The sequence below is a fragment of the Melanostigma gelatinosum genome, assembly GCF_949748355.1.
Source record: "Melanostigma gelatinosum genome assembly, chromosome: 14".
Taxonomy (NCBI): Eukaryota; Metazoa; Chordata; class Actinopteri; order Perciformes; family Zoarcidae; genus Melanostigma; species Melanostigma gelatinosum.
Genome location: NC_136647.1, coordinates 25,257,071 through 25,329,159, shown reverse-complemented (window position 1 = coordinate 25,329,159; position 72,089 = coordinate 25,257,071). Strand labels below are relative to the sequence as shown.

The 72,089-nt window shown below is 42.7% G+C and overlaps 1 protein-coding gene across 1 annotated transcript; it reads left to right on the top strand.

Annotated features, from left to right (window-relative positions):
* The first annotated feature begins 48,377 nt into the window (after window positions 1-48,377).
* LOC306788404 (transcription elongation factor SPT4-like) lies at window positions 48,378-50,304 on the top strand. Its single transcript, XM_079283928.1, has 5 exons — window positions 48,378-49,136; window positions 49,447-49,553; window positions 49,641-49,696; window positions 49,912-49,965; window positions 50,081-50,304. Exons 1-5 carry the CDS (start codon window positions 48,999-49,001, stop codon window positions 50,146-50,148), a joined length of 423 nt encoding a protein of 140 aa, XP_079140054.1. The 5' UTR covers window positions 48,378-48,998; the 3' UTR covers window positions 50,149-50,304.
* The last annotated feature ends 21,785 nt before the right edge of the window (window positions 50,305-72,089 follow it).

Here is a 72,089-nt window from a genome sequence, read left to right as displayed (position 1 = left end):
CCCAAAGGTCAGCAGTAAATGTTAGCATACGTCTGTAGTGTAAGAGAGGTCAACGATCTCTCAAATATGTTTGCGCCGTCCGTGTCAAAATTGATTCTTAGGAACGATGTAAAATAGTAAATGTACCAAAATTAGTCAATGCTTGATATGTGAAGGAATCTCGAATCCAAAATTGAAGTTAGAATTCCTAAATCAAACTCAACATCTAAATCAGAGTCAAAATCAAGATCACAATCCAGTTCCAAATCAGAATTCGAAAGGTTTAAAATTGGAAGTAAAATGAAATTAAAAAATAATGAATAATTAATCAATTAAATATTAAATTCAACTTTAAAAAAATCAATAACTGTGTTCAAAGATATTCAATCAGAAATACCAATGCAAGTCAAACTGTTGAACTGCACTTACACTCTGGTCTGCACAATAATGAATCTCATTTACTAATGAATCACAATTAAGTTCAAGAATTGAAGAAGCACAACTGAAACCATTAATCTTTGTTATAATGTTTAATTAAAACTAAAGTCAGGATGTAAGCTTACAGGTCTTAGACAATGAAGCTCTAACAAATTCACAGATTCTAAACACTTATTACTATTATCTAGCAGTTACTCCTCCTGGCCGCTAGTTGGTTTTCTGGCGTTTTGCATTTCTTCTACTATTTTTCGCCGACAGGAAGTTATCCTGATGTTATGCTAACGGATATGCTAACGACAAAAACGGAGCTTCTAATCAAGCATACACACACACAAGTTTCACCAAAATCCCACACTTTAATTCCACTGGTACGCCCTCTGTCTCCTCTCACACTCTACTGGTTATTTTATTTTATAAGCACTTTTATTTTACATACAGAGTACCGCAAAACCGGAGCTACACGTAGCTAGCGTTAGCTCCTCACAGCGCGGCTACAGATTATGCAATGTTATTCATCATTTTAAACGTATTTCCACGCTGCTAAAACACAGACTGATCACACGTATTATTATCCATTCTTGGAGGTCACAGTTAAACTGAGACTAGGGGGACCTAGAGTGTCTAAATGATGGACTTACCTCCTCTGATGAGGGCGGGGACACCTCCTTTAGCAGACCCGCCAGGACACCTGCAAAATATGAAAAAAAATTACAAACCCCTCTTGAGAATTACAGGTATTAAGGCCTATACTTTGTGTGCCCGTGCCCTCTGACTGCCTAAAGGCAGCCAGACCCTTTTTTCCCCCTGAACCTAACCTGCCAGTGCCACAAAGTGTACCTTGACTTGTATTAGAAACTCATTGGGTGGAGATGATGGCCCTTAACTGGTGGTTTTACACCCAGCAGGCCTTTGGTGCCGATTAAGACAGGTTTCCTCCTGATTGCCAGGTGTTCAATTAGACAGCTGAGACGGCTTAGCCATCTGATTAGAGGGAGTTCCAGCCTATCAGAAGCTCCCTAGTTGCTCCGCCTAGGGAAGGTATAAATATCTCCAGTCTTGCTTTCATTTTTTATTCTCCTCTGAGGAAGGCACAACTTGCCGAAACATTAGGAGCTCCATTTTAAAACTGTATTAGTCCCACTGATTCTCTCAGACCAGAGATCAGTCTCAGTCCATTTTATTGTGTTTAGAAACACTTATTTGTTCACCCTCTCCTGAAAAATAAAAGGTTTCTTTTTTTTAAAACTGAGCTGAACTTCTCTTACTTCACATTTTAGTCTTCCCACCAGTTCTCCTACTTCCCTTACTTCACAGCTTAGTTTACTTACCAGTTCTCCTACTTCCTTCCTCTGCTTCTTTAATGTAAATTAATGCAGCCTAGGAGTATTCAAATGTGTGTATTGAATGTGCACGCTTGTCATCACATGAATCAAAGTCAACTCACCCTCTGTGCTGTATTGTGTGCGGTCGTTGACTCCAAAACTGGGATCCACTGCTTCACTTCCCAGATCTGGATCCACTCAACCACGCACCTTGACTAAAACAAACACAAAACTGCCCACAGGTCAGCAGTAAATGTTAGCATACGTCTGTAGTGTAAGAGAGGTCAATGATCTCTCAAATATGTTTGCGCCGTCCGTGTCAAAATTGATTCTTAGGAACGATGTAAAATAGTAAATGTACCAAAATTAGTCAATACTGGATATGTGAAGGAATCTCGAATCCAAAATTGAAGTTAGAATTCCTAAATCAAACAACATCTAAATCAGAGTCAAAATCAAGATCACAATCCAGTTCCAAATCAGAATTCGAAAGGTTTAAAATTGGAAGTAAAATGAAATTAAAAAATAATGAATAATTAATCAATTAAATATTAAATTCAACTTTAAAAAAATCAATAACTGTGTTCAAAGATATTCAATCAGAAATACCAATGCAAGTCAAACTGTTGAACTGCACTTACACTCTGGTCTGCACAATAATGAATCTCATTCACTAATGAATCACAATTAAGTTCAAGAATTGAAGAAGCACAACTGAAACCATTAATCTTTGTTATAATGTTTAATTAAAACTAAAGTCAGGATGTAAGCTTACAGGTCTTAGACAATGAAGCTCTAACAAATTCACAGATTCTAAACACTCATTACTCTTATCTAGCAGTTACTCCTCCTGGCCGCTAGTTGGTTTTCTGGCGTTTTGCATTTCGCCGACAGGAAGTTATCCTGATGTTATGCTAACGGATATGCTAACGACAAAAACGGAGCTTCTAATCAAGCATTTGTTGTGAAAATAAAGCTATCTTTCACACTTAGAGCAGGTTTAAGAATGAAACAGAAGCTCTCAGAGGCGTATAGTAATATCAAAGCAATAGATTTATTTATCAACAGAGTTATTCAGCCAACACAATTAAACATGCATGGGCTCTAATGATTTCCCTCTCAGAGGTCCACCATAAGACACGCTTGAACACATCAGCGTGACCCTTAATATAGGGGTCCGCCCCTTGATACACATTGGCCAAAGTCAAAGATGCAGGCGTGGCACGTTTGTACGTTATGGCGCCTGGATGGAGGCCGTGAATGTCCATTCACCTTGGCCCCTCCCAATAGGCGTTGGTTTCCATCAGTGTGAGTGAGGTGTTGCATGCGAGAGGTCCTAAGAAGGAGTGTGTGAAGAAGCCGGGCTCAGCTGGGGCGTTGGCCCTCGCTTGAATCTCACTGTCTTATCTATCTGAAAGATGGCTGCCTGTTCCTTGTGACGCAGTTAAATAAGTAACCTTTCACCTGCTTCTCTCAGGCCCTGTGTATGCTGTGAGCACTGTATAAGTGGTTAATAGAGCTGCATAAGCTAATGGTTATTAAAACTACAAATATGCTAGTGATTAATTAAACTGTATATAAGTCAATTTTATCAACAAATCCCTCTCTTGACGTCTGAAGGACGTCACTTTCTTTACCTTCCTGCCCTGTTCACACGCTGGTGTCTGCCTCTGCCTCTCCTGACCCTACCAGGCTGTTCTGCTCTTCCCCTACTGGGTAAGCTCCATAAGGAGGGGGTGGTGATGGTTCCTTGGAGAGGGCAGTGGTGATAGGACGGCCAACCAAAGAACGAATGCAGGGTATTATACAACATCCACATGAGACCAGTATTGCAATGAACACACCCACTGACACTGCTATTGACAAGATCAGGTGCTTCCATTTTCCAAACATGTTTTCCATCCAATCTCCAAATGGATTATCCACACCTGATGCTTCCTGCATTTCTTTTGACAGTGCCTTCAGACTATTCAGTGCTTTTGTGACTGAACCGTCCGGCGCAGTGTTGTTGGGGATGACAGTGCAACACAGGTCTCCAAACATTGAGCAAAAGCTCCAAAGCCATTTTGTTTTGCATAGAAATCAAAGAAGTTGGGGCCAGCTGCTCAGCCAGACCCTTTATTGCATCCCTAGTATGATTAGCCAAACGAAGAACATTGTAATGCACATAATTGATACGATCAACATTTTTATTCACAGTTATCCATGGAATAATACTCGCGATACTCTCAAAACCTGCTGCAATTTAGTCTATCAATTTGTATTCATTAGGCACTCCTCTGGGCACTCCGATTGCATCTATGTAGGTTGGACCTTTGTCCAGACTGAACTCAGCTGCAGCTGCTCTTTTAGCTAAGATATGTCTGCGTCTGCGTTGGGTCAGGTTTTGTACTTTAAATATGGATGCCAGAGTAGTGCAATTTGGTGGAGTAGCCATTTTAGTCATATTTGTCATGCATGCGTATCCTGTTGGGTCAGATTCAGGATAGAGTGGTGCTGGTTCGGTGAACCTAGCTGGTCTAGCTGCAGCACAAGCTATACAGCCACCCATTTTGTTTTTTATAGCATTATCAACTATTCAATTTAAGCAAACATTGTCGTTTCCATGTCCTGTAGCTAATTGGATCACCTGTTGGTGGTTGCTGAAAAGTCAAATTACAAATTACAAAACAAATTATGCATTTTGCGTCAGATTACCTCGGACCTCTGCTAGAGGTCTGGACGGCTCAGGTGCTGGGGCACAGTGTGACAGGTGGTGCCAAGGTGCTCCTGCTTTACCTATGACTTGGACCGAGTGTGAAGTAACCTCCTTCACTTCGTACGGCCCTGTCCACCTGGGGTCAGTCCACTTTTCTTATGAACTTTGACCCTGACCCAGTCACCCTCTCTGATGAGATTTTTTACCTTTTCCTGGTCAGCTGCACTGGTTCGCTGGACCTGTTTGGAGAGAGCCTCCGTGAGAATGATTAATGCAGTCATATATGCCTTCATTTCAACTTGCTGCACATCTAGGTATATGTACATCTATGTATCTATGTATATCTATGTATATGACTACCGTCTCTTGGAGGACCAGGCATTTGCCTCCCTGTCATTAACTCATGTGGTGAAAGATGCGTCTTATTTCCTTGTGCTCTGTTTTCAGGTCCCATGTCCGTGAAGTCTATGCTGATGTCCTGGAAGCAGGCTGATGGTACAGGATAAGAGCCCATAGGTGCTTTGTAGACCTGAGGCTGGAATATGTTGCCCCTGTATCCACCAACAATGTGTGTTCCTGTCCATTTATTGTGCAAGTGAGAGTTGGCTCACTTGCTAGTCCAAATTTCATAGTGTCGGTGCCAGGTGGTTGTGGGGTGTCCTAGTAGGGGCCCTGATTGTAATACCCCCACTGTGCTTGTGGTGCTTGGTTGACATGTTCTCCAGAGGGAGGGTCAGTTGGCGTCCATAGCCCAGTGCCTCCTAGTGGTGGCTGGTATGGCTGTCCAGCTTGATCTTGATTTCTCGGATCCTGATTGCCTCTCCCTCTCTGGTAACCTCCTCTTCTTCCTCGTGGTGGGCCACGCGAGCGACAGTCACGTGAGTAGTGACCTGGCTTTCCACAGTTGTAGCAGTAGAAAGTTCCTCCTTGGCCATCCCATTGGGCATCCCATTGGGCGCCTCCTCTTTGTTGGTTCTGCTGCCATGGTTGTTGCATCATCATCACCGGGAGCACCTGTTCTGCTTGTGCTTCCTGCTGGGTCATCTGTTTCTTTTTATCTTTAGCAATCTTTTGAGCCGCTTCAAGCTCTGCCAGCTGTCTCTTCATTAGTGCCACTTGCAGTGATTTGAGCTCCACCTCTGATCCTTCCACCGCTGCCCTGTGTTTATCATAGTGATGCAGTACATGTTCTCTCCATGCAGGTTGAGTGAAGGAGGCAATACCCACGGTGTTTCCAATCGCGTCTCTTACTTTTTCGGGCAAGCCTTTGGTCACCATGCTCCTCCAGAGTGCTAATGATGTTGGCGATGTATCTGGGGACTCTCTGAAGATTGTTCTCCACACTTGCTCCGCACGAGCTAGGAGATCGGCAGCAGCCTCCCCAGGCTTGGCCGCGAAGGTGGACATTTGGCTGTGGTCTGTTGGAGTAGGGTACTCTCTCCTTAGGGACCGATGTAGTTCCTCCCTGATACTGCCTATTGGTGTGGAGTCTGGCAGCTGCTCCGTTCCAGCTGCAATTTCAATTTTGTCCAGCGTGTGCTGGTCAGTAGCTCGGGCTAACAGGCCTCTGTAGTCACCCAGTGCTAGGCTGCGTGTTGACGTGAATGTTCCCAACTCACTGATCCATGGCTCTGCTCCTGAAGTTAGCGACGGCAGTGCGGCCAGCAGTGTCGTCATATCCATGAAGGAGAAGGGGGTGAATGCCATTCGACGAGGCGCGTCGGCTGTTGGAGCCGGCCTGAGGGGCATCATGTGGCGACTGCCGCGGAATAGTTTCCCACTTCGTGTTTGTCCCGCCTCCTCGGCCGTGCCTGTGAAGTCTCCGTTGATTTTCAGTCTCTTTATTGTCTTCACTGGTGTCCGTAGCTGGTACGCTCCTTCCTCCTCCTCTTCTTCTCTCTTATCTCTCGCTTCATCTTCACTTGGGTCGTGAAAAACCGAGTTACCTGCAGCTGGCGGAGGCGACGTTAACAGCAGCCCTCCACCCTCCCCCTCTAGGGTGAGATCTACCAACTTTGATTGTAGATCAGGGCGCAGCGCCATTCGATCGACAAAGTCACTCAACAGACGTGACTCTCTTCTTTCTTGTATTCCCTGCGTGAGCTTCATTTCATTGAGGAGGCGCTCTATCTCTGCTGATTCTGTCAATTCCTCACCAGTAGCGTCATAACATGCTCCGCTCCTTCGTCTAGGTGTGCCTGGTGTTTGAAGCTCACGGAGGCGTTCTTCCAGCACCTTCACTGTTCTTTCAACTTCCTTTGCTTTTCTTCTTCTATCCTTCTCTTGGGGGGAAGTCAGTATTTCCAGACTTCCTCCCTCCACTGTGAAGAATCCTTTCAGTTCTCCTTTTTTCACCTCCCTCTGTGGGGCCTGTATGAAGGGGTTGGAGGACACCTTCTCGGGCGGTGGAGGTGGCAGGTCAGGATACAGATTGCTTTGTTCATGCTCCTGCTTATTTTGGCTGTTAGGAGCATCGTTGTCGTGTGGGGGAGGGGCTGAGGGGTTTAAGGACGGAAATATGCCGCTGACATCTCTGGCGGCCCCTAGTGGTAAGCCTACTGCTCCAGCTGCCAGCTTCATCTCGTCCTTCTGTTCTCCCATGGGCATCGGCTTCCCGTCCATCCTCTTTGTGTCATAGTTAAAGCACCTCTTGATGTAGGGCCAAACTCCTCTCTCTTCATCTACTTGAGTCGACGCCCTCCTTTTCCCCATGTTAAAACTTTTAGGATTTCTGTTCTCCCATTCCTTCTTCTTCTCTTCGTAGTGTTTCAGTACTTCTTTGTTTATCTGTTGCAGCTCTTCTCCCGTTGGAGGACTCCCACGTTCTCCATTCCAAATGTCTTTATCTTTCCATCTCTTTATCATCCTCTTAAATGCCTCTTTCTCCACTGGCCAATGCCTCTTTCTCCCACTCATCCTGCTCTGATTCTGGACCTCATTCTCCAAACTCCACAGATAATTGCTCACTTTCCCTGCCATGTCAAACTTCTCTGCACTGTTCACTGTGCACTGTGATTTGAAATATAAAATTTTTGGAAGTAGTATTCTCAAATGTCCACCAGATGGAGCCAAGCCTCCTGTCAAAATGTTCCTGTTGCCCCTAGCAACTCTCTGTGTCCAGCTGGTTGCTTATCTCCAACTTTGAGCCTCTTGTGGCCTTGTTATGTTTTCGCTCCTAACTTTGTTTAGTCTCCCAGTAAACTAAAGTATTAACCCTCAGCTGTCCCTCACACATACCAAATTAAAACTGTCGCCTCTAAAATACGCACAAATCACGTATCGATCTATTCTAATGTTTTATGTTTGTGTTTGATAGCTTTTTGTTTGGTCTCATATGTGTTCTCTGCTGCCCAACTGGCCCTCAAACTTTGAAAGTCACACACGAACAATTGCAGCAGCTGCAGCCCTCAGCTTTTTCTCTCATATGCACGCTCCAAATAATCACACAATTAAACAAAATTGAAACCAAGCACACTGCCATCTTTGGAATGCGCACAAATCACAAATACGGTAAAGGAATATCTTTACAAATACAGTCAAACAAATAAACAAAAGTTAAAACGCAAATAGTCACACGCATTCATACCAAATAATCAAAATCACACGCTCCCGTCTCTGAACACTCGGATTAACTGAACAGTTAATCCACTTTCTCACCCTCAGCAAACAGACTGTGTATCGATGACCTCTTGATCACGATACAAATGACAAACTGCTTTTTCAGCAAACAAATACAGTCAAATCATAAAAATTCTTTCCCTAACCAACACACAAAACAAACAACGTTACTTTAATGCATCACAGCGGCCGCTGCGTATCATAAAACACATGTACAATATCTGCTTCGGCTGGGGTTCGAACACGGCCCTACCGCGCCTCACCCGGGGATTCTTTAGCTAAAACTCCCTAAACCGTTTCCCATTCATTTTCAATGGTAGTCCTAAACCAGTACGGATGTAATATATCTTTGGCCACCAGCACCAGCAGCGCTGTGGTGCCGTTTTGCGAGAGAAAGATTTTCTCCGGTGTTTGTCAGTCAGTCGGAGCCTGGAAAGAGCATCGACAGCCCGCATTTTCCGGATCTATTCGCTGGGTGGACACTACGTTGAACGGTAAGTCATTAAGATGAATAACAATGAATTAAAATGTCATGACAATTAGTCTGGGCTGTCTGACATTCACTTGAAAGCTTCAAAGATAAAGTTAGTTGTGTTTTTTTTGTGTTATTGTGTCGAAGGCGGACTTCTGTATGAGTTCGTTACCTTACAACGTAACGTAATCTGGAGCCGTTAACGGTTCATATCGGTTAATTCATGTCCGACTTTGATGCGTTTTTGTGACCAAAAGTATCACAAGTTAACACGAACGTGCATTCAAATAAAATGAGTTCGCGTTTACGACGCATGTCAGTGAACACAGAGGCTGAGCAGCGGCCGGTTAAGGTTATGGTGAACGTAAGATATACTCTGTTACTTTACGGACACGTAACAACAGAACAACAAGCTGTGACCGGACCCGGTGGTTCATGTGAATCACGTTAACGTTAAATAAACACGCACGTCTCCGTTGTATCACGTCACGTATCGTCATTAATGCATGTAGTTCATAGTTATGTACATTAACTGCTCCACGTGTGTTTGACAGCATTAGTTACTAACGTTAGTTACTTGGCAGATTCAGGATATCAGACAAAATATACTCAACTAATAAATGATGTGTTATTACAGATTAAACTACCAGCAGTATATAAAGTCATTAAAGTGATGAACACATGCTTTTTTGTACTTTTACTTAAGTCAGACTTTGAGTAAGTAAGATTTGAATGCAGGACTTTCACTTAAAGAGTATTTACACCATGTGGTGGTATTAATACATATTTTTTTACTGAAGTACAAGATGTGTAGACTTTCTCCATCACTGTTAAAATAATGTTTATGTACAAGAAGTGCAAGAAGATATTCATTTAATGACGTTCTAATTCTCGTCTGTTTGCATCTCAGTGATGGATGAAGATGAAGAGCTGGAGAGAGGGATGCTGAGTATCTCTCCTTCAAAGCCACATGTGCAGAGCTGAGAGTAAACATTTGATGTCTTTCATTTCTACCACCTGAAGATTTAAAATCAGTTACAGTTCAGCCGGTTTGCTGACCGGTTAATCGTGTGTTCTATTCAGTGTATATGATATGTTTTTTGTTTGTTTACCAGCTGTTTCTGCATCATCAAACAGCCAGATAACAACAGGCTCCGGGAACAGAAAGAGGTTTTTCACCAAAAACGTTCTGCCATCAACAGACAAGCATGGGACCATGACTTCTTATCCCACGTGAAGCATTGAACCGTTCTGTCTCATGTTTAGGTGTTCTGCTTGTTGTCCTTGTGACTATGAATTGATACCAGTCATGATGAGGGTACGTAGCACTCTTTGTTTCCTTATATGGATAAAAAGAAACAATATGTATGTCTGAAACTGCTGTGTTACTAACACCTGAATGCATGTGTTTGAAGTGTGCCATGTTGCTTCACCTGCCTAGGTTACATCACAATGACTGGCCACTGAATATTAACCCATTGAAAGACAAACACACGTGTATGAATGAAGTATATTCTTTATATATTAATGTGAGAAACAGTCTGTCATTGGATACGGCTGAGAAAGGTGAAGTAACGATACTAACAGTTGTGTTTCTTTGTCAAAATATAAATTACTGACAAGGTGTTTTCCATTGTAGAACCATCTGCTACACTGGCTGCACCAACTCATCTGAAGGGTTCACAAGTAGATGGTAAATACATCCAACATGTAAACACATCTGTCATATTCACTGTGCTCATATCTGTTATAAACCGTTGATTGTGTTTTGTGATCCTTCTCTCCTTGCAGCTGTAACTGTAAGGAGACCAGTGCCTGTTCCTCAGGAGCTCACGTGTCTGCTGCCAGAAGGAGCGGGTCGTCCAGCAACAGAGGCGACTGTCACAGTCCCTGGTGTGTGTTATTTGACCTGTATTTGCATCTTAAAAATATACTTCATGTAGTGTTCATCAAAACTGTTGTTAATTCTATACAGTTACTGCTGCACTGTATTCAGACAATAGGTAGGCAGCACTCCAGTGTCCAGCTTGCTGAGTTTCACAGACTACAGTGTAGCTGTCATGTTACATCCTTGCTTCATCTTACTGTCAATAATAATGACAACATGTTTAATATTCTCTGTAGTGTCAGAGGCACCCCTGATTTCTCCTGAGACGTCTGCAGAGCCCGCTCAACTGTCACCTGCACAGAGAGATCAAAGTTAGTGTGAGAAGGTTTTTCATGTCAAAAGATTAAATCAAGACGCACCCAAAATCGTACTAATTTGCTCCGTTTATTCTTGTCTGACTAGGTGAGCAATCACCCAGGCCGTTAGCTGTCCCCACCCGTCCTCCTCCACAGCTCCCTGGCTACGAGCATGAAGTCAGCCAGTGGACCTGTTCACAGCAGCAGAGGATCTGGATGAAGACGGAGCTGGAATCCACGGCTCTCTGGCCAGGCTGCTTTCCTGTGCGCAACCTCATGAAGATGGTGTCATTGTGACGTCTCCCTCCCCAGCCAGAATGAATCCACAGCATCTCTGATCTTCCTCCTCCAAAATTCTTTCAGCTGGAACTGGATGCTACAAGGAAAAGGGTGGAGGACAGAAGACAGCAGAAGAGGAAGAGGACTGAATCCCAGCCCACAGGTCGCAAGTGTCGATTCTGTCAGATGGATCTGAAGCAGGATCCAAACAGTCCTCACATCCACACGGGGTTCCCTGGACTAACAGGGAAGTACATTTACTGCCCTGGTAAAGTCTTTTCCTTTTACAAAGACCAGGGCATGAGAAGCAGACGACCTGCTTTTTATGAGACAGAAAAAAAGAGATGGGAGGTTGAAAAGGGAAAGTAAGAGAAAAGGGGAGTGTTTTGTCATTATTATATTTGTTTAACATATTTGTGTTGTGTATTTGTGACCTTGCATTATTGGCTCTGTGTTCAATATTCACTGTCCCTGTTGTGTTTAATAAATATATTTCATTCACTAATGTTCACATGTCTCATTAATACGTGAATCATTATAGTCAACAGTAAAAACTGCAATATAATAGGTTTATAGCCAAAAATAAGTCAAGTACTTGATAATCTATCTGCCACTACAATCTAGTGACAATCAGTAAAAGGTAAAGCTGGATAAACATTTCTTGATTTATGAATAGCTCTTTGTCATTGATGAGTGGCTTTGCCCCAGTTAGACTCGAATCTGCGTCCAGGAGCTGAAACCAGCGATATGAAATGCTGCAATTTCATTGGCTGTCAGCGTATGCCAACTATACACGGCTTGCCACCGCGTGGAAGACCGTTATATTAACCACTACACCATCAGGGCAGCACGTCAACAACACAATTTAACTGCTTTTTATCCTAGGTCATCTCTGGACCTGTACACGTTCTGGCCATTTTCATTAATCTCGTCCGTCATTAACAACACACCGATATAATCAACTTCTGTGCTCTCGTCCAGAAACTTCGTCAAGGAAACTCTAAGCAGAGTAACATTATTTTTCACTGGATCGCTACACACGAGTCAATGTCCGAAGACTCGATGCTCTTAATACGGGAATTCCGCAGTCAGTTTTCTCAATACAGTTTATCAATGACATCAATAACATATACATATATCCCCGTCATGTTATGCAATTTCTTCGTAGTCCAAGACGTCTTATAATTACGTTAAAGATTACGCTTTATTTGTGGCAGGAATTTGAGCACTTCATGCGAGGCGCGTGACAGCGACAGAAAAGGCGCGTGACACGGCTCACATTACTTCACTCTACGCTGCCACAGAAAACGTCATTTTTCGCCTTTTATCTAACGTCTTCTGCTGGACTCATTCACGCATATGTACAAAAACCCCAAATGCTGGGCTGAACAACCCTGCTGCTGTGTGACTACTCTTTACAATACTTTTATGACTACGCAATACTTACAGTTCGGACAGTCGGATTTAATTTAGTTTTATGACTATAATACAATACGCAGAATTCAGTTAAATAGGCTTCTGCTCACCTTGAGATGTGCCGGCACAATCAGACTGTCTCCCGAACTGCAAGCTCGCTCCGATGGCAATTATCGGTTCCCAGCCTCAGGGGAGAGATGCGCCGTTATCTGGAATCACAAATAGAGAGGTCTGTTAACATTCCAACCCGAAGCTCTGTATCATATAAATCACGTCGGGGTCACCACTTTGTTGTGAAAAAATGTTGTAGCTGTCTTTCACACTTAGAGCAGGTTTAAGAATGAAACAGAAGCTCTCAGAGGCGTATAGTTAAATCAAAGCAATAGATTTATTTATCAACAGAGTTACTCAGCCCAGCTATCAAAAACAAGCTTGGGTGCTAATGGATGAACTTCGCAGAGATTGACCATGAGACACGCTTCAACACATCAGCGTGAAACTTAATATAGGGGGTCCGCCCCTTGATACACATTGGCCAAAGTCAAAGATGCAGGCGTGGCACGTTTGTACGTTATGGCGCCTGGATGGAGGCCGTGAATGTCCATTCACCTTGGCCCCTCCCAATAGGCGTTGGTTTCCATCAGTGTGAGTGAGATGATGCATGCTGCAAGACCTGAGAAAGAAGTGTGGGAAGAAGCCGGGCTCAGCTAGGGCGTTGGCCCTCGCTTGAATCTCACTGTCTTATCTATCTGAAAGATGGCTGCCTGTTCCTTGTGACGCAGTTAAATAAGTAACCTTTCACCTGCTTCTCTCTGGCCTTGCTGTGTTGTGAGCACTGTATAAGTGGTTAATAGAGCTGCATAAGCTAATGGTTATTAAAACTTACAAATATGCTAGTGATTAATTAAACTGTATATAAGTCAATTGCTACTTAAAGCTGTATATAAGCTAGCTGTTAATTAAACTGTATATAAGCTAGTTGCTACTTAAAGCTGCATATAAACTAGCTGCTGATTAAGCTGTATATAAGCTAATTGCTGATTAAAGCTGTATATAAGCTAATTTTATCAACAGACTTTAACTTATCCTGGAGTATTTTTAAATGGTAGCAGTGGACTTGAATACCTCCCCCCAAAAAGACGTGTTCTAATGAACACACCTGCGTCAGACGATGCATGTCATAAACTGTCCTCTCGAGCGCTTTATTACCGAAGAACGTTACAACTCCAACAGCTTCAACGGTTCGGGAACTTTCAACGGTTGTGAGATCCGGAGTGAGTTTGCAGACCCAGGTAAAGTCACAGTTCACCTCTCATGGAGTTTTTTCTTGGTGTGTTATGACCCCCCAAAAATACAACGCTATGTCGACATAATTCTATGCGACTTTACTCAAACCTGACTGCGCAAAAGATCATTACAATTCAGAGTAGTTACCGTTAGTTGGGGAGCTAACGTTAGCTAATGCTAACTTAGCTTACCAGTAACGTTAACACTAAAAGTTAGCATTTTCAGGTCTTGTGTACAGCATTTTATGTATTTTTTTAAAGTTGACATTATTAATGACGTTAGAAGCCAAGTTATTTTAAAGTTAAGTGTGTCAGTATGGGGAGTTTGAAACATGAATGTTACGAAAGTCCAATTAAAGTTAAGTTAATTAACTTCATAAGTGTAACGTTAGCTTAACTGGTCGTACCTGGGACATATGTATCGTCAGCATTAACGAAAAGTGTCGGAACCGGGACATTCTGTTAGTTAGACCATAAGCTCCTTTTAATGCTACTTTACTAACGTTATCAGTTAATTATATTGTCATGAAGCAACTTAGCTTTCTAACTAAGATTGACCTCAACCTATTTAACGTAAACTGATGACGCTTGGCCTGTTATTCAGACGAGGCTTCACTAACTTTACCTCTTTTTATCCAATTCTACAGGCACAAGCATGGATGTGGTGGAAGATTGCGTCACCGAGAGCATCAACACTAACAACTTTCCTGCCAAGCTATGGCGTCTGGTGAACAACCCGTTAAATGAAGCCATCTGCTGGGACAAAGATGGACTGGTAGTCGTCATTGATCAGACCCTCGTCGAGCAACAGGTCCTGTCTCCCAGAAACAGCAGCAGCGCCTCGAACAACACCGCCACCTTCAAAACGGCCAACTTTTCGAGCTTTCTCCGTAATCTCAATTTGTACGGTTTCAAGGTGTCCAATACATACAACGACGTGCAGTATCGCTATTACTACCACCCGAACTTCAAGCGGGACCACCCCGAACTTGTGGCGAGTCTGAGGAGACTGACCGTCGACAACAAGGCCAAGCTAAAAGCTGGTCTTGAGGTGAAGCCTCGGCCCCCGAGCCGATACAGTAAATATGGTCAAATAGGCAAGTGTCACCGCATGACTGTCAGTGGGGAAGTAGCTTTAGATAGTGAAAACACAATGTAATGGTCACACATTTCCCTGTAGTGTTACAGTGAACAGTACTGCAAAAATCTAATTGGAAAGGGTCCATAAACCCCAACATTGAAAATCACTATGAATAACTATGATACGAACATCTAAATTGCCATTTTAACTCCACAATCCAGTGTTTTTCACGTTTCATCGTGTGGCCGTCTAACAGGTTGTTGTCATGCTTTGCTTCTTCCTGTTGCTTGCAGGCAATCATTCACTGCCGAGCACCCCTCATCGGAAGTCGGCTGATCCTTACTGTCCAAACAAAGCTCCACCTGTGACGGCTCACAATGGAACCCCAGTCCCACTGCCTACTGTCTTCACTACAGACAAAGGGATACCCGTGACTTTGAGCCAGCACTACGCCGAAGCAGCCTCCAGCTCCAGCGCTATGCTCATTCACCAGAGTTTATTGCCTCACTCAAACCACGGAAATCCAAATTTCACTTTTAATGCGCAAAATCAACCTGGCTACAACATTCCATGTGAGCATGACATGAGTTAACCTGTTAGGAGTTTGGGTGGAACAGTTATAAACCACACTATTTACATCACTTTACGAGTAGATTCCTTTTTTCAGCTACAATATACTTGTAACATACTGAAATATACTAATTTGTGTGTTGAATACATGTCATTTTTAATTAGGAATGCACAAATGTAGGTTTCAACACCAAACCTGAATCCTGCATTTTATAATCTCAAATAATATCTTTGTTTTTCTTCTTGAAGTTTACCAGTGCTACGATCCGAACATTTTGGCGTCACAGAGGGCAGGTGGTTGGCTTCAGAAAGGGTCCTACCCGACCCACAGTCATTACCAGGTAGGTGAATTTGACTGTATTCGCCCTGTCATGTAATCAATTACTCACACCAGAGCTGTAATTGGTCGAGGAGGATGGAGTTTGGTGAACACGTATCGTGTCTAGAGCATTTCTTTTTATGTCACTGTTTTAGGCAAGCTGTCCTGTGAATGTGTTGTCTCATGTGGACCACAACCAGGACTCAAAGAACAAGGAACACCAGCAGGTGGAAAAATGTGACATTAACTTCGACACAATGTTCCAGATTGCAGATGAGGTGATGCAAACTCCGGCCAATAGCAGCCTGGTTAGAGTTGTGGCCCCGGTGCAGCCGGGCCCCGTGTCACTGCCGTTTTCCATTAAAACCGACAACCCTGTCAGAGTCAGGAAGGCCAAACATTTGTCTCCTGGACCCACTGTGGTGTCTGTGAGAGGCAGGGCTGATCTACTCGCATTCAAACAGCTGGAGGGATCCGTGATTTCACCACCTGAGCAAATGCCCGAAGATGCCATAGTCCAGGGGTACTCAACTTCGGAGGCCAAGAGGGCCACATTTAAACCACAACAGGTGCAAAGGGCCACAAATTATTATTAACATATATTTGTACCATTTTATTCACTGTATTTACTACTGCTGTTTAATATGCTGTCTTGCTAGTCATTTTTAATGCATTCCAAAGCATCATGGAATATTTAACAAATATTCTCAATTTCAGTAACAAATGTAGTGTAGCGACTGCGTTTCCAAGGATGACAAGTGTTGGTCAAGCTGATGTTTTATTAACACTGGAGTGAATAGCTTTGCATTGATGACATTGATAAAGTTTGCAATTGCTACTTTTCCTATTGAGAGCTCTGAGTCTGCATTTCACAAATATTAATAACAATAACAATATAACAAACAACTGTTTACTTATTCCTAGTGAGAGCTCTGAGTCTGCATTCTTTTCACAAGTCCTTTCAGATCTGGTTGTTGCTCAGTTGTAGCTGCTCTGAGATAGTCTGCCAAATGTCTGTCAGTTAGACGGGAACGCTGCTTTGATTTTATTATTCCCATGGCAGAGAAGGAGCTTTCACACACATAAGTAGATCCAAAGCAGGTCAGGATTTTCTGAGCACACAGGATTAATGCAGGGTATGTGTTCCTCAGAACACAGCACGGGTTCCAAGGATTTAACGTCCGCGAACCGGGAGGAAAACTCCTCTTTCAATTCCATGAGGTAGGCGCAGTAAGGGGTGGGTGAAAATGAACCTGGTTGTGACACTTGGGCCTGTAGAACAGGAAAGTGTGTGAAATTTCCTACCTCAAGCTGCTGCGCAAACAGGCTCAGTTTGGTTTCAAATGCAGCCACATCATTCATCATCATCGGCAGAACCTTTTGTTTTCCTTGAAGCTTAAGATTGAGTGAATTCAAGTGACGCGTTATATCAGTCAGAAAAGCGGTGTTGTGCATGCATGTGTCATCTTCCAGGGGTGCCAGTAAATCACGTCGGCCCCTCGCTTCCAAAAATATGCGCACAGCTGGTAGCAGCTCCATGAAGCGATCGAGGACCTTTCCGCGACTAAGCCACCTGACCTCCGCATGCATCGCCAAGTCAGTGTATGCACTTTCAAACTCTTGGACCAAGGAACGGAACTGTCTGTGTTTCAATGCGTGTGCAAGAATAAAATTGACTGTTCGTGTCACAGAGTCCATTGTCACTTTGAGCTCTCCACCTCTCAGCTTGCTGCACAATTGCTCTTGATGCAAAATGCAGTGATATGAGAAGAAGTCCGGCGTTTCAGGATCTTTTCTGAGCAAAGCAATTAATCCTTTCTCCTTTCCGACCATGGAAGGAGCCCCATCAGTAGTCAGAGAAACCAGCTTTTTTAATTTAATGTTTTTGCCTGGTCCGTGAAAAAAGCTCATCATTGCAGAATAAATATCCTCTCCCCGTGTTTGCCCTGTTAGCGGTAGCAAAGCCAGCATTTCCTCGGCAAATGTGTCCCCTTTGAGAAAGCGCACCCAGACTGTATAAGCTGCGCGATGTCTGTGCGGTCGGTGGATTCTTTGAATGCTAGACTAAAGTACTCGGCACTGTCGGGGGCCACAAAATAAGGGTCCGCGGGCCGCCTGTTGAGTAAGTCTGCCATAGTCAATGTAATGTATATTTTTTAGGGTTAGGGTATTTATATTTACTAGAGAATGTGTAACAACCTTGCAGAATACCTACTCATTATTTGCTAATGTTTCCTCTGTGCTAGGGCGAGGTTACCAATGATGATGCGAAGGACACTGGGAACATAGATGTCGAGGCTGAGGACACCAGCAGCACAAGCACAGGAAACACCTAAGATATTATTCAACCCGTAGGGAGCGCGGTCAGAATAAAACTCGTGGAAGGAAAGGCATTCCAAATTTGAATGCAAGTTTAGTGACAGTTGGTTTTATTTATCGTTTTGATGTCAACTTGTTGACTTGATTGGCATGTGACAGGGAGTCTTGGTTCACTGCAGGATGTGATCCTAAATGCTCACGATTAACAGACTTTATTCTCCATTTTAATGATTCTTTATTGTACAAAAGTTTGTGGATGTGTTCAAATTTAAATCTTTTTTTTTTAAAGAATTGTAAAATTAGTTATATGTTGTACATTTGTTTCTTTATTGGAAGTGACTTTGGAAAATGAAAATAATTTAACACTCAGTCCTATTTATATTGTTTGTTTAGAATTACTTGTACCACGGTACAATTTTAAAAATATATTGTAAAGCATGTATATATAAGCTTGTAAATTGACCTCTACATTTTTTAATAGAGTAGCATCTAAAATGAGATGCTTTTAAAGAATTATTTGAAGTATAAGATTTGCAGATTTGCTGCAGTAGGGCTAACTCAGCATCTCCTTATTTTAGTGTACGGTGGTTTGACTTCCTGTCTGCTTTTAATAGCATAATCGGTGGCGTTTGTCAAAGCAAGTTGTAACAAACTGATGTAAATGGGGGAGAAAATATTGAATGAATTGCTTTTGTTGAGAAAATTAGCTTATTTGCAGCTTTGATAGCCACTAGGTTATGCAGCTTTAAATAGCCACTAGGTTATGCAGATTTAATAATCACTCACGCAATACTCACAGTACACGCTAGGGCAAGGGAGAAGTAAGAGGGAGATTAATAACTTTAACTGCGCCACAAGAAACAGGCCGCCATCTTTAGATAGATAAGGAAGGAACAATAGAAAGTGAGATTCAGGGACAACGCCCCAGCAGACTCCCTCTTCACATACTTTCCAGGTCCTCTCGCCTCAAAATCTCACTACACACTGACAGATGACTACACCTTCTGGGACGGGCCAGTGTGGGCGGATATGCTCAGGCTCCAACCAGGTTGAATACATGTAAAAACATGCTCAGCCTGCAACTTTGACTTGAACCAATGGGCCTCTAGAGGCGGAACCTTACATAAATGATTACGCTGCTATGATGAAGCGTGTCTAAATGGTGGAGCTCTGCGAGCGAAGCTATTAGTGACCCGTGCACGTATTACTGCAGGGCTGAATAACTCTGTTGATAAATAAACCTATTGCTTTTAATATAACTATAACGCCTCGTGAGAGCTTTCATTATCCTCTTAAATCCGCTCTGAGTGTGGGAGATAACTTTATTTTTCACAACAGATGGTGACCCCGACGTGATAGATACGATACAGAGCTTCGGATTAGAGAAATAATGGACCTCTCTTTATTTTTCCAGAACCAAAAAGGCGTTGTTTTTTTCCCTCTGAGGCTGGGATTGCTGGTAATTGCCACCAGTGCCGTGCGAGCAGCTCGACAGTCTGATTGTACCGGTACAAACGAAGGTGAGCGCAGAAACCTATTTAACTGAATTCTGCAATATTGTATTTATAGGCTGATCCAGATTTTATCAGACTGACCGAGCTGTAAGTATTGCATAGTTATAGAGTACTTGTAAAGAATAATCGACCGAGCAACAGAGTTGTTATACAGTCATTGTACACATGAGTGAATGAGTCCATCAGAAAACGTAGAATAAAAGGCGAAAAATGACGTTTTTGTGGCAGCGTAGAGTGAAGTAGTGTGAGACGCGGTCGCGCGCCTCTTCTGTCGCGGTCACGCGCGCCACACGAAGCACTCGAATTCATGCCACAAATAGCGTAATCTTTAACGTAATTTATAAAACGTTTTGGACTACGAAGAAACGGCATAACATGACGGGGATATATGTAAAAAGTCATTGAGAAAATAGACCGTGAAGTATTACCGTATCGTACTGTCTCATAAAAAGCAGGTCGTCTGCCCTGGTCTTTGTAAAAGGAAAAGACTTTACCAGGGCAGTAAATGTACTTCCCTGTTAGTCCAGGGAACCCCGTGTGGATGTGAGGACTGTTTGGATCCTGCTTCAGATCCATCTGACAGAATCGACACTTGCGACCTGTGGGCTGGGATTCAGTCCTCTTCCTCTTCTGCTGTCTTCTGTCCTCCACCCTTTTCCTTGTAGCATCCAGTTCCAGCTGAAAGAACTTTGGAGGAGGAAGATCAGAGATGCTGTGGATTCATTCTGGCTGGGGAGGGAGACGTCACAATGACACCATCTTCATGAGGTTGCGCACAGGAAAGCAGCCTGGCCAGAGAGCCGTGGATTCCAGCTCCGTCTTCATCCAGATCCTCTGCTGCTGTGAACAGGTCCACTGGCTGACTTCATGCTCGTAGCCAGGGAGCTGTGGAGGAGGACGGGTGGGGACAGCTAACGTCCTGGGTGATGGCTCACCTAGTCAGACAAGAATAAACGGAGCAAATTAGTACGATTTTGGGTGCGTCTTGATTTAATCTTTTGACATGAAAAACATTCTCACACTAACTTTGATCTCTCTGTGCAGGTGACAGTTGAGCGGGCTCTGCAGACGTCTCAGGAGAAATCAGGGGTGCCTCTGACACTACAGAGAATATTAAACATGTTGTCATTATTATTGACAGTAAGATGAAGCAAGGATGTAACATGACAGCTACACTGTAGTCTGTGAAACTCAGCAAGCTGGACACTGGAGTGCTGCCTACCTATTGTCTGAATACAGTGCAGCAGGAACTGTATAGAATTAACAACAGTTTTGATGAACACTACATGAAGTATATTTTTAAGATGCAAATACAGGTCAAATAACACACACCAGGGACTGTGACAGTCGCCTCTGTTGCTGGACGACCCGCTCCTTCTGGCAGCAGACACGTGAGCTCCTGAGGAACAGGCACTGGTCTCCTTACAGTTACAGCGGCGGCTGCAAGGAGAGAAGGATCACAAAACACAATCAACGGTTTATAACAGATATGAGCACAGTGAATATGACAGATGTGTTTACATGTTGGATGTATTTACCATCTACTTGTGAACCCTTCAGATGAGTTGGTGCAGCCAGTGTAGCAGATGGTTCTACAATGGAAAACACCTTGTCAGTAATTTATATTTTGACAAAGAAACACAACTGTTAGTATCGTTACTTCACCTTTCTCAGCCGTATCCAATGACAGACTGTTTCTCACATTAATATATAAAGAATATACTTCATTCATACACGTGTGTTTGTCTTTCAATGGGTTAATATTCAGTGTGTGTCATTGTGATGTAACCTAGGCAGGTGAAGCAACATGGCACACTTCAAACACATGCATTCAGGTGTTAGTAACACAGCAGTTTCATACATACATATTGTTTCTTTTTATCCATATAAGGAAACAAAGAGTGCTACGTACCCTCATCATGACTGGTATCAATTCATAGTCACAAGGACAACAAGCAGAACACCTAAACATGAGACAGAACGGTTCAATGCTTCACGTGGGATAAGAAGTCATGGTCCCAGGCTTGTCTGTTGATGGCAGAACGTTTTTGGTGAAAAACCTCTTTCTGTTCCCGGAGCCTGTTGTTGTCTGGCTGTCATCAATGCAGAAACAGCTGGTAAACAAACAAAAAACATATCATATACACTGAATAGAACACACAATTAACCGGTCAGCAAACCGGCTGAACTGTAACTGATTTTAAATCTTCAGGTGGTAGAAATGAAAGACATCAAATGTTTACTCACAGCTCTGCACATGTGGCTTTGAAGGAGATACTCAGCATCCCTCTCTCCAGCTCTTCATCTTCATCCATCACTGAGATGCAAACAGACGAGAATTAGAACGTCATTAAATGAATATCTTCTTGCACTTCTTGTACATAAACATTATTTTAACAGTGATGGAGAAAGTCTACACATCTTGTACTTCAGTAAAAAAATATGTATTAATACCACCACATGGTGTAAATACTCTTTAAGTGAAAGTCCTGCATTCAAATCTTACTTACTCAAAGTCTGACTTCAGTAAAAGTACAAAAAAGCATGTGTTCATCACTTTAATGACTTTATATACTGCTGGTAGTTTAATCTGTAATAACACATCATTTATTAGTTGAGTATATTTTGTCTGATATCCTGAATCTGCCAAGTAACTAACGTTAGTAACTAATGCTGTCAAACACACGTGGAGCAGTTAATGTACATAACTATGAACTACATGCATTAATGACGATACGTGACGTGATACAACGGAGACGTGCATGTTTATTTAACGTTAACGTGATTCACATGAACCACCGGGTCCGGTCACAGCTTGTTGTTCTTTTGTTCCGTGTCCGTAAAGTAACAGAGTATATCTTACGTTCACCACAACCTCAACCGGCCGCTGCTCAGCCTCTGTGTTCACTGACATGCGTAGTAAACGCCAACTCATTTTATTTGAATGCACGTTCGTGTTAACTTGTGATACTTTTGGTCACAAAAACGCATCAAAGTCGGACATGAATTAACCGATATGAACCGTTAACGGCTCCAGATTACGTTACGTTGTAAGGTAACGAACTCATACAGAAGTCCGCCTTCGACACAATAACACAAAAACAACACAACTAACTTTATCTTTGAAGCTTTCAAGTGAATGTCAGACAGCCCAGACTAATTGTCATGACATTTTAATTCATTGTTATTCATCTTAATGACTTACCGTTCAACGTAGTGTCCACCCAGCGAATAGATCCGGAAAATGCGGGCTGTCTGTCGATGCTCTTTCCAGGCTCCGACTGACTGACAAACACCGGAGAAAATCTTTCTCTCGCAAAACGGCACCACAGCGCTGCTGGTGCTGGTGGCCAAAGATATATTACATCCGTACTGGTTTAGGACTACCATTGAAAATGAATGGGAAACGGTTTAGGGAGTTTTAGCTAAAGAATCCCCGGGTGCCGCGCGGGAGGCCCGGGATCGGATCCCGGCTGTAACATTGTTTTTGACAATAAACAGCGGCCGTTGTGATGTATTAAAGAGCAGAGCTCTTTGATATGTGTGAAATTGGTTATAATCTGACTGTTTGTGATGTAGGTAAAAGCAGCTGTCATTTGTATCGTGATCGAGAGATCATCGATACGTCTGTTCGCTGAGTTTCAATATATAGAAATTGCTGTTGCTGATGTAAAAAGTCTGTCTAAAAAAAAAAAAAGAGCATTGTCCACGTCCCGTGGATGGCAGTGTGTGTTTTAGTTCGTGTATTAAGTGTCTTCAGAGACAGCCGTGTATGTTCTAATTTGTGTTCATTGTTTCACTGCATTTGTAAAGATATTAATTACATTCTAGACCGTATTTGTGAATTGTGCGCATTTCAGATTTGGTTTTAATTTGTGTTTATCATTTGACTGTGTTTGTTTGCTGAGAAGCAGTTTTTCATTTGTATCGTGGTCAAGAGGTCAGCGGTACACAGTCTGTTTGATGAGGTTGAGAAAAAGAAACTTGCTGTTGGAATGCGATGAGTGTGTAAAAAGAAAAAAGAGCTGTACATCTCCTCTAAGGTCCGCGCTTGTGACTGATTTATGCTTAAAGAGACGGAAGCGTGTGTTTTGATTATTTAGTATGAATGCGGGTGACTATTTGCTGAGCTGTACGTTTTCACTTTTGTTCATCATTTAACAGCGTTTGTAAAACTCTTCACTTCATTCTGAGACCGTGTTGTGATTTCTACACAAATCTAAGACGGCAGTGTATTGATTCAAGTTTGTTTGAATGAGTGGAACTATTTGGCGCATACATGAGCGAGCTGACAGCTAAGCCGCTGAGGAGTACGTTTTAACTTTTGTTTATTTGTTTGACTGTATTTCTAAAAGATATTCCTTTACCGTATTTGTGATCTGTGCGCATTTAAAGATGGCAGTGTGTTGCAATTTTGTTTGAATGAAAGTGAATGTTTGAAGCGTGTATATGAGAGAAGGACTGCTGAAAGCTGTAAAAAGTTTGTGCGTTCCTGTGAGGGACAGACAGTTGAGATCTTGATTTGTGGTTGAAATATTCGTGTGTTGTTTCAAAGTTCGGTCAGTTGAGCAGAAAAAACACACATTATACACAAGCGTTGCACTCACACACACATAAATCACTAGAATATGCTGAGAGACAGCTGAGGGTTAATCTAAGTGTTGGTTTTATTGGAATAGTTATAGAGACTACAGATACAGTGGAAATTGTGTTTCATAGGCCCCGTTAGTGAAGTTAAGAAAAGCGAAATCATTGCAGGCATACTTTCAGCCAGACAGACGCTAAAAATTAGGAATGTCCAAGGTTTACAGCTGAAACAAAGCATCCATTCATTTAGTCAGACAAACGGTGAGAATATTAGGGAGGGTATGCCTTCCTGATAAAAACACAGCTGCGGCCTTGATTTGAACAAGGACAGAGAGCTGAAGGAAACTAAAAAGGGGGGTTTATGGGCATATAGTTGCCATACTAATCTGAGAAATTCGAAACCACGTAACACACACACACCCGTACTAGACAAAGCACCCCCACTAACTTCTGATTCAGATGATAGATGATCTAAACCATAGAGTTACAGCCATTGATTGAGTAATTAAAACATAGCATTTCACACCTAGCAGGGGTATATAGGGAGACTTGTAAATAACATATATTCATACACTGTTAAATAATATGCGTTATACTTGTAAAGCTTATATTGCGGAGTTGTGAGGTCACTGTATGAAGGTCAAAAACGCCGAGAGAAGCACTCCGTCATTCTTTCGTACAACAGAAAAAAGATCAGTGACCCCTGAACAGTCACGCTTGCTAAAACCATCAGATTAGGGCTGAAAATTGCCACCTTAGTATAATGGACGAGCTTTTGGTGTCTATTCACACAGAGACTTCGAAATAAATCTATAACTGTACTGATTCCGTCCTCTTCACCATAAGTGTTAATAATAAAATAGATCATCATTTCACACACACACATTCCAGAGAAAGCACGGTTGTGAACGAGGGCCAGTGTGAATTCAGAGAGCAAACATGTCAATTGAAGGCATGAGAGGAGGTTTGGCTCCCTCTGCTGGCACTTCACAACCTGGGAAGAAAAAAAAAAAAAAAAAAAAAAAACATTTGACATGAGTTTTGGCTTTTCTGTGGCCACTCCAAGAACTGCAACAGGAACAGTGGATAGGAGCTTTGGCTCCATCGTGTGGACATTTGGGAATACTGATTTCAGACTTTCTATTGATTATTGCAGAGGGGGACATCATGGCTGCGAAATACTCCTCTTATCTGTGCAACTTGGAGAATGATGTCCAGGATCAGAGCAGGATGAATGGAAGAATCAAACATTGGCCGGTGGAACAACAAGCGTACAAAAGAATGATAAAGAGATGGAAAGATAAAGACATTTGGGATGGAGAACTGCTGAACTGTCCTCTCACTGAAGAGAAGCTGCAACAAATAAGCGAAGAACACACTTATGATGAATACAGAGCTGCTGTGGAAAGAACAGATATGGAGCTCGAAGCACTAAAAGTGTCAATACAGCTGGCAAAGCTTGACGTGGCTCCAAAGCCTGCTAAAGACAAAAAGAAACAGCACGGACGAACTTTCTACTGCTACAACTGTGGAAAACCAGGACACTATTCACGTGACTGCCGCACGCGTGGTCAACAACAACAAGGCTCACCACGTGGAAGAAGAGGAAATTATCAGAGAGAGACAGGCAGTCAGCATCCAAGAAGCCAGAATCAAGCTGAACAGCAATATCTTTCACATACCTGGCAACAACAGAGACACTGCTGCAACTATTAGCCACAATACCTGCGTCATATCCAGTTCCAGACCCACATATTGCCTTAACAGCCCACAGCCCACAGACAAAGCATCCTCCATCATGACACACCTCAGCCCCTTTAGTTTGAACACAAGAAACAGAAGATGTGTTCACCATTCTCACGTAGACTCTGTCACATGCATCGGCACTTTAAGAATTGACTATTCATTCCCTTTCCACCTAGATGTTTCTGAACAAAAAAGAGGGATGTTAATGCAGTTTTGTATCAGAAAAAAGGGGGAGAAGGAGCTGCATCAAAGAATCCTCCTAAGCAAAGAAATTCACGTTCGGAGCTGCAAGAAAATCGAAAATTCAAAAAGAATGCACAAGCGCACATATTGTCTATGAAACAGGAGGAATCAATATCGCGTCATCACTACGACATGGCAGATGAAGCTGCTAAAGAAGAAGGAGGATACAGACCAAAACAGATGGTTCTGAAAATAGCCATACAAGAACCAGAAATCACTGAAGAAACACTGATTGACATACAGAAGAAGGCTGGACCATACGTATGGTCTGAATGGCAAAGGAGAGGAGCAACAACAGGAGAAAGTGGACTTTGGAGATCCCATGATGGCAGAGTGGTAGCACCAGCAGAATTGTGTGTCTCACTGATATCAGAGGCACGCACGAAGGAAAGAAAGGAACATTGCAAAGAATGCAAGCACTGTGCCTCTTCTGCGATGAATGCACCACCTGTGGAGATCATAATGTGAAGAAACCGTACAAAACACCTATGGGCTCTTATCCTGTACCATCAGCCTGCTTCCAAGACACCAGCATAGATTTTACTGACATGGGACATGAAAACAGAGTACAAGGAAAAGTACATCTTGGTAATGGTTGACAGATTCTCAAAGTGGGTGGAGGCAATCCCAACTAAAAGAGAAGACGCACAGACAGTAGTGAGGTGGCTGCAGACAGAGCTGATACTCCGATAATGGTTCACATTTCAGTAATAAGCATTTGCAGGAAGTAGATATGGATCAGTGTATCATTCACAGTCACAAGGACTGGTAGTGAGGGCAAATCAGGCGCTAAAATCAAAAATAGCGAAAACATGTGTAGCATCAAAGCTGACATGGGTTAAAATTTTACCACTAGCTCTAATGGCAATGAGGAGCGCAAAAGGAAATAAGACGCATCTTTCACCACATGAGTTAATGACAGGGAGGCAAATGCCTGGTCCTCCAAGAGACGGTAGTCATATACATAGATATACATAGATACATAGATGTACATATACTTAGATGTGCAGCAAGTTGAAATGAAGGCATATGTGACTGCATTAATCATTCTCACGGAGGCTCTCTCCAAACAGGTCCAGCGAACCAGTGCAGCTGACCAGGAAAAGGTAAAAATCTCATCCGAGAGGGTGACTGGGTCAGGGTCAAAGTTCATAAGAAAAGTGGACTGACCCCAGGTGGACAGGGCCGTACGAAGTGAAGGAGGTTACTTCACACTCGGTCCAAGTCATAGGTAAAGCAGGAGCACCTTGGCACCACCTGTCACACTGTGCCCCAGCATCTGAGCCGTCCAGACCTCTAGCAGAGGTCCGAGGTAATCTGACGCAAAATGCATAATTTGTTTTGTAATTTGTAATTTGACTTTTCAGCAACCACCAACAGGTGATCCAATTAGCTACAGGACATGGAAACGACAATGTTTGGTTAAATTGAATTGTTGATAATGCTATAAAAACAAAATGGGTGGCTGTATAGCTTGTGCTGCAGCTAGACCAGCTAGGTTCACCGAACCAGCACCACTATATCCTGAATCTGACCCAACAGGATACGCATGCATGACAAATATGACTAAAATGGCTACTCCATCAGATTGCATGACTCTGGCATCCATATTCAAAGTACAAAACCTGACCCAACGCAGACGCAGACATATCTTAGCAAAAAGAGCAGCTGAGTTCAGTCTGGACAAAGGTCCAACCTACATAGATACAATCAGAGTGAACCAGAGGAGTGCCTAATCAATACAAATTGGTATATCAAATTGCAGTAGGTTTTGAGAGTGTCGCAAGTATTATTCCATGGATAACTGTGAATAAAAATGTTGATCGTATCCAATGTTCCCTCTAAGCTGCGCGCTTGAGCAATCGCTCACTGCTCGCACATTCTCAGCGCACAAGAAAATCTATGCAGCGCATAAAATAAAATTCAACATAAACGTATTAATTAATATCTAATATTAGTCCTAATCTTATCTAATCAATTAAACCAATAATAATAATAATAATAATTTTGTTTTCTGTACTATTTTGCAACGTAACTCAGTGAGTGACAGGTGTCCAGCCAATGATACGATTCGGTTCACTTACGCTACGCAGCCAATCATAGCATTGACACTATTGCCCTGCCCATTCGCGCCGTGCAGGTTAGCTAGCTAACAACAGTGCGGCGGAGTTACGAGACGCAAATGCTAACCCCTTATCATGGCGAAACGAACGGGCAGCGACACATCCACTCACCAAGCCATTGGAAAAAAGAAATGTGGTTCTTTTAAGCTTCCAGTGCAGATTGTGAAAGAGGATTCAGTTTAATGAATCGTATCAAAACAGCATCCAGAAATCGTCTTGAAGTGGCACATTTGGACCAGCTGATGCACATAAAGTCAAAGCAAGAAGCAGACGAAGCCATCAACCTGGACAAAGTGTACAACCATTGGAGAAGTGAGAAGGACAGACGTGAAAAATAAGGTAAAATTTAAGTCAGATTTGTGTATATTCTAGTGACATTTATTAAGATTTTTTACTTATGGATATTAATCATTAAATTATGTTACTACTAGATAATTTATGGGTAGTAGAAATGATAATAAAAAACTGAGTAATTACATATTTTACAGACAGAGTTACAGGAATTTACACTGTAACACAAGCTACAGCACACGTCATTGTGCAAAATGTGAATGTGTTTTAATGTGAACAAAATGTTATGTCTGAAAGGTGTATATGTATCATTTCTTCCAGAACAGGACCCTCACACAGGCCACAACAGGACCTCACACAGGCCAAAGCAAGACTCTTCCCATGGCCAAGCAGGACTGTCACATAAAACATACTACACATCTCATGAACAACAAGATTTTTGTCTTTTTCCTTTAAAGTTTGTCAAATCACTTATATTAAAAGTAAACTAGTGAAAATTGCTGCTGTAATTTGATTCTTTTAATAAGCCATGTAACTTGCTATGATCCAAGGTTTTGAACAGGTGTGATACTGGTGTGTGGCCACAGCGTGCACATCTGATGTTGCTCACAGTGGTCCTCAGTGTGCTCAGGGAGCTTGTGTGTATGCCCAGACACATGAAAAATTAGAGGGAACATTGATCGTATCAATTATGTGCATTACAATGTTCTTCGTTTGGCTAATCATACTAGGGATGCAATAGAGGGTCTGGCTGAGCAGCTGGCCCCACTTCTTTGATTTCTATGCAAAACAAAATGGCTTTGGAGCGTTTGCTCAATGTTTGGAGACCTGTGTTGCACTGTCATCCCCAACAATACTGCGCCGGACGGTTCAGTCACAAAAGCACTGAATAGTCTGAGGGCACTGTCAAAAGAAATGCAGGAAGCATCAGGTGTGAACAATCCATTTGGAAATTGGATGGAAAACATGTTTGGAAAATGGAAGCACCTGATCTTGTCAATAGCAGTGTCAATGGGTGTGTTCATTGCAATACTGGTCTCATGTGGATGTTGTATAATACCCTGTATTCGTTCTTTGGTTGGCCGTCTTATCACCACTGCCCTCTCCAAGGAACCATCACCACCCCCTCCTTATGGAGCTTACCCAGTATGGGAAGAGCAGAACAGCCTGGTAGGGTCAGGAGAGGCAGAGGAGGACACCAGCGTGAGAACAGGGCAGGAAAGTAAAGAAAGTGACGTCCTTCAGACGTCAAGAGAGGGATTTGTTGATAAAATTAGCTTATATACAGCTTTAATCAGCAATTAGCTTATATACAGCTTAATCAGCAGCTAGTTTATATGCAGCTTTAAGTAGCAACTAGCTTATATACAGTTTAAATAACAGCTAGCTTATATACAGCTTTAAGTAGCAATTGACTTATATACAGTTTAATTAATCACTAGCATATTTGTAAGTTTTAATAACCATTAGCTTATGCAGCTCTATTAACCACTTATACAGTGCTCACAACACAGCAAGGCCAGAGAGAAGCAGGTGAAAGGTTACTTATTTAACTGCGTCACAAGGAACAGGCAGCCATCTTTCAGATAGATAAGACAGTGAGATTCAAGCGAGGGCCAACGCCCTAGCTGAGCCCGGCTTCTTCCCACACTTCTTTCTCAGGTCTTGCAGCATGCATCATCTCACTCACACTGATGGAAACCAACGCCTATTGGGAGGGGCCAAGGTGAATGGACATTCACGGCCTCCATCCAGGCGCCATAACGTACAAACGTGCCACGCCTGCATCTTTGACTTTGGCCAATGTGTATCAAGGGGCGGACCCCCTATATTAAGTTTCACGCTGATGTGTTGAAGCGTGTCTCATGGTGAATCTCTGCGAAGTTCATCCATTAGCACCCAAGCTTGTTTTTGATAGCTGGGCTGAGTAACTCTGTTGATAAATAAATCTATTGCTTTGATTTAACTATACGCCTCTGAGAGCTTCTGTTTCATTCTTAAACCTGCTCTAAGTGTGAAAGACAGCTACAACATTTTTTCACAACAAGTCCTGCATTCCGAATATTACTTAGGTGTACAGAAGTATTAGCAGCATAATAAACGGGTCAAAAGTAAACGCGACCCTTTTGCAGACTTTTCCCTTCTGTTTATTATATATTTTACATAAAATCATTGGCCTGTACTCATGACAGAATATGGAAGTGCTTTTCACAAATAACGTCGTGCTTTTCAAAGATATAAGACGCTTTGGATGAACATTTTTTATTTCATAAAGTCGTATCAATCGCTGTCAAACCAATGCAGTCGAGTAAAAGTAGTGTTTCACTCTGAAACGTAGTCACGTAGCATCAACATACGATCATAAAATTAAAATTCAAGTACAGCACAACGTTACTTTAGTAAAGGCATTTAGCTATTGTTTCCCTCTAAGCTGCGCGCTTGAGCAATCGCGCACTGCTCGCACATTCTCAGCGCACAAGAAAATCTATGCAGCGCATAAAATAAAATTCAACATAAACGTATTAATTAATATCTAATATTAGTCCTAATCTTATCTAATCAATTAAACCAATAATAATAATAATAATAATAATTTAGTTTTCTGTACTATTTTGCAACGTAACTCAGTGAGTGACAGGTGTCCAGCCAATGATACGATTCGGTTCACTTACGCTACGCAGCCAATCATAGCATTGACACTATTGCCCTGCCCATTCGCGCCGTGCAGGTTAGCTAGCTATCAACAGTGCGGCGGAGTTACGAGACGCAAATGCTAACCCCTTATCATGGCGAAATGAACGGGCAGCGACATAAAGTCAAAGCAAGAAGCAGACGAAGCCATCAACCTGGACAAAGTGTACAACCATTGGAGAAGTGAGAAGGACAGACGTGAAAAATATGGTAAAATTTAAGTCAGATTTGTGCATATTCTAGTGACATTTATTAAGATTTTTTACTTACGGATATTAATCATTAAATGATGTTACTACTAGATAATTTATGGGTAGTAGAAATGATAATAAAAAACTGAGTAATTACATATTTTACAGACAGAGTTACAGGAATTTACACTGTATCACAAGCTACAGCACACGTCATTGTGCAAAATGTGAATGTTTTAATGTGAACAAAATGTTATGTCTGAAAGGTGTATATGTATCATTTCTTCCAGAACAGGACCTCACACAGGCCAAAGCAGGACACTTCCCATGGCCAAGCAGGACTCTCACATAAAACTTACTACACATCTCATGAACAACAAGATTTTTGTCTTTTTCCTTTAAAGTTTGTCAAATCACTTATATTAAAAGTAAACTCGTGAAAATTGCTGCTGTAATTTGATTCTTTTAATAAGCCATGTAACTTGCTATGATCCAAGGTTTTGAACAGGTGTGATACTGGTGTGTGGCCACAGCGTGCACATCTGATGTTGCTCACAGTGGTCCTCAGTGTGCTCAGGGAGCTTGTGTGTATGCCCAGACACATGAAAAATTAGAGGGAACATTGGCTACACCACAAATTAGCTAATTCCCTTATTTGAAATCTAGAATTAAAATAACAAGGTAGCAAAACCTTCTCATATTGATATTTAACGTGGATGGATAGATGGATATTCATGTGCCAAAATGTAGTAAAAGTAAACTGTGCGCCATTGAATTTTTATTTGGCATCGTTGAATTGTATTACATATCTCAGTATTGATCCAACATTTTCCATAAAAAATAATAGCTAATGCTAATGATAGGTGATATAACAGCAGTATTGACAATAATGATAATAAAGAAAACTATAAATGAAAACAGACAGTGTCACAGTTCATTTAAAAAGCATGTAGTTATAGTAAAATAAACTAAAAAGAAAAACCGACAGAGGGAGACATTTTGTGAATGTTGGTCGTGGACTAACTATTTAATGTAACAGAGAAGATTAGTACGGAATGTCTGATCCAGAGGAAAACGTTTTTGTTCATAAATTGTGAGTGTGAATCAAAGGGCTATATCATGGAGATAATCACTGCAGCATTATCAACAGTCAAGGGAATACACAGGATCTTAAAATGTACCCCATGACACACAGGAGCCAGTGAGTCCAAATGCTAGAATCTGTTTGGATTAAAGTTAGGCATGTGATTTTTTTTTTCTTAAGTATCCATATGGTCTTCATTTAGAGATACAAAAAAGTAATTATCCTCCACTTCTCGGTTTATCCATCCATAATAAGTAGTTGCTTTTGCATTGAAACATCTATTATTTTAGTATAATCAAAACGTTTTCACTGTTCTGGAAAAAATGTAGAGGTCAATTTACAAGCTTATATATACATGCTTTACAATATATTTTTAAAATTGTACCGTGGTACAAGTAATTCTAAACAAACAATATAAATAGGACTGAGTGTTAAATTAATTTCATTTTCCAAAGTCACTTCCAATAAAGAAACAAATGTACAACATATAACTAATTTTACAATTCTTTAAAAAAAAAAGATTTAAATTTGAACACATCCACAAACTTTTGTACAATAAAGAATCATTAAAATGGAGAATAAAGTCTGTTAATCGTGAGCATTTAGGATCACATCCTGCAGTGAACCAAGACTCCCTGTCACATGCCAATCAAGTCAACAAGTTGACATCAAAACGATAAATAAAACCAACTGTCACTAAACTTGCATTCAAATTTGGAATGCCTTTCCTTCCACGAGTTTTATTCTGACCGCGCTCCCTACGGGTTGAATAATATCTTAGGTGTTTCCTGTGCTTGTGCTGCTGGTGTCCTCAGCCTCGACATCTATGTTCCCAGTGTCCTTCGCATCATCATTGGTAACCTCGCCCTAGCACAGAGGAAACATTAGCAAATAATGAGTAGGTATTCTGCAAGGTTGTTACACATTCTCTAGTAAATATAAATACCCTAACCCTAAAAAATATACATTACATTGACTATGGCATCTTCGGGCATTTGCTCAGGTGGTGAAATCACGGATCCCTCCAGCTGTTTGAATGCGAGTAGATCAGCCCTGCCTCTCACAGACACCACAGTGGGTCCAGGAGACAAATGTTTGGCCTTCCTGACTCTGACAGGGTTGTCGGTTTTAATGGAAAACGGCAGTGACACGGGGCCCGGCTGCACCGGGGCCACAACTCTAACCAGGCTGCTATTGGCCGGAGTTTGCATCACCTCATCTGCAATCTGGAACATTGTGTCGAAGTTAATGTCACATTTTTCCACCTGCTGGTGTTCCTTGTTCTTTGAGTCCTGGTTGTGGTCCACATGAGACAACACATTCACAGGACAGCTTGCCTAAAACAGTGACATAAAAAGAAATGCTCTAGACACGATACGTGTTCACCAAACTCCATCCTCCTCGACCAATTACAGCTCTGGTGTGAGTAATTGATTACATGACAGTGCGAATACAGTCAAATTCACCTACCTGGTAATGACTGTGGGTCGGGTAGGACCCTTTCTGAAGCCAACCACCTGCCCTCTGTGACGCCAAAATGTTCGGATCGTAGCACTGGTAAACTTCAAGAAGAAAAACAAAGATATTATTTGAGATTATAAAATGCAGGATTCAGGTTTGGTATTGAAACCTACATTTGTGCATTCCTAATTAAAAATGACATGTATTCAACACACAAATTAGTATATTTCAGTATGTTACAAGTATATTGTAGCTGAAAAAAGGAATCTACTCGTAAAGTGATGTAAATAGTGTGGTTTATAACTGTTCCACCCAAACTCCTAACAGGTTAACTCATGTCATGCTCACATGGAATGTTGTAGCCAGGTTGATTTTGCGCATTAAAAGTGAAATTTGGATTTCCGTGGTTTGAGTGAGGCAATAAACTCTGGTGAATGAGCATAGCGCTGGAGCTGGAGGCCGCTTCGGCGTAGTGCTGGCTCAAAGTCACGGGTATCCCTTTGTCTGTAGTGAAGACAGTAGGCAGTGGGACTGGGGTTCCATTGTGAGCCGTCACAGGTGGAGCTTTGTTTGGACAGTAAGGATCAGCCGACTTCCGATGAGGGGTGCTCGGCAGTGAATGATTGCCTGCAAGCAACAGGAAGAAGCAAAGCATGACAACAACCTGTTAGACGGCCACACGATGAAACGTGAAAAACACTGGATTGTGGAGTTAAAATGGCAATTTAGATGTTCGTATCATAGTTATTCATAGTGATTTTCAATGTTGGGGTTTATGGACCCTTTCCAATTAGATTTTTGCAGTACTGTTCACTGTAACACTACAGGGAAATGTGTGACCATTACATTGTGTTTTCACTATCTAAAGCTACTTCCCCACTGACAGTCATGCGGTGACACTTGCCTATTTGACCATATTTACTGTATCGGCTCGGGGGCCGAGGCTTCACCTCAAGACCAGCTTTTAGCTTGGCCTTGTTGTCGACGGTCAGTCTCCTCAGACTCGCCACAAGTTCGGGGTGGTCCCGCTTGAAGTTCGGGTGGTAGTAATAGCGATACTGCACGTCGTTGTATGTATTGGACACCTTGAAGTTCAAGTTCAAAGTTCAAAGTTCACTTTATTGTCAAAGTTTCCACATGTGTTATGCATACAGAAAATTCGAAATGCCGTTTCTCGCAGTCCCACAGTGTAATATAGACATGAACATATAACATATAATAGAATAAAATAGAATAAAGTTAAGAACATAAGGGCCTAGATAAAGGATTAAACAAGTAGCAGCAGAGAATAAAAGTGACTGGTGCTGATAAAAAGTGACTGGTGCTGGATGAGGGAAGGGTGTGTGAGGGGGGTTTATGTTCGTAGCAGCAGAGAATAAAAAATTAAAATAAATAAATAGAAAAAGTGACTGGTGCTGGATGAGGGAAGGGGTGTGAGGGGGAGTAGATGTCCTGGTATGTTCCATTTGAGGCAGTGGGGAAAGGTGGGTGAGGGGGAGGGTAGAGAGCTCAGGGGAGAGATGGCAGGGGGGGAGAGAGGGGGAGCGAGAGGAGAGAGGGAGGGAGAGAGTTCAGCATCCTGACCGCCTGGTGGAAGAAGCTGTTCCTCAGCCGGGTAGAGCTCGAACGGAGACTGCGGAACCTTCGCCCTGAAGGCAGGAGGCTGAAGAGGCTGTTGGAGGGGTGGGTGGGGTCACCCGCAATGCCGAGTGCTTTGCGGGTGAGGCGGGTGTTGTAAATGTCCTGTAGTGTAGGGAGTGAGACTCCGATGATCCTCTGGGCAGAGTTCACAATGCGCTGCAGGCTCTTGCGGTTGGAGGCGGTGCAGCTTCCGAACCACAGCGTGATGCAGCTGCTGAGGATGCTCTCAGTGGCGCCTCGGTAGAATGAGAGCATGATGGGGGGGGGGGCTCCTGCTCGCTTGAGCTTCCTGATGAAGTACAGGCGTTGCTGGGCCTTCTTTGCCAGTGCAGTGGTGTTGCTGTTCCAGGTGAGGTCATCTGTGATTGTCACACCCAGGAATTTGGTGCTGCTCACCTGTTCCACAGCAGCACCATTGATGGTCAGAGGGAGGGGGGGTTGGGAGTGGGTTCTCCTGAAGTCAACAACAATCTCCTTTGTTTTCCCCACATTGAGGAAGAGATTGTTATTTTGGCACCAACGGACCAGCTGGTTCACTTCCTTCCTGTAGTTAGTCTCATCGTTGTGGCTGATGAGACCTACCACGGTAGTGTCGTCAGCGAACTTCACGATGTGGTTGGAGCTGTAGTTGGGTTTACAGTCATGGGTCAGCAGGGTGAAGAGAAGGGGGCTGAGCACACAACCTTGGGGGGCCCCCGTACTCAGTGTTAGTGTGTTCGAAGTGTTGTTGTTGACCCGAACAGCTTGTGGTCTCTCTGTGAGGAAGTCCAACAACCAGTTGCAGAGAGAGGGGCTGAGGCCCAGGTCTGTAAGTTTACACACAAGCTGCTGGGGGATGATTGTATTGAATGCTGAGCTGAAATCTATGAACAGCATTCTGACGTAGGAGTTCTTAGTGTCCAGGTGTGTGAGGGCTGGGTGTAGAGCGGAGGAGATTGCATCCTCTGTGGACCGTTTAGTTCGGTAAGCAAACTGAAACGGGTCCAGGGAGGGAGGAAGGGTGGATTTGATCTGCTTCATGACCAGCCTTTCGAAACACTTCATGATGGTAGAAGTCAATGCGACGGGGCGGTAGTCGTTGAAGCAGGCTGGAGATGACTTCTTCGGCACAGGAATGATGGTGGTTTCCTTGAAGCACGTGGGAACAACAGCCTGGCTCAGGGAGGTGTTAAAGATGTCGGTGAGGACATCCGTGAGCTCCTCTGCGCAGTCCCTCAGCACACGACCAGGAATGTTGTCAGGTCCCGCAGCCTTGCGGGTATTAATCCTCAGCAGTGTGCTCCTCACACTGGCTGGGGACAGGCACAGAGCCTGGTCGTCGGTGGGGGGGGTGGTTTTCTGCGCAGGTGTGTTGTTCTGTGCTTCGAAGCGTGCAAAGAAGCCATTGAGGTTGTTAAGCAGGGAGGTGTGACTGTCACAGGTCTGTGGCGGTAGTTTGTAGTCCGTTATGGTCCTAATGCCCTGCCACAGGCTCCGTGAGTCCCTGCTGTCTTTGAAATGTCCTGTGATTTTCCTGGTGTACAGTCGTTTAGCTTTCCTGATGCCACGGCACAGGTCAGCCCTGGCTGCTCCCAGCCCAGCTGGGTCTCCAGCTCTGAAGGCGGTGTCGCGAGCCTTGAGCAGTGTGCGGACCTCCCCTGTCAGCCATGGCTTCTGGTTGGCTCGGATGGTGATGGCTCTGGTGGTAGTTACATCATCAATGCACTTGGTGATGTAACCTGTGACTGTCTCTGTGTATTCTTGAATGTTAATGTGATGGTTGTAGGTGGCTGTCTGCTTGAACATGTCCCAGTCTGTAGTACCAAAGCAGTCCTGAAGTGCAGCAGTACTGTCCTCTTGAAACCGTACAAATTGAGATTACGGAGAAAGCTCGAAAAGTTGGCCGTTTTGAAGGTGGCGGTGTTGTTCGAGGCGCTGCTGCTGTTTCTGGGAGACAGGACCTGTTGCTCGACGAGGGTCTGATCAATGACGACTACCAGTCCATCTTTGTCCCAGCAGATGGCTTCATTTAACGGGTTGTTCACCAGACGCCATAGCTTGGCAGGAAAGTTGTTAGTGTTGATGCTCTCGGTGACGCAATCTTCCACCACATCCATGCTTGTGCCTGTAGAATTGGATAAAAAGAGGTAAAGTTAGTGAAGCCTCGTCTGAATAACAGGCCAAGCGTCATCAGTTTACGTTAAATAGGTTGAGGTCAATCTTAGTTAGAAAGCTAAGTTGCTTCATGACAATATAATTAACTGATAACGTTAGTAAAGTAGCATTAAAAGGAGCTTATGGTCTAACTAACAGAATGTCCCGGTTCCGACACTTTTCGTTAATGCTGACGATACATATGTCCCAGGTACGACCAGTTAAGCTAACGTTACACTTATGAAGTTAATTAACTTAACTTTAATTGGACTTTCGTAACATTCATGTTTCAAACTCCCCATACTGACACACTTAACTTTAAAATAACTTGGGTTCTAACGTCATTAATAATGTCAACTTTAAAAAAATACATAAAATGCTGTACACAAGACCTGAAAATGCTAACTTTTAGTGTTAACGTTACTGGTAAGCTAAGTTAGCATTAGCTAACGTTAGCTCCCCAACTAACGGTAACTACTCTGAATTGTAATGATCTTTTGCGCAGTCAGGTTTGAGTAAAGTCGCATAGAATTATGTCGACATAGCGTTGTATTTTTGGGGGGTCATAACACACCAAGAAAAAACTCCATGAGAGGTGAACTGTGACTTTACCTGGGTCTGCAAACTCACTCCGGATCTCACAACCGTTGAAAGTTCCCGAACCGTTGAAGCTGTTGGAGTTGTAACGTTCTTCGGTAATAAAGCGCTCGAGAGGACAGTTTATGACATGCATCGTCTGACGCAGGTGTGTTCATTAGAACACGTCTTTTTGGGGGGAGGTATTCAAGTCCACTGCTACCATTTAAAAATACTCCAGGATAAGTTAAAGTCCTGCATTCCGAATATTACTTAGGTGTACAGAAGTATTAGCAGCATAATAAACGGGTCAAAAGTAAACGCGACCCTTTTGCAGACTTTTCCCTTCTGTTTATTATATCTTTTACATAAAATCATTGGCCTGTACTCATGACAGAATATGGAAGTGCTTTTCACAAATAACGTCGTGCTTTTCAAAGATATAAGACGCTTTGGATGAACATTTTTTATTTCATAAAGTCGTATCAATCGCTGTCAAACCAATGCAGTCGAGTAAAAGTAGTGTTTCACTCTGAAACGTAGTCACGTAGCATCAACATACGATCATAAAATTAAAATTCAAGTACAGCACAACGTTACTTTAGTAAAGGCATTTAGCTATTGTTTCCCTCTAAGCTGCGCGCTTGAGCAATCGCGCACTGCTCGCACATTCTCAGCGCACAAGAAAATCTATGCAGCGCATAAAATAAAATTCAACATAAACGTATTAATTAATATCTAATATTAGTCCTAATCTTATCTAATCAATTAAACCAATAATAATAATAATAATAATAATTTAGTTTTCTGTACTATTTTGCAACGTAACTCAGTGAGTGACAGGTGTCCAGCCAATGATACGATTCGGTTCACTTACGCTACGCAGCCAATCATAGCATTGACACTATTGCCCTGCCCATTCGCGCCGTGCAGGTTAGCTAGCTATCAACAGTGCGGCGGAGTTACGAGACGCAAATGCTAACCCCTTATCATGGCGAAATGAACGGGCAGCGACATAAAGTCAAAGCAAGAAGCAGACGAAGCCATCAACCTGGACAAAGTGTACAACCATTGGAGAAGTGAGAAGGACAGACGTGAAAAATATGGTAAAATTTAAGTCAGATTTGTGCATATTCTAGTGACATTTATTAAGATTTTTTACTTATGGATATTAATCATTAAATGATGTTACTACTAGATAATTTATGGGTAGTAGAAATGATAATAAAAAACTGAGTAATTACATATTTTACAGACAGAGTTACAGGAATTTACACTGTATCACAAGCTACAGCACACGTCATTGTGCAAAATGTGAATGTTTTAATGTGAACAAAATGTTATGTCTGAAAGGTGTATATGTATCATTTCTTCCAGAACAGGACCTCACACAGGCCAAAGCAGGACACTTCCCATGGCCAAGCAGGACTCTCACATAAAACTTACTACACATCTCATGAACAACAAGATTTTTGTCTTTTTCCTTTAAAGTTTGTCAAATCACTTATATTAAAAGTAAACTAGTGAAAATTGCTGCTGTAATTTGATTCTTTTAATAAGCCATGTAACTTGCTATGATCCAAGGTTTTGAACAGGTGTGATACTGGTGTGTGGCCACAGCGTGCACATCTGATGTTGCTCACAGTGGTCCTCAGTGTGCTCAGGGAGCTTGTGTGTATGCCCAGACACATGAAAAATTAGAGGGAACATTGGCTACACCACAAATTAGCTAATTCCCTTATTTGAAATCTAGAATTAAAATAACAAGGTAGCAAAACCTTCTCATATTGATATTTAACGTGGATGGATAGATGGATATTCATGTGCCAACATGTAGTAAAAGTAAACTGTGCGCCATTGAATTTTTATTTGGCATCGTTGAATTGTATTACATATCTCAGTATTGATCCAACATTTTCCATAAAAAATAATAGCTAATGCTAATGATAGGTGATATAACAGCAGTATTGACAATAATGATAATAAAGAAAACTATAAATGAAAACAGACAGTGTCACAGTTCATTTAAAAAGCATGTAGTTATAGTAAAATAAACTAAAAAGAAAAACCGACAGAGGGAGACATTTTGTGAATGTTGGTCGTGGACTAACTATTTAATGTAACAGAGAAGATTAGTACGGAATGTCTGATCCAGAGGAAAACGTTTTTGTTCATAAATTGTGAGTGTGAATCAAAGGGCTATATCATGGAGATAATCACTGCAGCATTATCAACAGTCAAGGGAATACACAGGATCTTAAAATGTACCCCATGACACACAGGAGCCAGTGAGTCCAAATGCTAGAATCTGTTTGGATTAAAGTTAGGCATGTGATTTTTTTTTTCTTAAGTATCCATATGGTCTTCATTTAGAGATACAAAAAAGTAATTATCCTCCACTTCTCGGTTTATCCATCCATAATAAGTAGTTGCTTTTGCATTGAAACATCTATTATTTTAGTATAATCAAAACGTTTTCACTGTTCTGGAAAAAATGTAGAGGTCAATTTACAAGCTTATATATACATGCTTTACAATATATTTTTAAAATTGTACCGTGGTACAAGTAATTCTAAACAAACAATATAAATAGGACTGAGTGTTAAATTATTTTCATTTTCCAAAGTCACTTCCAATAAAGAAACAAATGTACAACATATAACTAATTTTACAATTCTTTAAAAAAAAAAGATTTAAATTTGAACACATCCACAAACTTTTGTACAATAAAGAATCATTAAAATGGAGAATAAAGTCTGTTAATCGTGAGCATTTAGGATCACATCCTGCAGTGAACCAAGACTCCCTGTCACATGCCAATCAAGTCAACAAGTTGACATCAAAACGATAAATAAAACCAACTGTCACTAAACTTGCATTCAAATTTGGAATGCCTTTCCTTCCACGAGTTTTATTCTGACCGCGCTCCCTACGGGTTGAATAATATCTTAGGTGTTTCCTGTGCTTGTGCTGCTGGTGTCCTCAGCCTCGACATCTATGTTCCCAGTGTCCTTCGCATCATCATTGGTAACCTCGCCCTAGCACAGAGGAAACATTAGCAAATAATGAGTAGGTATTCTGCAAGGTTGTTACACATTCTCTAGTAAATATAAATACCCTAACCCTAAAAAATATACATTACATTGACTATGGCATCTTCGGGCATTTGCTCAGGTGGTGAAATCACGGATCCCTCCAGCTGTTTGAATGCGAGTAGATCAGCCCTGCCTCTCACAGACACCACAGTGGGTCCAGGAGACAAATGTTTGGCCTTCCTGACTCTGACAGGGTTGTCGGTTTTAATGGAAAACGGCAGTGACACGGGCCCGGCTGCACCGGGGCCACAACTCTAACCAGGCTGCTATTGGCCGGAGTTTGCATCACCTCATCTGCAATCTGGAACATTGTGTCGAAGTTAATGTCACATTTTTCCACCTGCTGGTGTTCCTTGTTCTTTGAGTCCTGGTTGTGGTCCACATGAGACAACACATTCACAGGACAGCTTGCCTAAAACAGTGACATAAAAAGAAATGCTCTAGACACGATACGTGTTCACCAAACTCCATCCTCCTCGACCAATTACAGCTCTGGTGTGAGTAATTGATTACATGACAGGGCGAATACAGTCAAATTCACCTACCTGGTAATGACTGTGGGACCCTTTCTGAAGCCAACCACCTGCCCTCTGTGACGCCAAAATGTTCGGATCGTAGCACTGGTAAACTTCAAGAAGAAAAACAAAGATATTATTTGAGATTATAAAATGCAGGATTCAGGTTTGGTGTTGAAACCTACATTTGTGCATTCCTAATTAAAAATGACATGTATTCAACACACAAATTAGTATATTTCAGTATGTTACAAGTATATTGTAGCTGAAAAAAGGAATCTACTCGTAAAGTGATGTAAATAGTGTGGTTTATAACTGTTCCACCCAAACTCCTAACAGGTTAACTCATGTCATGCTCACATGGAATGTTGTAGCCAGGTTGATTTTGCGCATTAAAAGTGAAATTTGGATTTCCGTGGTTTGAGTGAGGCAATAAACTCTGGTGAATGAGCATAGCGCTGGAGCTGGAGGCCGCTTCGGCGTAGTGCTGGCTCAAAGTCACGGGTATCCCTTTGTCTGTAGTGAAGACAGTAGGCAGTGGGACTGGGGTTCCATTGTGAGCCGTCACAGGTGGAGCTTTGTTTGGACAGTAAGGATCAGCCGACTTCCGATGAGGGGTGCTCGGCAGTGAATGATTGCCTGCAAGCAACAGGAAGAAGCAAAGCATGACAACAACCTGTTAGACGGCCACACGATGAAACGTGAAAAACACTGGATTGTGGAGTTAAAATGGCAATTTAGATGTTCGTATCATAGTTATTCATAGTGATTTTCAATGTTGGGGTTTATGGACCCTTTCCAATTAGATTTTTGCAGTACTGTTCACTGTAACACTACAGGGAAATGTGTGACCATTACATTGTGTTTTCACTATCTAAAGCTACTTCCCCACTGACAGTCATGCGGTGACACTTGCCTATTTGACCATATTTACTGTATCGGCTCGGGGGCCGAGGCTTCACCTCAAGACCAGCTTTTAGCTTGGCCTTGTTGTCGACGGTCAGTCTCCTCAGACTCGCCACAAGTTCGGGGTGGTCCCGCTTGAAGTTCGGGTGGTAGTAATAGCGATACTGCACGTCGTTGTATGTATTGGACACCTTGAAGTTCAAGTTCAAAGTTCAAAGTTCACTTTATTGTCAAAGTTTCCACATGTGTTATGCATACAGAAAATTCGAAATGCCGTTTCTCGCAGTCCCACAGTGTAATATAGACATGAACATATAACATATAATAGAATAAAATAGAATAAAGTTAAGAACATAAGGGCCTAGATAAAGGATTAAACAAGTAGCAGCAGAGAATAAAAGTGACTGGTGCTGATAAAAAGTGACTGGTGCTGGATGAGGGAAGGGTGTGTGAGGGGGGTTTATGTTCGTAGCAGCAGAGAATAAAAAATTAAAATAAATAAATAGAAAAAGTGACTGGTGCTGGATGAGGGAAGGGGTGTGAGGGGGAGTAGATGTCCTGGTATGTTCCATTTGAGGCAGTGGGGAAAGGTGGGTGAGGGGGAGGGTAGAGAGGTCAGGGGAGAGATGGCAGGGGGGGAGAGAGGGGGAGCGAGAGGAGAGAGGGAGGGAGAGAGTTCAGCATCCTGACCGCCTGGTGGAAGAAGCTGTTCCTCAGCCGGGTAGAGCTCGAACGGAGACTGCGGAACCTTCGCCCTGAAGGCAGGAGGCTGAAGAGGCTGTTGGAGGGGTGGGTGGGGTCACCCGCAATGCCGAGTGCTTTGCGGGTGAGGCGGGTGTTGTAAATGTCCTGTAGTGTAGGGAGTGAGACTCCGATGATCCTCTGGGCAGAGTTCACAATGCGCTGCAGGCTCTTGCGGTTGGAGGCGGTGCAGCTTCCGAACCACAGCGTGATGCAGCTGCTGAGGATGCTCTCAGTGGCGCCTCGGTAGAATGAGAGCATGATGGGGGGGGGGGCTCCTGCTCGCTTGAGCTTCCTGATGAAGTACAGGCGTTGCTGGGCCTTCTTTGCCAGTGCAGTGGTGTTGCTGTTCCAGGTGAGGTCATCTGTGATTGTCACACCCAGGAATTTGGTGCTGCTCACCTGTTCCACAGCAGCACCATTGATGGTCAGAGGGAGGGGGGGTTGGGAGTGGGTTCTCCTGAAGTCAACAACAATCTCCTTTGTTTTCCCCACATTGAGGAAGAGATTGTTATTTTGGCACCAACGGACCAGCTGGTTCACTTCCTTCCTGTAGTTAGTCTCATCGTTGTGGCTGATGAGACCTACCACGGTAGTGTCGTCAGCGAACTTCACGATGTGGTTGGAGCTGTAGTTGGGTTTACAGTCATGGGTCAGCAGGGTGAAGAGAAGGGGGCTGAGCACACAACCTTGGGGGGCCCCCGTACTCAGTGTTAGTGTGTTCGAAGTGTTGTTGTTGACCCGAACAGCTTGTGGTCTCTCTGTGAGGAAGTCCAACAACCAGTTGCAGAGAGAGGGGCTGAGGCCCAGGTCTGTAAGTTTACACACAAGCTGCTGGGGGATGATTGTATTGAATGCTGAGCTGAAATCTATGAACAGCATTCTGACGTAGGAGTTCTTAGTGTCCAGGTGTGTGAGGGCTGGGTGTAGAGCGGAGGAGATTGCATCCTCTGTGGACCGTTTAGTTCGGTAAGCAAACTGAAACGGGTCCAGGGAGGGAGGAAGGGTGGATTTGATCTGCTTCATGACCAGCCTTTCGAAACACTTCATGATGGTAGAAGTCAATGCGACGGGGCGGTAGTCGTTGAAGCAGGCTGGAGATGACTTCTTCGGCACAGGAATGATGGTGGTTTCCTTGAAGCACGTGGGAACAACAGCCTGGCTCAGGGAGGTGTTAAAGATGTCGGTGAGGACATCCGTGAGCTCCTCTGCGCAGTCCCTCAGCACACGACCAGGAATGTTGTCAGGTCCCGCAGCCTTGCGGGTATTAATCCTCAGCAGTGTGCTCCTCACACTGGCTGGGGACAGGCACAGAGCCTGGTCGTCGGTGGGGGGGGTGGTTTTCTGCGCAGGTGTGTTGTTCTGTGCTTCGAAGCGTGCAAAGAAGCCATTGAGGTTGTTAAGCAGGGAGGTGTGACTGTCACAGGTCTGTGGCGGTAGTTTGTAGTCCGTTATGGTCCTAATGCCCTGCCACAGGCTCCGTGAGTCCCTGCTGTCTTTGAAATGTCCTGTGATTTTCCTGGTGTACAGTCGTTTAGCTTTCCTGATGCCACGGCACAGGTCAGCCCTGGCTGCTCCCAGCCCAGCTGGGTCTCCAGCTCTGAAGGCGGTGTCGCGAGCCTTGAGCAGTGTGCGGACCTCCCCTGTCAGCCATGGCTTCTGGTTGGCTCGGATGGTGATGGCTCTGGTGGTAGTTACATCATCAATGCACTTGGTGATGTAACCTGTGACTGTCTCTGTGTATTCTTGAATGTTAATGTGATGGTTGTAGGTGGCTGTCTGCTTGAACATGTCCCAGTCTGTAGTACCAAAGCAGTCCTGAAGTGCAGCAGTACTGTCCTCTTGAAACCGTACAAATTGAGATTACGGAGAAAGCTCGAAAAGTTGGCCGTTTTGAAGGTGGCGGTGTTGTTCGAGGCGCTGCTGCTGTTTCTGGGAGACAGGACCTGTTGCTCGACGAGGGTCTGATCAATGACGACTACCAGTCCATCTTTGTCCCAGCAGATGGCTTCATTTAACGGGTTGTTCACCAGACGCCATAGCTTGGCAGGAAAGTTGTTAGTGTTGATGCTCTCGGTGACGCAATCTTCCACCACATCCATGCTTGTGCCTGTAGAATTGGATAAAAAGAGGTAAAATTAGTGAAGCCTCGTCTGAATAACAGGCCAAGCGTCATCAGTTTACGTTAAATAGGTTGAGGTCAATCTTAGTTAGAAAGCTAAGTTGCTTCATGACAATATAATTAACTGATAACGTTAGTAAAGTAGCATTAAAAGGAGCTTATGGTCTAACTAACAGAATGTCCCGGTTCCGACACTTTTCGTTAATGCTGACGATACATATGTCCCAGGTACGACCAGTTAAGCTAACGTTACACTTATGAAGTTAATTAACTTAACTTTAATTGGACTTTCGTAACATTCATGTTTCAAACTCCCCATACTGACACACTTAACTTTAAAATAACTTGGGTTCTAACGTCATTAATAATGTCAACTTTAAAAAAATACATAAAATGCTGTACACAAGACCTGAAAATGCTAACTTTTAGTGTTAACGTTACTGGTAAGCTAAGTTAGCATTAGCTAACGTTAGCTCCCCAACTAACGGTAACTACTCTGAATTGTAATGATCTTTTGCGCAGTCAGGTTTGAGTAAAGTCGCATAGAATTATGTCGACATAGCGTTGTATTTTTGGGGGGTCATAACACACCAAGAAAAAACTCCATGAGAGGTGAACTGTGACTTTACCTGGGTCTGCAAACTCACTCCGGATCTCACAACCGTTGAAAGTTCCCGAACCGTTGAAGCTGTTGGAGTTGTAACGTTCTTCGGTAATAAAGCGCTCGAGAGGACAGTTTATGACATGCATCGTCTGACGCAGGTGTGTTCATTAGAACACGTCTTTTTGGGGGGAGGTATTCAAGTCCACTGCTACCATTTAAAAATACTCCAGGATAAGTTAAAGTCCTGCATTCCGAATATTACTTAGGTGTACAGAAGTATTAGCAGCATAATAAACGGGTCAAAAGTAAACGCGACCCTTTTGCAGACTTTTCCCTTCTGTTTATTATATCTTTTACATAAAATCATTGGCCTGTACTCATGACAGAATATGGAAGTGCTTTTCACAAATAACGTCGTGCTTTTCAAAGATATAAGACGCTTTGGATGAACATTTTTTATTTCATAAAGTCGTATCAATCGCTGTCAAACCAATGCAGTCGAGTAAAAGTAGTGTTTCACTCTGAAACGTAGTCACGTAGCATCAACATACGATCATAAAATTAAAATTCAAGTACAGCACAACGTTACTTTAGTAAAGGCATTTAGCTATTGTTTCCCTCTAAGCTGCGCGCTTGAGCAATCGCGCACTGCTCGCACATTCTCAGCGCACAAGAAAATCTATGCAGCGCATAAAATAAAATTCAACATAAACGTATTAATTAATATCTAATATTAGTCCTAATCTTATCTAATCAATTAAACCAATAATAATAATAATAATAATAATTTAGTTTTCTGTACTATTTTGCAATGTAACTCAGTGAGTGACAGGTGTCCAGCCAATGATACGATTCGGTTCACTTACGCTACGCAGCCAATCATAGCATTGACACTATTGCCCTGCCCATTCGCGCCGTGCAGGTTAGCTAGCTATCAACAGTGCGGCGGAGTTACGAGACGCAAATGCTAACCCCTTATCATGGCGAAATGAACGGGCAGCGACATAAAGTCAAAGCAAGAAGCAGACGAAGCCATCAACCTGGACAAAGTGTACAACCATTGGAGAAGTGAGAAGGACAGACGTGAAAAATATGGTAAAATTTAAGTCAGATTTGTGCATATTCTAGTGACATTTATTAAGATTTTTTACTTATGGATATTAATCATTAAATGATGTTACTACTAGATAATTTATGGGTAGTAGAAATGATAATAAAAAACTGAGTAATTACATATTTTACAGACAGAGTTACAGGAATTTACACTGTATCACAAGCTACAGCACACGTCATTGTGCAAAATGTGAATGTTTTAATGTGAACAAAATGTTATGTCTGAAAGGTGTATATGTATCATTTCTTCCAGAACAGGACCTCACACAGGCCAAAGCAGGACACTTCCCATGGCCAAGCAGGACTCTCACATAAAACTTACTACACATCTCATGAACAACAAGATTTTTGTCTTTTTCCTTTAAAGTTTGTCAAATCACTTATATTAAAAGTAAACTAGTGAAAATTGCTGCTGTAATTTGATTCTTTTAATAAGCCATGTAACTTGCTATGATCCAAGGTTTTGAACAGGTGTGATACTGGTGTGTGGCCACAGCGTGCACATCTGATGTTGCTCACAGTGGTCCTCAGTGTGCTCAGGGAGCTTGTGTGTATGCCCAGACACATGAAAAATTAGAGGGAACATTGGCTACACCACAAATTAGCTAATTCCCTTATTTGAAATCTAGAATTAAAATAACAAGGTAGCAAAACCTTCTCATATTGATATTTAACGTGGATGGATAGATGGATATTCATGTGCCAACATGTAGTAAAAGTAAACTGTGCGCCATTGAATTTTTATTTGGCATCGTTGAATTGTATTACATATCTCAGTATTGATCCAACATTTTCCATAAAAAATAATAGCTAATGCTAATGATAGGTGATATAACAGCAGTATTGACAATAATGATAATAAAGAAAACTATAAATGAAAACAGACAGTGTCACAGTTCATTTAAAAAGCATGTAGTTATAGTAAAATAAACTAAAAAGAAAAACCGACAGAGGGAGACATTTTGTGAATGTTGGTCGTGGACTCACTATTTAATGTAACAGAGAAGATTAGTACGGAATGTCTGATCCAGAGGAAAACGTTTTTGTTCATAAATTGTGAGTGTGAATCAAAGGGCTATATCATGGAGATAATCACTGCAGCATTATCAACAGTCAAGGGAATACACAGGATCTTAAAATGTACCCCATGACACACAGGAGCCAGTGAGTCCAAATGCTAGAATCTGTTTGGATTAAAGTTAGGCATGTGATTTTTTTTTTCTTAAGTATCCATATGGTCTTCATTTAGAGATACAAAAAAGTAATTATCCTCCACTTCTCGGTTTATCCATCCATAATAAGTAGTTGCTTTTGCATTGAAACATCTATTATTTTAGTATAATCAAAACGTTTTCACTGTTCTGGATCCCGATGGTTGGAATGGTTGAATTACAAGTATGCATGACCAAATACATCAGTCAACGTTTAGTATTTGCATGCCACGTTTCAGGACATAGTGGAACTAATATACTGTATGTGACTATGCATAACAACTCAAACATAATCCCTGTAACTGAAATAATTGTTTTAAATAATGGAGGTATAACTATTTTTAAACAGGCGCACAATATGGACCCCTCTGCTGGGTCAACAAGGCCCTCGCGGCTCGCAGTCGGTGACGTAATTCCCCGGCGACTGGAATGATTGAAAACATTAATCCGGTTGATATTTCAGTATTACACCAGTGTTTTGTCCGGGAGCTGGACATAATGGCTTTGGAAATGGTCCCCAAAGACCTTCGCCATCTGCGAGCCTGTCTTCTTTGTTCTTTAGTGAAGGTAAACGCTCAAACTAGCGTCCCTGCTAACGTGTAGCCGCTTCCTGCGCGCTGTATTTGTCTTCTGTTGTCAAACAAATGAATGTAAGCTCTAAAGTAATGCTTTTACTGTTACCTTTATTTACTTAACAATACCAATACACATACTGAACCCGTTCCATGGTCTAGTTTGTTCGTCTACTTACTAAATTCAAACGTATCCTGTCTGTTGGTACGTGAAGTAGCTTGTGTGCTACTTCACATGTTTGTATCCATTCTTGACTCTTACTATTGTCCTTGATTCAAGTGTTCCCTCCTCTGGTTTTCTTTAGACCATCGACCAGTTTGAATACGCCGGCTGTGACAACTGTGAGTCGTACCTCCAGATGAAGGGGAACCGGGAGATGGTTTATGAATGCACAAGTTCCTCATTTGATGGGTAAACGTTAATTCAGCATCGATTATTTAATAAATCAACCTTTCCCGTTGTTTTCTGGATGTTTACCATTCCCGTCTGTGTCCACAATGTGGTATCCATGATGAGTCCTGAGGACAGCTGGGTAGCTAAATGGCAGAGGATAGGTAAGGATGTGTGCCTGTACTGAAAGCTGCATTAATCCAGTTTGACCATGATGGAGTAGAAGAACTCTAAAGTAAGGGAAGAAGACAAAGTATCAATATTATGTCAATAAGGACCTTATTTACTCAAACGGATACATCCAGTTTTACAGTTGGCATACCCAAATGCTGTTGAGATAAATAACATTTGTGGATATTGTTTTTGCTCCATCCTACAGGCAACTTCAAGCCAGGTGTGTATGCAGTATCAGTGACAGGCAGACTACCTCCAGGTACACTTTATCTAAACTAGTCTGCCTCTACGCAGGGAATTACATGTTTGGCTTTTTCTTGATTTGGAATTCCTTCCTTATTATTGCATTGTTAATTCTCCTTTTTTCCCCAAAGGTGTGGTGAGAGAGTTGAAAAGCAGAGGAGTGATCTACAAATCCAGAGACACAGCAGTGAAGACATAAACCGGATGGCTTCCGGTTGTCTGTTCAGCCACACCAGAGCGGCGTCACACTGCTGGGACTGCATTGGATCACGTCTGTGATGAAGGAACTGCCCTTCAACTGTTCAATTTGTGTGTGATTAGTAATATCAGCATGGCTGCTTATAGGGGAGAAGAAGTGGGTATTTTGTGTTTCTTTGGATAATTGAGGAAAAAAAAAATAATAAAGGACTGTTTTTATAAGAAATGTGAGTTATTGTCTTTAGCACAGTCAACACTGTTATTTGCTGAGCCAGCATTCAGTTGACAGTGAACAGACGTGGGTGTCACATATTTGACAAAAAAAGATGATGCAGCACACTGGAAGAAATAGACAATAGCCAGAATTTGTCGCTAAAAAACAGCTTAATATTTTCCCCTGAATAACTCGTACCAAACACAACCCATCAAGGTCCACAGTGTACATATCACACACATTCATCAACTTGTTTTTGCAAAATACATCAAATTGGTGTGTCGAGAGAGAAGTCCTAACTTAATTTACAAAGTGGATTTTTGAATCTTGTGGAGACGTCCGTGTCCCCATCGTGAGTTGTAATGCCGTTGGTGATCTCAAACTTTTCATGAAAAACATTCATCAGTTCACAAATCAAATCCCTCCACTCCTTTGGATGACCACATGCCTGCAAAAGTAATTGCCTCTGCTTCTGTATTCTCGTTATAATATACAGAATTTAAATCACAACCAAAACCTCGTTCCGATCCGTGTCTCAACTTCCCACTGAACCATCAGAGTTCAGAATCAGAACCGTTTATTGCCATTGTATGTTGAACATACAAGTTCATCGTATTCATAGAGAATCACTGAGGTCTGCTGACCCAGCGACTGATTTGAAACACCAGAGAGGAGGAACTAAACCGTCTTACCACTTTTGCTCTGTACAAATGCTAATACAACACCCCTGTACTTATTTATTTGGGTCGCAAGATGGTGCTTTACAGAGTGCTGGAATTACAGGCAGTACCAAACATTGCCAATAGGGGGAACCATCAGCCAAACGTTTGCATTATTCTCACCTATCGTCTCATAAATAGTTTCTCTGGTTAAGTTTGAATTGCTTTCTCGTTTCCATCACTTCTTTGGCTGCAGTTTCATTGTACAAGAGTCTGTAATACGATGTGCACTCTTATAGGTGGGCTTCTATTACTCTGGAGGAAGATGTGTTTGTTGCTAGAAGCTCTGGGCATTGTCTAATTTACTGTAACCTGATGGACCGGGGTCATGCACACAGGGGACTCCTTAAAACTGTGGAAGGGAGCACAGTGACTTCTTGCTAGTGTCTTATTAGATGAGGGTTTCACTGCACCTGGGGCTGATATCTAGTTACAGGGCACGGTTTGTGAGTCAACAGAGGCTGTGAGGTGCAGCATCATACATCACATAATACTATTGTCAGAGTATGACATTCATAATTATCGGTCCAACGTGTGGGGCACAGAAAGATGTGTATGCATGAAAGGAATTTAAAGGGCCGTCTTATGACTTACAGATGAGAATTTGCCCCCCCACTAAAATTAAATTCAAATTTTTATTCCTAGGGAGTTCAAAATGCAAACATATGCAACAACCTTGTTTTTAAAAACTACATATTCACTATTTCAAATATTGTTAAAATACCAGGAGAGGATTTAATCCATCTGTTTTGAACAGTGATATAATAATGACTTCTTATGGAATGCATCTCTGCAAACATACCGTGGCTGAACAAACACGAGGTATTCAATACAATATTTGAGCGCCTCGCGCTGCAGGATGCGGAGGAGTGCAACATGTAGATTTTGTCGGCCCTTAGCAGGCCGTGACACCAAAACCACGTTTCCACTAGAAGCCTCATTCCAGCAGCGTGTGAGGAGAGCAGCTCTGTAGCAGAGTTTAAGTTGCTGCCCACGTCTCATAAGGTTTTATGCAGTTTTTTTTTCAACACTTTAAATGGATCATTCATGATTGGCTGTGATAACTTTCTCATCAAGTTCAACAGGACGATCAGCACGCAGAGCTGCAGCGTTACTAAAGAACTTGTAACAGGTGTATTATGACCTCATGTGGCAATTGTTAAAATGTCTGTTCACTTTTTTTTGGGCCGACTTGCTGCCACATTAAGGACAAGAGGCCCACAACGGACAGCAGTTGACTGATGTAGCACTATTAACAGTATTTGTTCACTGAAAATCAGTGAAAATGATTTGTTTATCAAAATCCATCAACGATTACAGCGTAGATACACTGCAAAAAGGACGCAATAAAAGTGGTCCAAACTCCTTGTGAGCTCCATATGAAGTTGATAAGGCGGAGAGACACCGTGTACAGTTATAACACCGTCCCAAAAGTCTACCTCCCGGACTGTCTCTCGCTCCCCTGGGATCTCATTGACACTCTCTACCTGCTCACTGTTCTGCTGCCTTCACGTGCTGTCGGAGAGTGGGAGTTTATTGAAACGATGCACGTGTACGGCCAGATGTGTTTGGGGGAAGGCTGCATTTTTGTCACCTGGGTTCTTTAAAACGAAATGAGAGACCGTGTAAACAAATGTTGTGGCCGGTACATTAAGTTAGTATTATGATACTACTAGTTAAATTACAGTAAAGTGACGATAGGTATTTACTCCTATTTTTACGCAATGTGATGTCAATTTGTCGTCTTTAATAATAAACAGCTTTCAAATACCAGAGTTGTTACGTGATTACTTTTGAACCCAAAACACTTGCATGTTACAGAATTTAAAAAATAGTTGAAGTAACAACGAAAGGGGAGTTTCCGAGCAGTACCTGAAGGCCACATTGCAGACTGAGGGCGGAGCACAGTCGTAGTGCTGATTAAACACGAGGAAGTGGCTCCCTCTAGTGTTCACAGTGTACAGAACCAGCAGACACCCCAGCACACAAGTGTCAACAAGAAATAATGAAATACAAGTACACAACACACCATCCGGCTGAATTATCGGAAACACATTTCTCTTTAATTATTAGACTTTTACACACTTGCCTTTAAAAACATGTCAAGTTACACATTTTAAAAACACAACTTTTGAAGTGATGCAGCGAAAAATAAAAAGTTTGGGAAATGCAACCATCACAAAGCAAACAAGCACTAGTACGTATAACAAGTATAGTTGAAAGTGTTGTGAAAAATAAAGTTATCTCCCACACTCAGAGCGGATTTAAGAGGATAATGAAAGCTCTCACGAGGCGTTATAGTTATATTAAAAGCAATAGGTTTATTTATCAACAGAGTTATTCAGCCCTGCAGTAATACGTGCACGGGTCACTAATAGCTTCGCTCGCAGAGCTCCACCATTTAGACACGCTTCATCATAGCAGCGTAATCATTTATGTAAGGTTCCGCCTCTAGAGGCCCATTGGTTCAAGTCAAAGTTGCAGGCTGAGCATGTTTTTACATGTATTCAACCTGGTTGGAGCCTGAGCATATCCGCCCACACTGGCCCGTCCCAGAAGGTGTAGTCATCTGTCAGTGTGTAGTGAGATTTTGAGGCGAGAGGACCTGGAAAGTATGTGAAGAGGGAGTCTGCTGGGGCGTTGTCCCTGAATCTCACTTTCTATTGTTCCTTCCTTATCTATCTAAAGATGGCGGCCTGTTTCTTGTGGCGCAGTTAAAGTTATTAATCTCCCTCTTACTTCTCCCTTGCCCTAGCGTGTACTGTGAGTATTGCGTGAGTGATTATTAAATCTGCATAACCTAGTGGCTATTTAAAGCTGCATAACCTAGTGGCTATCAAAACTGCAAATAAGCTAATTTTCTCAACAAATCCCTCTCTTGACGTCTGAAAGACGTCACTTTCTTTACCTTCCTACCCTGTTACACGCCTGTGTCTGGCTCTGCCTCATCTGACCCTAACAGGCTGGTCTGCTCCTCCCATACTGGGTAAGCTCCATAAGGAGGGGGTGGTGGGGGTTCCTTGGAGAGGGCAGTTGTGATGAGACGGCTAACCTAAGAACGAATACAGGGTATTATACAACATCCACATGACACCAGTATTGCAATGAACACTCCCGCTGACACTGCTATTGACAAGATCAGGTTCTTCCATTTTCCAAACATGTTTTCCATCCAATCTCCAAATGGATTGTTTACACCTGATGCTTCCTGCATTTCTTTTGACAGTGCCCTCAGACTATTCAGTGCTTTTATGACTGAACCGTCCGGCGCAGTGTTGTTGGGGATGACAGTGCAACACAGATCTCCAAACATTGAGCAAACACCCCCTTTTTCAGCTAGCAACATGTCTACAGCATTCTGTTCTGCATAGAAATCAAAGAAGTTGGGGCCAGCTGCTCAGCCAGGCCCTCTATTGCATCCCTAGTATGATTAGCCAAGCGAAGAACATTGTAATGCACATTATTAATACGATCAACATTTTTATTTACTGTTATCCATGGAATGATACATACGATACTCTCAAAACCTGCTGGTCTACCAATTTGTATTCATTAGGCACTCCTCTGGGCACTCCGATTTCATCTATGTAGGTTGGACCTTTGTCCAGACTGAACTCAGTTCCAGCTGCTCTTTTTGCTAAGATATGTCTGCGTCTGCATTGGGTCAGGCTTTGTAAGCTTTGAAATATCCTACTGCAGTTGCGTTATCAATTGGTGGAAATATGGATGCCAGAGTTGTGCAATTTGGTGGAGTAGCCATTTTAGTCATATTTGTCATGCACGCGTATCCTGTTGGGTCAGATTCAGGATATAGTGGTGCTGGTTCGGTGAACATAGCTGCTCTTGCTGCAGCACAAGCTACACAGCCACCCATTTTGTTTATAGCATTATCAACTATCCAATTTAACCAAACATTGTTGCTTCCATGTCCTGTAGCTAATTGGATCACCTGTTGGGGAGTCCATTTAGAAAAGTCTTCTGACAAGACAATTGGTGGGTCCGGTGGTGGTGGTGGTCTGTACGGAATTATGTTTATCTGAATTCCTACTCTCGGGTCTTTGCCGGGGACGTCCACTAATAGGGCGAACCATATTATGTTTTTCCTGTGCTGCTTTTGGTGACGTTGTTTAGAGACAGAGATAAGGGATTGGTTGTTGGCGAAAAGTCTCGTTGGAATTCTATTTTGTCCCATAAGGTCTTTCTCGTCTGTGGCTTCCACCGCCCTGTGTATTTTGTTACCGCGCCCCAGGAATAACAAAACGCCTTGGACGCGACGTTCACGTAATTCTCACATCTCTTGACTACGGAATGGTCAGCACACAAATACACAGCATAACCTCTCCATGCTTTTGGTCTTCCTCCACAGTTAATCACATCACACAAATCAAAAGTAAAAACGGTCTTGCTCCCCTTGGTGTAGTTTAAGGTCAGATATGCACGACACGCTTTTGGTGGTCGCTTGTATGCCGGTTCTGAGGCATCTCTTTTTTGCCTACTCTTCCCTCTCTCGAGGTTGTTTTGAGTTTTGTTCACATCCTTGCCGCTTGTTGTCAGATTGCAGCTTGGATGACTCTCAAACCCTGTCAGATTTTGCACTGCTTCTGGCAGACAGCCATAGTTTCCGCTGGTTGGTTTGTTTACTTTTTCGTACCTCACCTCCAATCCCCAAGTCAAAAGTATCACAAATGCCACACCCACACCCATTAGGATCCATCTGGTTCTTTTACCTATACCCATATCTTTCCAGGTAACTGAGGGATGAATCCCCAGTGACTGGATGTCCGTTCTTCCCAACAAATTACAATTACACTCCATTTTGCGCCAGATCACCTCTGACCTCTGCTAAGGGTCTGGAACGCTCAGGTGCTGGGGCACAATGTGACAGGTGGTGCCAAGGTGCTCCTGATTTACCTATGACCTGGACCGAGTGTGAAGTAACCTCCTTCACTTCGTACGGCCCTATCCACCTGGGGTCAGTCCACTTTCTCTTATGAACTTTGACCCTGACCCAGTCACCCACTCGGATGAGATTTTTTACCTCTTCCTGGTCAGCTGCACTGGTTCGCTGGACCTGTTTGGAGAGAGCCTCCGTGAGAATGATTAATGCAGTCATATACACCTTCATGTCTACCTGCTGCACCTCTAGGGCAGGAATATGACTATTAACTCATGTGGTGAAAGACGCGTCTTATTTCCTTGTGCCACTGAAAATTGCCATTAGAGCTAGTGGTAAAGCTTCAACCCCTGTCAGCTTTGATGCTGCATATGTTTTTGCTATTTTTCGATTTTAGCGTCTGATTTGCCCTCTCTACCAGTCCTTGTGACTGTGGATGATACACTGATCCATACCTATGTCTGATTCCTAGTCTGGCTTCCACTTCCTGCAAATCATGATATCATTCAACATATTGTAAAAAAGGCTGAACCACTTGGTAAGTGTAAATCAACCAGATTGTTTCACAAGGCTTTGTGAAATACACCAGGGCTTTTGGGTGGCAAAAGTCTGTCCTCTCTGGGGATTAATAAAGTTGTCCTAATCTAATCTAATCTAAATAACCCTAAGGACACCTGGGTCCATTATTATATAGCCTTCAATAAAAACTCAAAAACAGGTGTAATACTTTCAATAGCCTCTCATTTGAGACAGCTCAGCCATGTTGACGGATGTGTGTGTGTGTTTTATCAAACATAAGTTGAATGACTCTTTTTACTGATAAAATTGATTTGTGTAAGTCACCTTTGTTTCTGTACATTACCAGGATCCTCTATATTGCTGAAGTCAGTGAATTGAGTCTGACTTGCTGCCAGTCAGACATGTCCTTCACACCAGTCCTGGGCTTGTACCATGTGGAAACATGTGGAAACATGTGGAATCCTCCCCCTTTACAAACTCAGATTGTGTGGGACACAGAGAAACAGACAGCAGCAGTACTTTTTTGTCCAACAAACTGTTATTATACCATTATATAATTTCCACCTCTCTAAATCATACTTCCTCTAACCTTGCATCTCGTTCACGTAACCCATGTGCTGTGCAGTGAAGTGAATCAGCCTGCATGTGACAGTCTAAACATTTTCTCTTTTTAGTTAACGTGACTTGCTGTGACTTTCTAAATCCTTCAATCTCATTCGAATACATATGTGGGTGTGAGTGGTGTTTGTCTAGTTCCTAATGTGTGTATTAAATATACAAGTTTGTCATCTAAAGAATCTGAAGTTAACTCACCCTCTGTGTTGTATTTGTGTGCGCGTCGTTGGTCCAGCTCTGGTCTCACTCCGGTCCCTGCTGCACCCCCCTTTGATGGCTGATTGTCGAGCCCTCCCACCACTCCTTGTTCATGGAGCGTGAGCATCTGTTCCTCAATGTTCAAGCTGCCACATTTATGGCACACAAAGTCTTCAGTTGGTGTGTGTCAAAGTCTCAAAGTGTCTTTCAGCTTCCTCTCATGCCCTGATACATTATCAGCTGGGCATGCTTGCATCTGTGCTGACGAAACTTCTCTGTTGTCCGTTGTTGAACTGATCCTCATGTTCAGCATGCTGCATGTCACACAACTCTCTTGTGTGATGTTCTCCAGGCTTATGGATGGCGGAAAGCTTTCTTACAAAGTTCAGTCAGAGCTGTCACCGCATGTTTATACGGCCAGTTTTCACCATCCTCGTATGCAACTCACTGCAGGTTTGAATGCCGCAGATATTTTCTGTAGCATTGACATGGTACCTGTAGATTTTGACGAGTCTCATTCGTCTTCTTCATCCTCAACGTGTTGAGTGGTGGGTGTCGTTCAAGTTGTTTGTGGCTGGGGAGCATACAGCAGGAAGCGGAATCCCCAGATCAGGACCAAGGACTAAAAATCAACAAAACAAACAAAACAAAACAGCTGCCAAAAGTTCAGCAGCAAATGTTAGACATGTAGAGATACAATTCTTAGATCCCTGTGTTTCTGTGTGTGTGTGTGTGTGTGTGTGTGTGTGTGTGTGTCTCACCCCTGCATTCCTCTCTCTCTCTGCTCACATGCCTCTCTGTCTATTTTAAACAGTTACACCTATTTTCGTTTCCTCTTGGACATCAACTTATTTGTATCTGCTTCACCCTTTTCTCTGCTCCCAGCACGTTCTGAGTTAATCAAATTTTAATCATAGGCTAAAACTGCCTCTTTCAGGGAATCCCAATTTTGTTTACTTTTTACTTTTACTTCACTACATTTTGCAAAGAAAACTGATACTTTTACTCCGATACATTTCCCCTGAAACCTTCGTTACTCGCTACAAAATCAAATCTATCTTTAGAAACAAAATGAATCATGAGACCAGCGTCGGGGACTGTGGTGGAACACAGACTGCCAGCTTATCTCCAACCTTGGCCTTGCTATGTTTTCGCTCCTAACTTTGTTTAGTCTCCCAGTAAACTGAAGTATTAACCCTTAGCACACATACCAAATTAAAACCATTAAAACCATTAAAACCAACCCCTCTGAAATATGCACAAATCACGTATCGATCTATTCTAATGTTTTATGTTTGTGTTTGATAGCAACGGGTGTGTCTCATATGCGTTTCCACTGTCCCTCAAACTTTGAAAGTCACACACACACATTTGCAGCTCAGCTCAGCAGCTCAGCAGCTCTCTTTCTGTCATATGCACGCTCCAAATAATCACATTAATTTAACCAAAATTAAAACCAAGCATACTGCCGTCTTTGGAATGCGCACAAATCACAAATACGGTCACAAATACGGCCGAAAGAAATGGATACTTTTACAAATACATTCAAATAATAAACACAAAATTAAAATCATCCACTCGGTCTGTTCTTTTAACCACTCAACAGTCAATTCACTTCCTCACCCTCAGCAAACAGACTGGCGCATCGATGACCTCTTGATCACGATACAAATGACAAACTGCTTTTTCAGCAAACAAAATACAGTCAAATCATAAATATTCTTTCCCTAACCAACACACAAAACAAACAACGTTACTTTAATGCATCACAGCGGCCGCTGCGTATCATAAAACACAAGTACAATATCTGCTTCGGCTGGGGTTCGAACACGGCCCTGCGCGGCACCCGGGGATTCTTTAGCTAAAACTCCCTAAACCGTTTCCCATTCATTTTCAATGGTAGTCCTAAACCAGTACGGATGTAATATATCTTTGGCCACCAGCACCAGCAGCGCTGTGGTGCCGTTTTGCGAGAGAAAGATTTTCTCCGGTGTTTGTCAGTCAGTCGGAGCCTGGAAAGAGCATCGACAGACAGCCCGCATTTTCCGGATCTATTCGCTGGGTGGACACTACGTTGAACGGTAAGTCATTAAGATGAATAACAATGAATTAAAATGTCATGACAATTAGTCTGGGCTGTCTGACATTCACTTGAAAGCTTCAAAGATAAAGTTAGTTGTGTTGTTTTTGTGTTATTGTGTCGAAGGCGGACTTCTGTATGAGTTCGTTACCTTACAACGTAACGTAATCTGGAGCCGTTAACGGTTCATATCGGTTAATTCATGTCCGACTTTGATGCGTTTTTGTGACCAAAAGTATCACAAGTTAACACGAACGTGCATTCAAATAAAATGAGTTGGCGTTTACTACGCATGTCAGTGAACACAGAGGCTGAGCAGCGGCCGGTTGAGGTTGTGGTGAACGTAAGATATACTCTGTTACTTTACGGACACGGAACAAAAGAACAACAAGCTGTGACCGGACCCGGTGGTTCATGTGAATCACGTTAACGTTAAATAAACATGCACGTCTCCGTTGTATCACGTCACGTATCGTCATTAATGCATGTAGTTCATAGTTATGTACATTAACTGCTCCACGTGTGTTTGACAGCATTAGTTACTAACGTTAGTTACTTGGCAGATTCAGGATATCAGACAAAATATACTCAACTAATAAATGATGTGTTATTACAGATTAAACTACCAGCAGTATATAAAGTCATTAAAGTGATGAACACATGCTTTTTTGTACTTTTACTGAAGTCAGACTTTGAGTAAGTAAGATTTGAATGCAGGACTTTCACTTAAAGAGTATTTACACCATGTGGTGGTATTAATACATATTTTTTTACTGAAGTACAAGATGTGTAGACTTTCTCCATCACTGTTAAAATAATGTTTATGTACAAGAAGTGCAAGAAGATATTCATTTAATGACGTTCTAATTCTCGTCTGTTTGCATCTCAGTGATGGATGAAGATGAAGAGCTGGAGAGAGGGATGCTGAGTATCTCCTTCAAAGCCACATGTGCAGAGCTGTGAGTAAACATTTGATGTCTTTCATTTCTACCACCTGAAGATTTAAAATCAGTTACAGTTCAGCCGGTTTGCTGACCGGTTAATTGTGTGTTCTATTCAGTGTATATGATATGTTTTTTGTTTGTTTACCAGCTGTTTCTGCATTGATGACAGCCAGACAACAACAGGCTCCGGGAACAGAAAGAGGTTTTTCACCAAAAACGTTCTGCCATCAACAGACAAGCCTGGGACCATGACTTCTTATCCCACGTGAAGCATTGAACCGTTCTGTCTCATGTTTAGGTGTTCTGCTTGTTGTCCTTGTGACTATGAATTGATACCAGTCATGATGAGGGTACGTAGCACTCTTTGTTTCCTTATATGGATAAAAAGAAACAATATGTATGTATGAAACTGCTGTGTTACTAACACCTGAATGCATGTGTTTGAAGTGTGCCATGTTGCTTCACCTGCCTAGGTTACATCACAATGACACACACTGAATATTAACCCATTGAAAGACAAACACACGTGTATGAATGAAGTATATTCTTTATATATTAATGTGAGAAACAGTCTGTCATTGGATACGGCTGAGAAAGGTGAAGTAACGATACTAACAGTTGTGTTTGTATATTGTCAAAATATAAATTACTGACAAGGTGTTTTCCATTGTAGAACCATCTGCTACACTGGCTGCACCAACTCATCTGAAGGGTTCACAAGTAGATGGTAAATACATCCAACATGTAAACACATCTGTCATATTCACTGTGCTCATATCTGTTATGAACCGTTGATTGTGTTTTGTGATCCTTCTCTCCTTGCAGCTGTAACTGTAACTGTAAGGAGACCAGTGCCTGTTCCTCAGGAGCTCACGTGTCTGCTGCCAGAAGGAGCGGGTCGTCCTCAACAGAGACGACTGTCACAGTCCCTGGTGTGTGTTATTTGACCTGTATTTGCATCTTAAAAATATACTTCATGTAGTGTTCATCAAAACTGTTGTTAATGCTATACAGTTGCTGCTGCACTGTATTCAGACAATAGGTAGGCAGCACTCCAGTGTCCAGCTTGCTGAGTTTCACAGACTACAGTGTAGCTGTCATGTTACATCCTTGCTTCATCCTACTGTCAATAATAATGACAACATGTTTAATATTCTCGATAGTGTCAGAGGCCCCCCTGATTTCTCCTGAGACGTCTGCAGAGCCCGCTCAACTGTCACCTGCACAGAGAGATCAAAGTTAGTGTGAGAAGGTTTTTCATGTCAAAAGATTAAATCAAGACGCACCCAAAATCGTACTAATTTGCTCCGTTTATTCTTGTCTGACTAGGTGAGCCATCACCCAGGACGTTAGCTGTCCCCACCCGTCCTCCTCCACAGCTCCCTGGCTACGATCATGAAGTCAGCCAGTGGACCTGTCCACAGCAGCAGAGGATCTGGATGAAGACAGAGCTGGAATCCACGGGTCTCTGGACAGGCTGCTTTCCTGTGCGCAACCTCATGAAGATGGTGTCATTGTGACGTCTCCCTCCCCAGCCAGAATGAATCCACAGCATCTCTGATCTTCCTCCTCCAAAGTTCTTTCAGCTGGAACTGGATGCTACAAGGAAAAGGGTGGAGGACAGAAGACAGCAGAAGAGGAAGAGGACTGAATCCCAGCCCACAGGTCGCAAGTGTCGATTCTGTCAGATGGATCTGAAGCAGGATCCAAACAGTCCTCACATCCACACGGGGTTCCCTGGACTAACAGGGAAGTACATTTACTGCCCGGGTAAAGTCTTTTCCTTTTACAAAGACCAGGGCATGAGAAGCAGACGACCTGCTTTTTATGAGACAGAAAAAAAGAGATGGGAGGTTGAAAAGGGAAAGTAAGAGAAAAGGGGAGTGTTTTGTCATTATTATATTTGTTTAACATATTTGTGTTGTGTATTTGTGACCTTGCATTATTGGCTCTGTGTTCAATATTCACTGTCCCTGTTGTGTTTAATAAATATATTTCATTCACTAATGTTCACATGTCTCATTAATACGTGAATCATTATAGTCAACAGTAAAAACTGCAATATAATAGGTTTATAGCCAAAAATAAGTCAAGTACTTGATAATCTATCTGCCACTACAATCTAGTGACAATCAGTAAAAGGTAAAGCTGGATGAACATTTCTTGATTTATGAATAGCTCTTTGTCATTGATGAGTGGCTTTGCCCCAGTTAGACTCGAATCTGCGTCCAGGAGCTGAAACCAGCGATATGAAATGCTGCAATTTCATTGGCTGTCAGCGTATGCCAACTATACACGGCTTGCCCCTGCGCGGCACCCGGGGATTCTTTAGCTAAAACTCCCTAAACCGTTTCCCATTCATTTTCAATGGTAGTCCTAAACCAGTACGGATGTAATATATCTTTGGCCACCAGCACCAGCAGCGCTGTGGTGCCGTTTTGCGAGAGAAAGATTTTCTCCGGTGTTTGTCAGTCAGTCGGAGCCTGGAAAGAGCATCGACAGACAGCCCGCATTTTCCGGATCTATTCGCTGGGTGGACACTACGTTGAACGGTAAGTCATTAAGATGAATAACAATGAATTAAAATGTCATGACAATTAGTCTGGGCTGTCTGACATTCACTTGAAAGCTTCAAAGATAAAGTTAGTTGTGTTGTTTTTGTGTTATTGTGTCGAAGGCGGACTTCTGTATGAGTTCGTTACCTTACAACGTAACGTAATCTGGAGCCGTTAACGGTTCATATCGGTTAATTCATGTCCGACTTTGATGCGTTTTTGTGACCAAAAGTATCACAAGTTAACACGAACGTGCATTCAAATAAAATGAGTTGGCGTTTACTACGCATGTCAGTGAACACAGAGGCTGAGCAGCGGCCGGTTGAGGTTGTGGTGAACGTAAGATATACTCTGTTACTTTACGGACACGGAACAAAAGAACAACAAGCTGTGACCGGACCCGGTGGTTCATGTGAATCACGTTAACGTTAAATAAACATGCACGTCTCCGTTGTATCACGTCACGTATCGTCATTAATGCATGTAGTTCATAGTTATGTACATTAACTGCTCCACGTGTGTTTGACAGCATTAGTTACTAACGTTAGTTACTTGGCAGATTCAGGATATCAGACAAAATATACTCAACTAATAAATGATGTGTTATTACAGATTAAACTACCAGCAGTATATAAAGTCATTAAAGTGATGAACACATGCTTTTTTGTACTTTTACTGAAGTCAGACTTTGAGTAAGTAAGATTTGAATGCAGGACTTTCACTTAAAGAGTATTTACACCATGTGGTGGTATTAATACATATTTTTTTACTGAAGTACAAGATGTGTAGACTTTCTCCATCACTGTTAAAATAATGTTTATGTACAAGAAGTGCAAGAAGATATTCATTTAATGACGTTCTAATTCTCGTCTGTTTGCATCTCAGTGATGGATGAAGATGAAGAGCTGGAGAGAGGGATGCTGAGTATCTCCTTCAAAGCCACATGTGCAGAGCTGTGAGTAAACATTTGATGTCTTTCATTTCTACCACCTGAAGATTTAAAATCAGTTACAGTTCAGCCGGTTTGCTGACCGGTTAATTGTGTGTTCTATTCAGTGTATATGATATGTTTTTTGTTTGTTTACCAGCTGTTTCTGCATTGATGACAGCCAGACAACAACAGGCTCCGGGAACAGAAAGAGGTTTTTCACCAAAAACGTTCTGCCATCAACAGACAAGCCTGGGACCATGACTTCTTATCCCACGTGAAGCATTGAACCGTTCTGTCTCATGTTTAGGTGTTCTGCTTGTTGTCCTTGTGACTATGAATTGATACCAGTCATGATGAGGGTACGTAGCACTCTTTGTTTCCTTATATGGATAAAAAGAAACAATATGTATGTATGAAACTGCTGTGTTACTAACACCTGAATGCATGTGTTTGAAGTGTGCCATGTTGCTTCACCTGCCTAGGTTACATCACAATGACACACACTGAATATTAACCCATTGAAAGACAAACACACGTGTATGAATGAAGTATATTCTTTATATATTAATGTGAGAAACAGTCTGTCATTGGATACGGCTGAGAAAGGTGAAGTAACGATACTAACAGTTGTGTTTGTATATTGTCAAAATATAAATTACTGACAAGGTGTTTTCCATTGTAGAACCATCTGCTACACTGGCTGCACCAACTCATCTGAAGGGTTCACAAGTAGATGGTAAATACATCCAACATGTAAACACATCTGTCATATTCACTGTGCTCATATCTGTTATGAACCGTTGATTGTGTTTTGTGATCCTTCTCTCCTTGCAGCTGTAACTGTAACTGTAAGGAGACCAGTGCCTGTTCCTCAGGAGCTCACGTGTCTGCTGCCAGAAGGAGCGGGTCGTCCTCAACAGAGACGACTGTCACAGTCCCTGGTGTGTGTTATTTGACCTGTATTTGCATCTTAAAAATATACTTCATGTAGTGTTCATCAAAACTGTTGTTAATGCTATACAGTTGCTGCTGCACTGTATTCAGACAATAGGTAGGCAGCACTCCAGTGTCCAGCTTGCTGAGTTTCACAGACTACAGTGTAGCTGTCATGTTACATCCTTGCTTCATCCTACTGTCAATAATAATGACAACATGTTTAATATTCTCGATAGTGTCAGAGGCCCCCCTGATTTCTCCTGAGACGTCTGCAGAGCCCGCTCAACTGTCACCTGCACAGAGAGATCAAAGTTAGTGTGAGAAGGTTTTTCATGTCAAAAGATTAAATCAAGACGCACCCAAAATCGTACTAATTTGCTCCGTTTATTCTTGTCTGACTAGGTGAGCCATCACCCAGGACGTTAGCTGTCCCCACCCGTCCTCCTCCACAGCTCCCTGGCTACGATCATGAAGTCAGCCAGTGGACCTGTCCACAGCAGCAGAGGATCTGGATGAAGACAGAGCTGGAATCCACGGGTCTCTGGACAGGCTGCTTTCCTGTGCGCAACCTCATGAAGATGGTGTCATTGTGACGTCTCCCTCCCCAGCCAGAATGAATCCACAGCATCTCTGATCTTCCTCCTCCAAAGTTCTTTCAGCTGGAACTGGATGCTACAAGGAAAAGGGTGGAGGACAGAAGACAGCAGAAGAGGAAGAGGACTGAATCCCAGCCCACAGGTCGCAAGTGTCGATTCTGTCAGATGGATCTGAAGCAGGATCCAAACAGTCCTCACATCCACACGGGGTTCCCTGGACTAACAGGGAAGTACATTTACTGCCCGGGTAAAGTCTTTTCCTTTTACAAAGACCAGGGCATGAGAAGCAGACGACCTGCTTTTTATGAGACAGAAAAAAAGAGATGGGAGGTTGAAAAGGGAAAGTAAGAGAAAAGGGGAGTGTTTTGTCATTATTATATTTGTTTAACATATTTGTGTTGTGTATTTGTGACCTTGCATTATTGGCTCTGTGTTCAATATTCACTGTCCCTGTTGTGTTTAATAAATATATTTCATTCACTAATGTTCACATGTCTCATTAATACGTGAATCATTATAGTCAACAGTAAAAACTGCAATATAATAGGTTTATAGCCAAAAATAAGTCAAGTACTTGATAATCTATCTGCCACTACAATCTAGTGACAATCAGTAAAAGGTAAAGCTGGATGAACATTTCTTGATTTATGAATAGCTCTTTGTCATTGATGAGTGGCTTTGCCCCAGTTAGACTCGAATCTGCGTCCAGGAGCTGAAACCAGCGATATGAAATGCTGCAATTTCATTGGCTGTCAGCGTATGCCAACTATACACGGCTTGCCACCGCGTGGAAGGCAGCTATACTGACCACCACACCACCAGCGCAGTACATCAACAACACAATTTAATACACTTAAGTAACCAAGGCCTCTGCTCTGGACCTGTTCTCTGGTTACTTTTATTTTTACACAACGTCCGTTATCAACGACACATCGATTAACTTAAATTCTGCGCTCTCGTACAGAAACTTCGTCAAGCATACTCTAAGCAGAGATATCATGTTTTTACACTGCACGCCACTCACAAATTTAGTATCCGTAGATTTGATGGTCTTGATAAGGTAATTTTCTCTTCGTCCGCTATCAACGATACATCTGTTAACTTAAAACCTGTGCTCCCGTGCAGAAACTATCTAAAGGTTACTCTACGCAGAGTTAACTTGGTTTTACACCACACGCAACACACGGCTTTAGTGTCCTGAGACTTGACGTCTTGATACGGTAATATTTCACGGTCAATTCTCTCAATACAGTTTATCAATGACATCAATGACATATACATATATCCCCGTCATGTTATACAATTTCTTCGTAGCCCAAAACGTCTTATAAATTTCGTTAAAGATTACGCTTTTTGTGGCATGAATTCGAGTGCTTCGTGCGAAGCGCGTGACCGCGACAGAAGAGGCGCGCGACACGGCTCACATTACTTCACATCTACGTTGTCACAGGAGCGCAATCTTTCGTCTTTATTTTACGTTTTCTGCTGGACTCATTCACGCATGTGTACAGACCCCCCAAATGGCTGGGCTGAATAACTCCGCCGCAGTGGGATTATTCTTTACCAGTACTCTATGACTATGCCATACTCACAGTTCGGTCAGTCTGATAAAATTTGGATCATGTCTATAAATACAATATGCAGAATTCAGTTAAATAGGCTTCTGCTCACCTTGTTTGTTGTGTCGACACTATCAGACTGTCCCCCGAACTGCAGGCACGACCTGGTGGCAAATACCAGGGCTCCCAGCCTCAGGGGAGACTCGCATTTTATTTCTGAAATCACAGATAGAGAGGTCGGTTAACATTCCAATCCGATATGCTCTGTATCAAGTTGCCCGCATTCTCCACCAATTTGTTGTGAAAATAAAGCTATCTTTCACACTTAGAGCGGATTTAAGAATGAAACAGAAGCTCTCAAGAGGCGTATAGTTATATCAAAAGCAATAGTTTATTTATCAACAGAGTTATTCAGCCCAGCAATCAAACATGCATGGGTTAATAGAGCTTCACTCGCATTGAGGTCAGCCATAAGAACGCCTGAACATAGCAGCGTGATAATTCATATAGTCACTTCTTATGGAAGCCCATTGGTCAAATTCAAAGATGCAGGCGTGGCACGTTTGTACGTGTATGACACCTGGGTGGAGGCCTGAACGTCCGTTCACATTGGCCCCTCCCAGAAGGCGTTTCTTCTATCAGTGTGTAGTGAGATTTTGAGGCGAGAGGACCTGGGAAAAGTGTGAAGAGGGGAGTCTGCTGGGGCGTTGTCCCTGTATCTCACTGTCTATTGTTCCTCCCTTATCTATCTAAAGATGGCGGCCTATTCCTTGTGGCGCAGTTAAATCAGTAGTCTCCCTCCTGCTTCTCCCTGGCCCTAGCGTGTACTGTGTGTATTGTATGAGTGGTTAATAGAGCTGCATAAGCTAATGGTTATTAAAACTGCAAATAAGCTAGTGATTAATTAAAGCTATATATAAGCTAGTGGCTGATTAAGCTGTATATAAGCTAGCTGCTAATTAAAGCTGCATATAAGCTAGTTTTATCAACACACTGCTGCCCTCTAGTGGTTAAATCATGTAATGTTGATGATTCATTAAATGGTGTAACACTGCTGCCCTCCAGTGGTTAAATCATGTAATCTTTCATGATTCATTAAATGGTGTAACACTGCTGTCCTCTAGTGGTTAAATCATGTAATGTCCATGATTCATTAAATGGTGTAACACTGCTGCCCTCCAGTGGTTAAATCATGTAATCTTTCATGATTCATTAAATGGTGTAACACTGCTGCCCTCTAGTGGTTAAATCATGTAATGTCCATCATTCATTAAATGGTGTAACACTGCTGCCCTCTAGTGGTTAAATCATGTAATGTTCATGAATCATTAAATGGTGTAACACTGCTGCACTCTTGTGGTTAAATCATGTGATGTTCATGATTCATTAAATGGTGTAACACTGCTGCCCTCTAGTGGTTAAATAGTGTAATGTTTATGATTCATTAAATGGTGTAACACTGTTGCCCTCTAGTGGTTAAATCATGACATTTTTCATGATTCATTAAATGGTGTAACACTGCTGCCCTCTAGTGGTTAAATCATGTAATGTCCATGATTCATTAAATGGTGTAACACTGCTGCCCTCTAGTGGTTAAATCATGTGATGTTCATGATTCATTAAATGGTGTAACACTGCTGCCCTCTAGTGGTTAAATAGTGTAATGTTTATGATTCATTAAATGGTGTAACACTGCTGCCCTCTAGTGGTTAAATCGTGTAATGTTCATGATTCATTAAATGGTGTAACACTGCTGCCCTCTAGTGGTTAAATCGTGTAATGTTCATGATTCATTAAATGGTGTAACACTGCTGCCCTCAAGTGGTTAAATCATGTAATGTTTATGATTCATTAAATGGTGTAACACTGTTGCCCTCTAGTGGTTAAATCATGACATTTTTCATGATTAATTAAATGGTGTAACACTGCTGCCCTCTAGTGGTTAAATCATGTAATGTCCATGATTCATTAAATGGTGTAACACTGCTGCCCTCTAGTGGTTAAATCGTGTAATGTTCATGATTCATTAAATGGTGTAACACTGCTGCCCTCTAGTGGTTAAATCATGTAATTTTTCATGATTCATTAAATGGTGTAACACTGCTGCCCTCTAGTGGTTAAATCATGTAATGATCATGAATCATTACATGGTGTAACACTGCTGCCCTCTAGTGGTTAAATCGTGTAATGTTCATGATTCATTAAATGGTGTAACACTGCTGCCCTCTAGTAGTTAAATCGTGTAATGTTTATGATTCATTAAATGGTGTAACACTGCTGCCCTCTAGTGGTTAAATCGTGTAATGTTTATGATTCATTAAATGGTGTAACACTGCTGCCCTCTAGTGGTTAAATCGTGTAATGTTTATGATTCATTAAATGGTGTAACACTGCTGCCCTCTAGTGGTTAAATCGTGTAATGTTCATGATTCATTAAATGGTGTAACACTGCTGCCCTCTCGTGGTTAAATCGTGTAATGTTCATGATTCATTAAATGGTGTAACACTGCTGCCCTCTAGTGGTTAAATTGTGTAATATTTATGATTCATTAAATGGTGTAACACTGCTGCCCTCTAGTGGTCTAGGTGCCTTGGTGAACCCCTATGTAAATGGGCAAAAACGGGAGAGGGGACAGGCACTGACAGCTTCGGTGCTTGGTCTTCGAGGAGGTGCCTTGGTGAACCCCTATGTAAATGGGCAAAAACGGGAGAGGGGACAGGCACTGACAGCTTCGGTGCTTGCTGACTCGAGCAGGTGCCTTGGTGAACCCCTATGTAAATGGGCAAAAACGGGAGAGGGGACAGGCACTGACAGCTTCGGGGCTTGCTGACTCGAGCAGGTGCCTTGGTGAACCCCTATGTAAATGGTCAAAAACGGGAGAGGGGACAGGCACTGACAGCTTCGGGGCTTGCTGACTCTCGAGGTGCCTTGGTGAACCCCTATGTAAATAGGCAAAAACGGGAGAGGGGACAGGCACTGACAGCTTCGGTGCTTGGTCTTCGAGGAGGTGCCTTGGTGAACCCCTATGTAAATGGGCAAAAACGGGAGAGGGGACAGGCACTGACAGCTTCGGTGCTTGCTGATTCTCGAGGTGCCTTGGTGGGCTAACGATAGAAATTGTCAGACAAATAAACAGACACCCACAGCCGAAGTTGCACGCGGTCAAAGTCGCACATGTCGATCCGATTTGCAGTCTCCTTGGAGCGGCTGAGACACTTCCATCGCTGCCTGTAAGACAAAACTTACAGCACCTGGTATTCCCAGGCAGTCTCCCATTCAAGTACTAACCAGGCCCGGCTGTGGTTAGCTTCCGAGATCAGACGAGATCGGGCGCATCAGAGAGGTATGGCCGTAAGCCGTAGGGTTAGTACATGTCACCCATACAAGGGGCACCTTTCCTGGGCAAAGTACCTGCACAACACCTCCCTGGAACACTATGCACCCTCCTGCAGCTCATCTCCCCCGAATATGTGGGCTTAAAGCAGGCTGAAAAGCAAGTGATATTGCGGTAGTAACACCCAGAACATGGTACCCCAGGAAAGAGGCTTCATGCCTGGGGAAATTACCTCCAGCATGCCTCCAGAACATGGTACCCCAGAAAAGAGGCTTCATGCCTGGCTAAATTACCTCCAGCATGCCTCCAGAACATGGTACCCCAGAAAAGAGGCTTCATGCCTGGGGAAATTACCTCCAGCATGCCTCCAAAACATGGTACCCCAGAAAAGAGGCTTCATGCCTGGGGAAATTACCTCCAGCATGCCTCCAGAACATGGTACCCCAGAAAAGAGGCTTCATGCCTGGGTAAAGCACATCCAGCATGCCTCCAGAACATGGTACCCCAGAAAAGAGGCTTCATGCCTGGGTAAAGCACCTCCAGCATGCCTCCCTGGAACACTCTGCACCCTCCTGCATCTCATCTCCCCCCCCAATATGTGGGCTTAAAGCAGGCTGAAAAGCAAGTGATATTGAGGTAGTAACACCCAGAACATGGTACCCCAGGAAAGAGGCTTCATGCCTGGGGAAAGCACCTCCAGCATGCCACCAGAACATGGTACCCCAGGAAAGAGGCTGCATTCCTGGGTAAAGCACCTCCAGCATGCCTCCCTGGAACACTCTGCACCCTCCTGCAGCTCATCTCCCCCCAATATGTGGCCTTAAAGCAGGCTGAAAGGCAAGTGATATTGAGGTAGCAACACCCAGAACATGGTACCCCAGGAAAGAGGCTTCATGCCTGGGTGAAGCACGGGTAAACGGCGGGAGTAACTATGACTCTCTTAAGGTAAAGCGCCTGGTAAAACACCCAGAACATAGGTAAAACACCCAGAACATGGTACCCCAGGAAAGAGGCGTCATGCCTGGGTAAAGCACATCCAGCAACACCCAGAACATGGTACCCCAGGAAAGAGGCTTCATGCCTGGGTGAAGCGCGGGTAAACGGCAGGAGTAACTATGACTCTCTTAAGGTAAAGCGCCTGGTAAAACACCCAGAACATAGGTAAAACACCCAGAACATGGTACCCCAGGAAAGAGGCTTCATGCCTGGGTAAAGCACATCCAGCAACACCCAGAACATGGTACCCCAGGAAAGAGGCTTCATGCCTGGGTGAAGCGCGGGTAAACGGCGGGAGTAACTATGACTCTCTTAAGGTAAAGCGCCTGGTAAAACACCCAGAACATAGGTAAAACACCCATAACATGGTACCCCAGGAAAGAGGCGTCATGCCTGGGTAAAGCACATCCAGCAACACCCAGAACATGGTACCCCAGGAAAGAGGCTTCATGCCTGGGTGAAGCGCGGGTAAACCCTGGACCACCCTACATATCCCCCCAAAATATGGGCCCAAAGCAGGCTGGAAATACCTCACACACACCCCCCCCCCCCCCCCCCCCCTCAACACCCCCCACACACCCGCCCACCATGCACCAAAACCCCGCAGAGACACCTCCGCAACATACCCCTGTAACCCCGCGCACCACGAGGTCCCGGGCCCCGAAACTTAAGCCCCCTCCCTGGGTTAAAACCCTCCATCAGCGCCCCCAGAGTTTCAGGGTTCTGGTATTCCAAATTTGGTTTCGTGGTCCTGGTAATCCAACTTCATTTTATATCGTTATTTTTCTAAATCTTTTCCAACTTTAACTTTTTTTTTTCGTGGTCCTGGTAATGACCCAGACTACCAGAGA

Excerpts from the sequence above, each read along its gene's own strand:
- LOC306788404 (XM_079283928.1), top strand. The coding sequence starts at position 48,999 with ATGATTGAAAACATTAATCCGGTTGATATTTCAGTATTACACCAGTGT. Across the intron at positions 49,554-49,640 it reads ACAAGTTCCTCATTTGATGG|TGTGGTATCCATGATGAGTC; the intron begins GTAAACGTTAAT and ends CTGTGTCCACAA. Across the intron at positions 49,697-49,911 it reads AGCTAAATGGCAGAGGATAG|GCAACTTCAAGCCAGGTGTG; the intron begins GTAAGGATGTGT and ends TCCATCCTACAG.